The sequence below is a fragment of the Embiotoca jacksoni genome, unplaced genomic scaffold, assembly GCF_022577435.1.
Source record: "Embiotoca jacksoni isolate LCO1_2020_lvr unplaced genomic scaffold, fEmbJac1.0.p SCAF_19, whole genome shotgun sequence".
NCBI classification, from domain to species: Eukaryota; Metazoa; Chordata; class Actinopteri; family Embiotocidae; genus Embiotoca; species Embiotoca jacksoni.
Window position 1 is genome coordinate 7,049,256 of NW_027185329.1, and position 61,786 is coordinate 7,111,041.

Consider the following 61,786-nt stretch of genomic DNA (forward strand, 5'->3'; position numbering starts at 1 on the left):
TTTGGGAAACATTGAAAGGGAAATTTTCCCTTTTTGGGAAACATTGAAAGGTAAATTTTCCCTTTTTGGGAAACTTTGAAAGGGAAATTTTCCCTTTTTGGGAAACTTTGAAAGGGAAATTTTCCCTTTTTTCGGAAACTTTGAAAGGGAAACTTTCCCTTTTTCGGAAACCTTGAAAGGGAAATTTTCCCTTTTTTGGAAACTTTGAAAGGGAAACTTTCCCTTTTTCAGAAAACTTTGAAAGGGAAATTTTCCCTTTTTTGGAAACTGACAGGGAAATTTTCCCTTTTTGGGAAACTTTGAAAGGGAAATTTTCCCTTTTTTTGGAAACTTTGAAAGGGAAATTTTCCCTTTTTTGGAAACTTTGACAGGGAAATTTTCCCTTTTTCAGAAACTTTGAAAGGGAAACTTTCCACTTTTTGGAAACTTTGAAAGGGAAATTTTCCCTTTTTGGGAAACTTTGAAAGGGAAATTTTCCCTTTTTGGGAAACTTTGAAAGGGAAATTTTCCCTTTTTCGGAAACTTTGACGGAAATTTTCCCTTTTTGGGAAACTTTGAAAGGGAAATTTTCCCTTTTTGGGAAACTTTGAAAGGGAAATTTTCCCTTTTTGGGAAACTTTGAAAGGGAAATTTTCCCTTTTTCGGAAACTTTGAAAGGGAAACTTTCCCTTTTTGGGAAACTTTGAAAGGGAAACTTTCCCTTTTTAGGAAACTTTGAAAGGGAAACTTTCCCTTTTTTGGAAACTTTGACAGGGAAACTTTCCCTTTTTCAGAAACTTTGAAAGGGAAACTTTCCACTTTTTGGAAACTTTGAAAGGGAAATTTTCCCTTTTTTGGAAACTTTGAAAGAGAAACTTTCCCTTTTTGGGAAACATTGAAAGGGAAATTTTCCCTTTTTCGGAAACTTTGAAAGGGAAATTTTCCCTTTTTTTGGAAACTTTGAAAGGGAAACTTTCCGTTTTTGGGAAACTTTGAAAGGGAAATTTTCCCTTTTTTGGAAACTGACAGGGAAATTTTCCCTTTTTCGGAAACTTTGAAAGGGAAATTTTCCCTTTTTCGGAAATTTTGAAAGGGAAATTTTCCCTTTTTCGGAAATTTTGAAATGAAATGTGAAGAGTCATACAATAGCATCTCCTCAAAATCACAAAAGAAATTCATAGTATCCCAGGCACAATGGTGTAGTGGTTATTGCTGGTGCCTTTCATTGAGAAGGTCATTATTTCAATTCCCACTGGACACATGCTTGTTAATTCAAAAAAAAGATCATACTATAGGAATTGAACTTCTCCCTAATTTTGAAAGTGAAAATTTCTCTTTTGGAAATTTGGAAAGGGAAACTTTGTCTTTTGAAAACTTTGAAAGGGAAATTTTCCCTTTTTCGGAAACTATGAAGTGGAAATTTTCCCTTTTTTGAAAAATTTGAAAGGGAAAATGTACCTATATAAAAGTCATGCTATAGTATGATGTTTGTTCATATTTTGGACGACATGCTATAGTATGACTTATTTTTAGCATGTGGTTGGAAATATGAAAAAAAAGTCATACTATATTACATGGTCCAAAATATGCAAGGAAAAGTCATACTATAACATGCCATCGGAAATATGAAAAAAAAAAAAATATTCATGTCGTCAGAAACTTGAACAAAAAGTCATACTATAGCGTTTCGGCATGTCGTCCGAAATATGACAAAAAAAGTCATACTACAGCATGTCGTCTAAATTTTTCGCGGGGGTTACGTTCCAAATAGAAACCATGATAGGCGAAATCCGTGAAGTAGTAACCTTTATTTTTTTACAATTATTATACAATGAAATACTCCATAATACATTGAAACTAAAGAACAAAACCTTTTACAGGCCCAAGCATTTGTTTAACAAATAAAAGTACTGTATAAATGTTTTTTTTACAAATAACTACTGTACTGTAAAATAATAATTTTAATCATCAATACGAACTGAAGGCTTCAAATTGCTGAGATCAGCACCGCCCCACTGCGACCCGAGTCATTGAATTAGAACGGGAGAAAATGAAAAATGATTATGAAAAAAAATACAATGTACAGTAGGACAAATAGTGACTCACGTGTATTTCACTGCTCTTCTGACTGAGCCGCTGCATCCTGACTCCGCTCTGTAGCGTTTTTTTTCTTCTAAAGCCCGCGGTTTAGCCAATCAGAATGCAGAACACAATGCACGATGCAAATCCGTGAAGCAGCGAGACCGTGAAAGGTGAACCGCGTACTGTATACCATGTATGGTCCAAAATATGCAAAGAAAGTCATACTTTAGCATGTTGTCGGAAACATGAAAAAATAGTCTTAATATACCATGTTGTCTGAAATATGACGCGGGCGGCAGGGGTGCTGCGGGGAAGCGGCGGGGGGTGCGGCGCGGGTTCATCCAAATTATGACAAAAAAGTCAGTGTCGCAGTTACAATGGTGTGGTGGTTATTGCTCGTGACCCTTTCATTGAGAAGGTTGTTGTTTCAATTCCCACTGGACAAATGCTTGTAAGTTAAAAAAAAAAAAAAAAAAGTCATACTATAGTAATTGAACATTTCTCTTTTGAAAGGGAAATTTTCCCTTTTTTCGGAAACTTTGAAAGGGAAATTTACCTATATAAAAGTCATGCTATAGTATGATGTTTGTTCATATTTTGGACGACATGCTATAGTATGACTTATTTTTAGCATGTGGTCGGAAATATGAAAAAAAAAGTCATACTATATTACATGGTCCAAAATATGCAAAGAAAAGTCATACTATAACATGTCATCGGAAATATGAAAAAAATATTCATAATAAAGCATGTCATCCGAAACTTGAACAAAAAGTCATACTATATTATATGGTCCAAAATATGCAAAGAAAGTCATACTTTAGCATGTCGTCGGAAACATGAAAAAAATAGTCATAATATACCATGTCGTCTGAAATATGATGCGGGCGGCAGGGGTGCTGCGGGAAGCGGCAGAGGTGCGGCGCGGGTTCATCCAAATTATGACAAAAAAGTCAGTGTCGCAGTTACAATGGTGTGGTGGTTATTGCTCGTGCCCTTTCAGGACACATTCTTGTTAGTTAAAAAAAAAAAGTCATACTATAGAAAGTGAAATTTTCCTATTTTGAAAGTGAAAATTTCTCTTGGAAATTTTGAAAGGGAAATTTTCCCTTTTTGGGAAACTTTGAAAGGGAAATTTTCCGTTTTTGGGAAACATTGAAAGGGAAATTTTCCCTTTTTGGGAAACATTGAAAGGGAAATTTTCCCCTTTTTGGGAAACTTTGAAAGGGAAATTTTCCCTTTTTGGGAAACTTTGAAAGGGAAATTTTCCCTTTTTCGGAAACTTTGAAAGGGAAACTTTCCCTTTTTCGGAAACCTTGAAAGGGAAATTTTTCCCTTTTTTGGAAACTTTGAAAGGGAAACTTTCCCTTTTTCAGAAACTTTGAAAGGGAAATTTTCCCTTTTTTGGAAACTGACAGGGAAATTTTCCCTTTTTCGGAAACTTTGAAAGGGAAACTTTCCCTTTTTCGGAAACTTTGAAAGGGAAATTTTCCCTTTTTGGGAAACTTTGAAAAGGGAAATTTTCCCTTTTTTTGGAAACTTTGAAAGGGAAATTTTCCCTTTTTTGGAAACTTTGACAGGGAAATTTTCCCTTTTTCAGAAACTTTGAAAGGGAAACTTTCCACTTTTTGGAAACTTTGAAAGGGAAATTTTCCCCTTTTTGGGAAACTTTGAAAGGGAAATTTTCCCTTTTGGGAAACTTTGAAAGGGAAATTTTCCCTTTTTCGGAAACTTTGACGGAAATTTTCCCTTTTTGGGAAACTTTGACGGAAATTTTCCCCTTTTTCGGAAACTTTGAAAGGGAAACTTTCCCTTTTTCGGAAACCTTGAAAGGGAAACTTTCCCCTTTTTCGGAAACTTTGAAAGGGAAATTTTCCCTTTTTTGGGGAAACTTTGAAAGGGAAATTTTCCCTTTTTTTGGAAACTTTGAAAGGGAAATTTTCCCTTTTTTGGAAACTTTGACAGGGAAATTTTCCCTTTTTCAGAAACTTTGAAAGGGAAACTTTCCACTTTTTGGAAACTTTGAAAGGGAAATTTTCCTTTTTGGGAAACTTTGAAAGGGAAATTTTCCCTTTTTGGGAAACTTTGAAAGGGAAATTTTCCCTTTTTTTCGGAAACTTTGACGGAAATTTTCCCTTTTTGGGAAACTTTGAAAGGGAAATTTTCCCTTTTTGGGAAACTTTGAAAGGGAAATTTTCCCTTTTTCGGAAACTTTTGAAAGGGAATCTTTCCCTTTTTGGGAAACTTTGAAAGGGAAACTTTCCCTTTTTAGGAAACTTTGAAAGGGAAACTTTCCCTTTTTCGGAAACCTTGAAAAGGGAAATTTTCCCTTTTTTGGAAACTTTGAAAGGGAAACTTTCCCTTTTTTCAGAAACTTTGAAAGGGAAATTTTCCCTTTTTTGGAAACTTTGACAGGGAAACTTTCCCCTTTTTCAGAAACTTTGAAAGGGAAACTTTCCACTTTTTGGAAACTTTGAAAGGGAAATTTTCCCTTTTTTTGGAAACTTTGAAAGAGAAACTTTCCCTTTTTGGGAAACATTGAAAGGGAAATTTTCCCTTTTTCGGAAACTTTGAAAGGGAAATTTTCCCTTTTTTTTGGAAACTTTGAAAGGGAAACTTTCCGTTTTTGGGAAACTTTGAAAGGGAAATTTTCCCTTTTTTGGAAACTGACAGGGAAATTTTCCCTTTTTCGGAAACTTTGAAAGGGAAATTTTCCCTTTTTCGGAAATTTTGAAAGGGAAATTTTCCCTTTTTCGGAAATTTTGAAATGAATTGTGAAGAGTCATACAATAGCATCTCCTCAAAATCACAAAAGAAATTCATAGTATCCCAGGCACAATGGTGTAGTGGTTATTGCTGGTGCCTTTCATTGAGAAGGTCATTATTTCAATTCCCACTGGACACATGCTCGTTAATTCAAAAAAAGATCATACTATAGGAATTGAACTTCTCCCTAATTTTGAAAGTGAAAATTTCTCTTTTGGAAATTTGGAAAGGGAAACTTTGTCTTTTGAAAACTTTGAAAGGGAAATTTTCCCTTTTTCGGAAACTATGAAGTGGAAATTTTCCCTTTTTTGAAAAATTTGAAAGGGAAAATGTACCTATATAAAAGTCATGCTATAGTATGATGTTTGTTCATATTTTGGACGACATGCTATAGTATGACTTATTTTTAGCATGTGGTTGGAAATATGAAAAAAAAGTCATACTATATTACATGGTCCAAAATATGCAAGGAAAAGTCATACTATAACATGCCATCGGAAATATGAAAAAAAAAAAATATTCATGTCGTCAGAAACTTGAACAAAAAGTCATACTATAGCGTTTCGGCATGTCGTCCGAAATATGACAAAAAAAGTCATACTACAGCATGTCGTCTAAATTTTTCGCGGGGGTTACGTTCCAAATAGAAACCGTGATAGGCGAAATCCGTGAAGTAGTAACCTTTATTTTTTTACAATTATTATACAATGAAATACTCCATAATACATTGAAACTAAAGAACAAAACCTTTTTACAGGCCCAAGCATTTGTTTAACAAATAAAAGTACTGTATAAATGTTTTTTTTACAAATAACTACTGTACTGTAAAATAATAATTTTAATCATCAATACGAACTGAAGGCTTCAAATTGCTGAGATCAGCACCGCCCCACTGCGACCCGAGTCATTGAATTAGAACGGGAGAAAATGAAAAATGATTATGAAAAAAAATACAATGTACAGTAGGACAAATAGTGACTCACGTGTATTTCACTGCTCTTCTGACTGAGCCGCTGCATCCTGACTCCGCTCTGTAGCGTTTTTTTCTTCTAAAGCCCGCGGTTTAGCCAATCAGAATGCAGAACACAATGCACGATGCAAATCCGTGAAGCAGCGAGACCGTGAAAGGTGAACCCGCGTTATAGCGAGGGTTCACTGTATACCATGTATGGTCCAAAATATGCAAAGAAAGTCATACTTTAGCATGTTGTCGGAAACATGAAAAAAATAGTCTTAATATACCATGTTGTCTGAAATATGACGCGGGCGGCAGGGGTGCTGCGGGGAAGCGGCGGGGGTGCGCGCGCGGGTTCATCCAAATTATGACAAAAAAGTCAGTGTCGCAGTTACAATGGTGTGGTGGTTATTGCTCGTGCCTTTCATTGAGAAGGTTGTTGTTTCAATTCCCACTGGACAAATGCTTGTAAGTTAAAAAAAAAAAAAAAAAGTCATACTATAGTAATTGAACATTTCTCTTTTGAAAGGGAAATTTTCCCTTTTTCGGAAACTTTGAAAGGGAAATTTACCTATATAAAAGTCATGCTATAGTATGATGTTTGTTCATATTTTGGACGACATGCTATAGTATGACTTATTTTTAGCATGTGGTCGGAAATATGAAAAAAAAAGTCGTACTATATTACATGGTCCAAAATATGCAAAGAAAAGTCATACTATAACATGTCATCGGAAATATGAAAAAAATATTCATAATAAAGCATGTCATCCGAAACTTGAACAAAAAGTCATACTATATTATATGGTCCAAAATATGCACAAGAAAGTCATACTTTAGCATGTCGTCGGAAACATGAAAAAAATAGTCATAATATACCATGTCGTCTGAAATATGATGCGGGCGGCAGGGGTGCTGCGGGGAAGCGGCAGAGGTGCGGCGCGGGTTCATCCAAATTATGACAAAAAAGTCAGTGTCGCAGTTACAATGGTGTGGTGGTTATTGCTCGTCGCCCTTTCAGGACACATTCTTGTTAGTTAAAAAAAAAAAGTCATACTATAGAAAGTGAAATTTTCCTATTTTGAAAGTGAAAATTTCTCTTGGAAATTTTGAAAGGGAAATTTTCCCTTTTTGGGAAACTTTGAAAGGGAAATTTTCCGTTTTTGGGAAACATTGAAAGGGAAATTTTCCCTTTTTGGGAAACTTTGAAAGGGAAATTTTCCCTTTTTGGGAAACTTTGAAAGGGAAATTTTCCCTTTTTTGGAAACTTTGAAAGGGAAACTTTCCCTTTTTCAGAAACTTTGAAAGGGAAATTTTCCCTTTTTTGGAAACTGACAGGGAAATTTTTCCCTTTTTCGGAAACTTTGAAAGGGAAATTTCCCCTTTTTGGGAAACATTGAAAGGGAAATTTTCCCTTTTTAGGAAACTTTGAAAGGGAAATTTCCCCTTTTAGGGAAACTTTGAAAGGGAAATTTCCCCTTTTTTTGGAAACATTGAAAGGGAAATTTTCCCTTTTTTGGAAACTTTGACAGGGAAATTTTCCCCTTTTTCGGAAACTTTGAAAGGGAAATTTTCCCTTTTTTGGAAACTTTGAAAGGGAAACTTTCCCTTTTTAGGAAACTTTGAAAGGGAAACTTTCCCTTTTTAGGGAAACTTTGAAAGGGAAACTTTCCCTTTTTTGGAAACTTTGAAAGGGAAACTTTCCCTTTTTAGGAAACTTTGAAAGGGAAACTTTCCCTTTTTCGGAAACTTTGAAAGGGAAATTTTCCCTTTTTGGGAAACTTTGAAAGGGAAATTTTCCCTTTTTTAGGAAACTTTGAAAGGGAAATTTTACCTTTTTTGGAAACTTTGACAGGGAAATTTTCCCTTTTTCAGAAACTTTGAAAGGGGAAAATTTCCACTTTTTTGGAAACTTTGAAAGGGAAAATTTCCCTTTTTGGGAAACTTTGACGGAAATTTTCCCTTTTTGGGAAACTTTGAGAGGGAAATTTTCCGTTTTTCTGAAACTTTGAAAGAGAAACTTTCCCTTTTTGGGAAACTTTGAAAGGGAAACTTTCCCTTTTTTAGGAAACTTTGAAAGGGAAATTTTCCCTTTTTGGGAAACTTTGAAAGGGAAATTTTCCCTTTTTTTGGAAACATTGAAAGGGAAATTTTCCCTTTTTAGGAAACTTTGAAAGGGAAAATTTCCCTTTTCAGAAACTTTGAAAGGGAAATTTTCCGTTTTTCGGAAACTTTGAAAGAGAAACTTTCCCTTTTTGGGAAACTTTGAGAGGGAAAATTTTCCCATTTTGGGAAACTTTGAAAGGGAAATTTTCCGTTTTTTCGGAAACTTTGAAAGAGAAACTTTCCCTTTTTGGGAAACTTTGAAAGGGAAACTTTCCCTTTTTAGGAAACTTTGAAAGGGAAATTTTCCCTTTTTGGGAAACTTTGAAAGGGAAATTTTCCCTTTTTTTGGAAACATTGAAAGGGAAATTTTCCCTTTTTAGGAAACTTTGAAAGGGAAATTTTCCCTTTTTCGGAAACTTTGAAAGAGAAACTTTCCCTTTTTGGGAAACATTGAAAGGGAAATTTTCCCTTTTTCGGAAACTTTGACGGAAATTTTCCCTTTTTGGGAAACTTTGAAAGGGAAATTTTCCCCTTTTTTGGGAAACTTTGAAAGGGAAATTTTCCCTTTTTTTGGAAACTTTGAAAGGGAAACTTTCCGTTTTTGGGAAACTTTGAAAGGGAAATTTTCCCTTTTTTGGAAACTGACAGGGAAATTTTCCCTTTTTCGGAAATTTTGAAAGGGAAATTTTCCCTTTTTCGGAAATTTTGAAATGAATTGTGAAGAGTCATACAATAGCATCTCCTCAAAATCACAAAAGAAATTCATAGTATCCCAGGCACAATGGTGTAGTGGTTATTGCTGGTGCCTTTCATTGAGAAGGTCATTATTTCAATTCCCACTGGACACATGCTCGTTAATTCAAAAAAAGATCATACTATAGGAATTGAACTTCTCCCTAATTTTGAAAGTGAAAATTTCTCTTTTGGAAATTTGGAAAGGGAAACTTTGTCTTTTGAAAACTTTGAAAGGGAAATTTTCCCTTTTTCGGAAACTATGAAGTGGAAATTTTCCCTTTTTTGAAAAATTTGAAGGGAAAATGTACCTATATAAAAGTCATGCTATAGTATGATGTTTGTTCATATTTTGGACGGACATGCTATAGTATGACTTATTTTTAGCATGTGGTTGGAAATATGAAAAAAAAGTCATACTATATTACATGGTCCAAAATATGCAAGGAAAAGTCATACTATAACATGCCATCGGAAATATGAAAAAAAAAAAATATTCATGTCGTCAGAAACTTGAACAAAAAGTCATACTATAGCGTTTCGGCATGTCGTCCGAAATATGACAAAAAAAGTCATACTACAGCATGTCGTCTAAATTTTTCGCGGGGGTTACGTTCCAAATAGAAACCGTGATAGGCGAAATCCGTGAAGTAGTAACCTTTATTTTTTTACAATTATTATACAATGAAATACTCCATAATACATTGAAACTAAAGAACAAAACCTTTTTACAGGCCCAAGCATTTGTTTAACAAATAAAAGTACTGTATAAATGTTTTTTTTTACAAATAACTACTGTACTGTAAAATAATAATTTTAATCATCAATACGAACTGAAGGCTTCAAATTGCTGAGATCAGCACCGCCCCACTGCGACCCGAGTCATTGAATTAGAACGGGAGAAAATGAAAAATGATTATGAAAAAAAATACAATGTACAGTAGGACAAATAGTGACTCACGTGTATTTCACTGCTCTTCTGACTGAGCCGCTGCATCCTGACTCCGCTCTGTAGCGTTTTTTTCTTCTAAAGCCCGCGGTTTAGCCAATCAGAATGCAGAACACAATGCACGATGCAAATCCGTGAAGCAGCGAGACCGTGAAAGGTGAACCGCGTTATAGCGAGGGTTCACTGTATACCATGTATGGTCCAAAATATGCAAAGAAAGTCATACTTTAGCATGTTGTCGGAAACATGAAAAAAATAGTCTTAATATACCATGTTGTCTGAAATATGACGCGGGCGGCAGGGGTGCTGCGGGGAAGCGGCGGGGGTGCGGCGCGGGTTCATCCAAATTATGACAAAAAAGTCAGTGTCGCAGTTACAATGGTGTGGTGGTTATTGCTCGTGCCTTTCATTGAGAAGGTTGTTGTTTCAATTCCCACTGGACAAATGCTTGTAAGTTAAAAAAAAAAAAAAAAAAGTCATACTATAGTAATTGAACATTTCTCTTTTGAAAGGGAAATTTTCCCTTTTTCGGAAACTTTGAAAGGGAAATTTACCTATATAAAAGTCATGCTATAGTATGATGTTTGTTCATATTTTGGACGACATGCTATAGTATGACTTATTTTTAGCATGTGGTCGGAAATATGAAAAAAAAAGTCGTACTATATTACATGGTCCAAAATATGCAAAGAAAAGTCATACTATAACATGTCATCGGAAATATGAAAAAAATATTCATAATAAAGCATGTCATCCGAAACTTGAACAAAAAGTCATACTATATTATATGGTCCAAAATATGCAAAGAAAGTCATACTTTAGCATGTCGTCGGAAACATGAAAAAAATAGTCATAATATACCATGTCGTCTGAAATATGATGCGGGCGGCAGGGGTGCTGCGGGGAAGCGGCAGAGGTGCGGCGCGGGGTTCATCCAAATTATGACAAAAAAGTCAGTGTCGCAGTTACAATGGTGTGGTGGTTATTGCTCGTGCCTTTCAGGACACATTCTTGTTAGTTAAAAAAAAAAAAGTCATACTATAGAAAGTGAAATTTTCCTATTTTGAAAGTGAAAATTTCTCTTGGAAATTTTGAAAGGGAAATTTTCCCTTTTTGGGAAACTTTGAAAGGGGAAATTTTCCGTTTTTGGGAAACATTGAAAGGGAAATTTTCCCTTTTTGGGAAACTTTGAAAGGGAAATTTTCCCTTTTTGGGAAACTTTGAAAGGGAAATTTTCCCTTTTTTGGAAACTTTGAAAGGGAAACTTTCCCTTTTTCAGAAACTTTGAAAGGGAAATTTTCCCTTTTTTGGAAACTGACAGGGAAATTTTCCCTTTTTTCGGAAACTTTGAAAGGGAAATTTCCCCTTTTTGGGAAACATTGAAAGGGAAATTTTCCCTTTTTAGGAAACTTTGAAAGGGAAATTTCCCCTTTTAGGGAAACTTTGAAAGGGAAATTTCCCCTTTTTTTGGAAACATTGAAAGGGAAATTTTCCCTTTTTTGGAAACTTTGACAGGGAAATTTTCCCTTTTTCGGAAACTTTGAAAGGGAAATTTTCCCTTTTTTGGAAACTTTGAAAGGGAAACTTTCCCTTTTTAGGAAACTTTGAAAGGGAAACTTTCCCTTTTTAGGAAACTTTGAAAGGGAAACTTTCCCTTTTTTGGAAACTTTGAAAGGGAAACTTTCCCTTTTTAGGAAACTTTGAAAGGGAAACTTTCCCTTTTTCGGAAACTTTGAAAGGGAAATTTTCCCTTTTTGGGAAACTTTGAAAGGGAAATTTTCCCTTTTTTAGGAAACTTTGAAAGGGAAATTTTACCTTTTTTGGAAACTTTGACAGGGAAATTTTCCCTTTTTCAGAAACTTTGAAAGGGAAAATTTCCACTTTTTGGAAACTTTGAAAGGGAAAATTTCCCTTTTTGGGAAACTTTGACGGAAATTTTCCCTTTTTGGGAAACTTTGAAAGGGAAATTTTCCCTTTTTTTGGAAACATTGAAAGGGAAATTTTCCCTTTTTAGGAAACTTTGAAAGGGAAAATTTCCCTTTTTCAGAAACTTTGAAAGGGAAATTTTCCGTTTTTTCGGAAACTTTGAAAGAGAAACTTTCCCTTTTTGGGAAACTTTGAGAGGGAAATTTTCCCATTTTGGGAAACTTTGAAAGGGAAATTTTCCGTTTTTCGGAAACTTTGAAAGAGAAACTTTCCCTTTTTGGGAAACTTTGAAAGGGAAACTTTCCCTTTTTAGGAAACTTTGAAAGGGAAATTTTCCCTTTTTGGGGAAACTTTGAAAGGGAAATTTTCCCTTTTTTGGAAACATTGAAAGGGAAATTTTCCCTTTTTAGGAAACTTTGAAAGGGAAATTTTCCCTTTTTCGGAAACTTTGAAAGAGAAACTTTCCCCTTTTTGGGAAACATTGAAAGGGAAATTTTCCCTTTTTCGGAAACTTTGACGGAAATTTTCCCTTTTTGGGAAACTTTGAAAGGGAAATTTTCCCTTTTTGGGGAAACTTTGAAAGGGAAACTTTCCCTTTTTAGGAAACTTTGAAAGGGAAACTTTCCCTTTTTTGGAAACTTTGAAAGGGAAACTTTCCCTTTTTAGGAAACTTTGAAAGGGAAACTTTCCCTTTTTCGGAAACTTTGAAAGGGAAATTTTCCCTTTTTGGGAAACTTTGAAAGGGAAATTTTCCCTTTTTTAGGAAACTTTGAAAGGGAAATTTTACCTTTTTTGGAAACTTTGACAGGGAAATTTTCCCTTTTTCAGAAACTTTGAAAGGGAAAATTTCCACTTTTTGGAAACTTTGAAAGGGAAAATTTCCCTTTTTGGGAAACTTTGACGGAAATTTTCCCTTTTTGGGAAACTTTGAAAGGGAAATTTTCCCTTTTTTTGGAAACATTGAAAGGGAAATTTTCCCTTTTTAGGAAACTTTGAAAGGGAAAATTTCCCTTTTTCAGAAACTTTGAAAGGGAAATTTTCCGTTTTTCGGAAACTTTGAAAGAGAAACTTTCCCTTTTTGGGAAACTTTGAGAGGGAAATTTTCCCATTTTGGGAAACTTTGAAAGGGAAATTTTCCGTTTTTCGGAAACTTTGAAAGAGAAACTTTCCCTTTTTGGGAAACTTTGAAAGGGAAACTTTCCCTTTTTAGGAAACTTTGAAAGGGAAATTTTCCCTTTTTGGGAAACTTTGAAAGGGAAATTTTCCCTTTTTTGGAAACATTGAAAGGGAAATTTTCCCTTTTTAGGAAACTTTGAAAGGGAAATTTTCCCTTTTTCGGAAACTTTGAAAGAGAAACTTTCCCTTTTTGGGAAACATTGAAAGGGAAATTTTCCCTTTTTCGGAAACTTTGACGGAAATTTTCCCTTTTTGGGAAACTTTGAAAGGGAAATTTTCCCTTTTTGGGAAACTTTGAAAGGGAAATTTTCCCTTTTTTTGGAAACTTTGAAAGGGAAACTTTCCGTTTTTGGGAAACTTTGAAAGGGAAATTTTCCCTTTTTTGGAAACTGACAGGGAAATTTTCCCTTTTTCGGAAATTTTGAAAGGGAAATTTTCCCTTTTTCGGAAATTTTGAAATGAATTGTGAAGAGTCATACAATAGCATCTCCTCAAAATCACAAAAGAAATTCATAGTATCCCAGGCACAATGGTGTAGTGGTTATTGCTGGTGCCTTTCATTGAGAAGGTCATTATTTCAATTCCCACTGGACACATGCTCGTTAATTCAAAAAAAGATCATACTATAGGAATTGAACTTCTCCCTAATTTTGAAAGTGAAAATTTCTCTTTTGGAAATTTGGAAAGGGAAACTTTGTCTTTTGAAAACTTTGAAAGGGAAATTTTCCCTTTTTCGGAAACTATGAAGTGGAAATTTTCCCTTTTTTGAAAAATTTGAAAGGGAAAATGTACCTATATAAAAGTCATGCTATAGTATGATGTTTGTTCATATTTTGGACGACATGCTATAGTATGACTTATTTTTAGCATGTGGTTGGAAATATGAAAAAAAAGTCATACTATATTACATGGTCCAAAATATGCAAGGAAAAGTCATACTATAACATGCCATCGGAAATATGAAAAAAAAAAAAATATTCATGTCGTCAGAAACTTGAACAAAAAGTCATACTATAGCGTTTCGGCATGTCGTCCGAAATATGACAAAAAAAGTCATACTACAGCATGTCGTCTAAATTTTTCGCGGGGGTTACGTTCCAAATAGAAACCGTGATAGGCGAAATCCGTGAAGTAGTAACCTTTATTTTTTTACAATTATTATACAATGAAATACTCCATAATACATTGAAACTAAAGAACAAAACCTTTTTACAGGCCCAAGCATTTGTTTAACAAATAAAAGTACTGTATAAATGTTTTTTTTACAAATAACTACTGTACTGTAAAATAATAATTTTAATCATCAATACGAACTGAAGGCTTCAAATTGCTGAGATCAGCACCGCCCCACTGCGACCCGAGTCATTGAATTAGAACGGGAGAAAATGAAAAATGATTATGAAAAAAAAATACAATGTACAGTAGGACAAATAGTGACTCACGTGTATTTCACTGCTCTTCTGACTGAGCCGCTGCATCCTGACTCCGCTCTGTAGCGTTTTTTTCTTCTAAAGCCCGCGGTTTAGCCAATCAGAATGCAGAACACAATGCACGATGCAAATCCGTGAAGCAGCGAGACCGTGAAAGGTGAACCGCGTTATAGCGAGGGTTCACTGTATACCATGTATGGTCCAAAATATGCAAAGAAAGTCATACTTTAGCATGTTGTCGGAAACATGAAAAAAATAGTCTTAATATACCATGTTGTCTGAAATATGACGCGGGCGGCAGGGGTGCTGCGGGGAAGCGGCGGGGGTGCGGCGCGGGTTCATCCAAATTATGACAAAAAAGTCAGTGTCGCAGTTACAATGGTGTGGTGGTTATTGCTCGTTGCCTTTCATTGAGAAGGTTGTTGTTTCAATTCCCACTGGACAAATGCTTGTAAGTTAAAAAAAAAAAAAAAAAGTCATACTATAGTAATTGAACATTTCTCTTTTGAAAGGGAAATTTTCCCTTTTTCGGAAACTTTGAAAGGGAAATTTACCTATATAAAAGTCATGCTATAGTATGATGTTTGTTCATATTTTGGACGACATGCTATAGTATGACTTATTTTTAGCATGTGGTCGGAAATATGAAAAAAAAAGTCATACTATATTACATGGTCCAAAATATGCAAAGAAAAGTCATACTATAACATGTCATCGGAAATATGAAAAAAATATTCATAATAAAGCATGTCATCCGAAACTTGAACAAAAAGTCATACTATATTATATGGTCCAAAATATGCAAAGAAAGTCATACTTTAGCATGTCGTCGGAAACATGAAAAAAATAGTCATAATATACCATGTCGTCTGAAATATGATGCGGGCGGCAGGGGTGCTGCGGGGAAGCGGCAGAGGTGCGGCGCGGGTTCATCCAAATTATGACAAAAAAGTCAGTGTCGCAGTTACAATGGTGTGGTGGTTATTGCTCGTGCCTTTCAGGACACATTCTTGTTAGTTAAAAAAAAAAAGTCATACTATAGAAAGTGAAATTTTCCTATTTTGAAAGTGAAAATTTCTCTTGGAAATTTTGAAAGGGAAATTTTCCCTTTTTGGGAAACTTTGAAAGGGAAATTTTCCGTTTTTGGGAAACATTGAAAGGGAAATTTTCCCTTTTTGGGAAACTTTGAAAGGGAAATTTTCCCTTTTTGGGAAACTTTGAAAGGGAAATTTTCCCTTTTTTGGAAACTTTGAAAGGGAAACTTTCCCTTTTTCAGAAACTTTGAAAGGGAAATTTTCCCTTTTTTGGAAACTGACAGGGAAATTTTCCCTTTTTCGGAAACTTTGAAAGGGAAATTTCCCCTTTTTGGGAAACATTGAAAGGGAAATTTTCCCTTTTTAGGAAACTTTGAAAGGGAAATTTCCCCTTTTAGGGAAACTTTGAAAGGGAAATTTCCCCTTTTTTTGGAAACATTGAAAGGGAAATTTTCCCTTTTTTGGAAACTTTGACAGGGAAATTTTCCCTTTTTCGGAAACTTTGAAAGGGAAATTTTCCCTTTTTTGGAAACTTTGAAAGGGAAACTTTCCCTTTTTAGGAAACTTTGAAAGGGAAACTTTCCCTTTTTAGGAAACTTTGAAAGGGAAACTTTCCCTTTTTTGGAAACTTTGAAAGGGAAACTTTCCCTTTTTAGGAAACTTTGAAAGGGAAACTTTCCCTTTTTCGGAAACTTTGAAAGGGAAATTTTCCCTTTTTGGGAAACTTTGAAAGGGAAATTTTCCCTTTTTTAGGAAACTTTGAAAGGGAAATTTTACCTTTTTTGGAAACTTTGACAGGGAAATTTTCCCTTTTTCAGAAACTTTGAAAGGGAAAATTTCCACTTTTTGGAAACTTTGAAAGGGAAAATTTCCCTTTTTGGGAAACTTTGACGGAAATTTTCCCTTTTTGGGAAACTTTGAGAGGGAAATTTTCCGTTTTTCTGAAACTTTGAAAGAGAAACTTTCCCTTTTTGGGAAACTTTGAAAGGGAAACTTTCCCTTTTTAGGAAACTTTGAAAGGGAAATTTTCCCTTTTTGGGAAACTTTGAAAGGGAAATTTTCCCTTTTTTTGGAAACATTGAAAGGGAAATTTTCCCTTTTTAGGAAACTTTGAAAGGGAAAATTTCCCTTTTTCAGAAACTTTGAAAGGGAAATTTTCCGTTTTTCGGAAACTTTGAAAGAGAAACTTTCCCTTTTTGGGAAACTTTGAGAGGGAAATTTTCCCATTTTGGGAAACTTTGAAAGGGAAATTTTCCGTTTTTCGGAAACTTTGAAAGAGAAACTTTCCCTTTTTGGGAAACTTTGAAAGGGAAACTTTCCCTTTTTAGGAAACTTTGAAAGGGAAATTTTCCCTTTTTGGGAAACTTTGAAAGGGAAATTTTCCCTTTTTTGGAAACATTGAAAGGGAAATTTTCCCTTTTTAGGAAACTTTGAAAGGGAAATTTTCCCTTTTTCGGAAACTTTGAAAGAGAAACTTTCCCTTTTTGGGAAACATTGAAAGGGAAATTTTCCCTTTTTCGGAAACTTTGACGGAAATTTTCCCTTTTTGGGAAACTTTGAAAGGGAAATTTTCCCTTTTTGGGAAACTTTGAAAGGGAAATTTTCCCTTTTTTTGGAAACTTTGAAAGGGAAACTTTCCGTTTTTGGGAAACTTTGAAAGGGAAATTTTCCCTTTTTTGGAAACTGACAGGGAAATTTTCCCTTTTTCGGAAATTTTGAAAGGGAAATTTTCCCTTTTTCGGAAATTTTGAAATGAATTGTGAAGAGTCATACAATAGCATCTCCTCAAAATCACAAAAGAAATTCATAGTATCCCAGGCACAATGGTGTAGTGGTTATTGCTGGTGCCTTTCATTGAGAAGGTCATTATTTCAATTCCCACTGGACACATGCTCGTTAATTCAAAAAAAGATCATACTATAGGAATTGAACTTCTCCCTAATTTTGAAAGTGAAAATTTCTCTTTTGGAAATTTGGAAAGGGAAACTTTGTCTTTTGAAAACTTTGAAAGGGAAATTTTCCCTTTTTCGGAAACTATGAAGTGGAAATTTTCCCTTTTTTGAAAAATTTGAAAGGGAAAATGTACCTATATAAAAGTCATGCTATAGTATGATGTTTGTTCATATTTTGGACGACATGCTATAGTATGACTTATTTTTAGCATGTGGTTGGAAATATGAAAAAAAAGTCATACTATATTACATGGTCCAAAATATGCAAGGAAAAGTCATACTATAACATGCCATCGGAAATATGAAAAAAAAAAAATATTCATGTCGTCAGAAACTTGAACAAAAAGTCATACTATAGCGTTTCGGCATGTCGTCCGAAATATGACAAAAAAAGTCATACTACAGCATGTCGTCTAAATTTTTCGCGGGGGTTACGTTCCAAATAGAAACCGTGATAGGCGAAATCCGTGAAGTAGTAACCTTTATTTTTTTACAATTATTATACAATGAAATACTCCATAATACATTGAAACTAAAGAACAAAACCTTTTTACAGGCCCAAGCATTTGTTTAACAAATAAAAGTACTGTATAAATGTTTTTTTTACAAATAACTACTGTACTGTAAAATAATAATTTTAATCATCAATACGAACTGAAGGCTTCAAATTGCTGAGATCAGCACCGCCCCACTGCGACCCGAGTCATTGAATTAGAACGGGAGAAAATGAAAAATGATTATGAAAAAAAATACAATGTACAGTAGGACAAATAGTGACTCACGTGTATTTCACTGCTCTTCTGACTGAGCCGCTGCATCCTGACTCCGCTCTGTAGCGTTTTTTTCTTCTAAAGCCCGCGGTTTAGCCAATCAGAATGCAGAACACAATGCACGATGCAAATCCGTGAAGCAGCGAGACCGTGAAAGGTGAACCGCGTTATAGCGAGGGTTCACTGTATACCATGTATGGTCCAAAATATGCAAAGAAAGTCATACTTTAGCATGTTGTCGGAAACATGAAAAAAATAGTCTTAATATACCATGTTGTCTGAAATATGACGCGGGCGGCAGGGGTGCTGCGGGGAAGCGGCGGGGGTGCGGCGCGGGTTCATCCAAATTATGACAAAAAAGTCAGTGTCGCAGTTACAATGGTGTGGTGGTTATTGCTCGTGCCTTTCATTGAGAAGGTTGTTGTTTCAATTCCCACTGGACAAATGCTTGTAAGTTAAAAAAAAAAAAAAAAAGTCATACTATAGTAATTGAACATTTCTCTTTTGAAAGGGAAATTTTCCCTTTTTCGGAAACTTTGAAAGGGAAATTTACCTATATAAAAGTCATGCTATAGTATGATGTTTGTTCATATTTTGGACGACATGCTATAGTATGACTTATTTTTAGCATGTGGTCGGAAATATGAAAAAAAAAGTCATACTATATTACATGGTCCAAAATATGCAAAGAAAAGTCATACTATAACATGTCATCGGAAATATGAAAAAAATATTCATAATAAAGCATGTCATCCGAAACTTGAACAAAAAGTCATACTATATTATATGGTCCAAAATATGCAAAGAAAGTCATACTTTAGCATGTCGTCGGAAACATGAAAAAAATAGTCATAATATACCATGTCGTCTGAAATATGATGCGGGCGGCAGGGGTGCTGCGGGGAAGCGGCAGAGGTGCGGCGCGGGTTCATCCAAATTATGACAAAAAAGTCAGTGTCGCAGTTACAATGGTGTGGTGGTTATTGCTCGTGCCTTTCAGGACACATTCTTGTTAGTTAAAAAAAAAAAGTCATACTATAGAAAGTGAAATTTTCCTATTTTGAAAGTGAAAATTTCTCTTGGAAATTTTGAAAGGGAAATTTTCCCTTTTTGGGAAACTTTGAAAGGGAAATTTTCCGTTTTTGGGAAACATTGAAAGGGAAATTTTCCCTTTTTCGGAAACTTTGACGGAAATTTTCCCTTTTTGGGAAACTTTGAAAGGGAAATTTTCCCTTTTTGGGAAACTTTGAAAGGGAAATTTTCCCTTTTTTGGAAACTTTGAAAGGGAAACTTTCCCTTTTTCAGAAACTTTGAAAGGGAAATTTTCCCTTTTTTGGAAACTGACAGGGAAATTTTCCCTTTTTCGGAAACTTTGAAAGGGAAATTTTCCCTTTTTCGGAAATTTTGAAAGGGAAATTTTCCCTTTTTCGGAAATTTTGAAATGAAATGTGAAGAGTCATACAATAGCATCTCCTCAAAATCACAAAAAAAATTCATAGTATCCCAGGCACAATGGTGTAGTGGTTATTGCTGGTGCCTTTCATTGAGAAGGTCATTATTTCAATTCCCACTGGACACATGCTTGTTAATTCAAAAAAAGATCATACTATAGGAATTGAACTTCTCCCTAATTTTGAAAGTGAAAATTTCTCTTTTGGAAATTTGGAAAGGGAAACTTTGTCTTTTGAAAACTTTGAAAGGGAAATTTTCCCTTTTTCGGAAACTATGAAGTGGAAATTTTCCCTTTTTTGAAAAATTTGAAAGGGAAAATGTACCTATATAAAAGTCATGCTATAGTATGATGTTTGTTCATATTTTGGACGACATGCTATAGTATGACTTATTTTTAGCATGTGGTTGGAAATATGAAAAAAAAGTCATACTATATTACATGGTCCAAAATATGCAAGGAAAAGTCATACTAAAACATGCCATCGGAAATATGAAAAAAATATTCATAATATAGCATGTCGTCAGAAACTTGAACAAAAAGTCATACTATAGCGTTTCGGCATGTCCTCCAAAATATTAAAAAAAGTCATACTATAGCATGTCCTCCGAAATATGAAAAAAAGTTATACTATATACCATGTCATCCGAAATATGACAAAAAAAAGTCATACTATAACATGTCGTCTAAAATATGAAAATAAAGTCATATATATATATATATATATATATACCATATATGGTCCAAAACATGCAAAGAAAGTCATACTTTAGCATGTCGTCGGAAACATGAAAAAAATAGTCATAATATACCATGTTGTCTGAAATATGACGCGGGCGGCAGGGATGCTGCGGGGAAGCGGCGGGGGTGCGGCGCAGGTTCATCCAAATTATGTCAAAAAAGTCAGTGTCGCAGTTACAATGGTGTGGTGGTTATTGCTCGTGCCTTTCATTGAGAAGGTCGTTGTTTCAATTCCCACTGGACAAATGCTTGTTAGTTTAAAAAAAAAAAAAGTCATACTATAGTAATTGAACATTTCTCTTTTGAAAGGGAAATTTTCCCTTTTTCGGAAACTTTGAAAGGGAAATTTTCCCTTTTTCGGAAACTTTGAAAGGGAAATTTACCTATATAAAAGTCATGCTATAGTATGATGTTTGTTCATATTTTGGACGACATGCTACAGGGGTGGCCAACCAGTCAGAGACTAAGAGCCACATTTTTTACTGTGTTACCGCAAAGAGCCACATCATACACATGGGCACACATGAACATCACCCCATCCCTTCCTCTTACACACACACCTCTGCTCAGCCAAATTTATTGTGTGACATGTCACACACCAACATGATAATGACAGAAATGGACTCCTACAGTACTAAGACCACAGGCCAGTCATTTTCAACAATGAACATTGTGTGCACTGTCTCACACACACAAACTCTCAGTTCAACAAAGTCCACAAACAAAAACATAATAATTTACAATAGCGTTTTTCACTTACTATGCATGTTGCTTAGTGCGACTTCTGGCATCCCTTGCCTTGAACAATCCTCTTCAAATCTGGCTTGTATTCTGTTGTTGCCACTTGACCAATCTTTCACATGGGTGTCAGTCAGAAAGATCGATGCTTTGATTTCACGTGTTTCAGGGTAGAAAACACAGACTCAGACGTATGTTGACCCAAACATTGACAGTATCTTAAGCGCAGCCCGTTTGACATTGGGGTGTTTTTCCTTTGGCACACTTTTCCAGAACTCAATGGTCCCTTCCCTTAAAGCAGGTTTCAGTTGGTCCTCCTCACAAAGATCGATCATCTCCAACTCAGCCGCGGCCTCATCTGTGACTAGCGGGGCTTTCAAACAGTCCGTCTCCGCATTAAATGGGTCGACGAGGAACATCTGTGGCCTTTTCAGTTGTAGATCACGGAACCGGGTCACAAAGCTTCCGTGCAGGTTTTCAACCAGTGTTGCATATCTGGCTCTTTGCTTATTCAGGGCGGCGCTGGTGACTTGCCCGCTGGCTTTTAGCAGAGTGGGAAAATGCGTTAAATCTCCCTTTTGAATATGCGCCTTGAACAGCTTCAGTTTGTTGACAAACGCAAACACACTTTGCACCAGGTCAGGCAGCATTTTTAACTTACCCTGCAGGGTCAGGTTCAGTCTGTCCAAGTGACACAGCATGTCGACCAAAAAGGCCAGATCCATAATCCACTCGAGGTCCGAGAGCTCGGGATAGTCCTTGTCCTTCTCTTCCATGAACAGCTTCACGGCATCCAAAAGCTCAAAGAAGCGAGCGAGCACCTTGCCTTTGGACAGCCACCTCACAGTGCAGCGGCAGGTCACCTGGAAGTCCTTGGTCCAGCTCAGCGATGAGATCCTTGAGTTGCCTGTGGTTCAGCGCATGTGTGCGGATGTAGTTGACGATTTCCATCACAGGCTTCATGACGTTGTCTAAATTCAATGATTTAGACACGAGTTGCTCCCTGTGGATGATGCAGTGGAAATCCCAAAACTGGGGAAATGTTTGGTCAGCTTTGCACAGCCCCACAAGTCCGTCCACAGATCCGATCATGGCCGGCGCTCCGTCCGTGGCTGCTGCAGTTAGCTTCGGTGTGGGCAGATTTGCTTTCGCAAATGCAGCCATCATTGTTTCTTTCACATCTATGCCACAGGTTCTGTCTTTTAATGGCACAACATCAAGGAGTTCTTCTTTGATCACACAATCTTTTGACACAGACCGTGCAAATATTGCCAGCTGAGGCTCGTCTTGTACGTCACAACTCTCATCCAATGCGACACTAAAATACTCACATGCTTGAAGGTCAGAGTGCAGCTGTGATTCAACAGCCGTGTTAATGTCCGATATCCTGTGTTCAACAGTGTGGCGGGACAGTTGGACATCTGATACCATCCGTTTTAGTTTGTCGTTTTCAGGAGACAAGATTTCAACAACGTCACTGAGGCATTTTTTAACGAACTCCCCTTCATTAAATGGCTTTTTAGCCCGTGCAATGTCCAAAGCCAGTTGATACGATGCAAGCGTGACAGTCTCTGAGTGCTTCGTCATTTTTTGGAAAAACTGTACCTGCTTTTCTGCCTGACTTTTCAAAGTGTCCAACTTGTGCTTGTGAAGTTCAGTCCCTTTTGGAAATCCCTGGTCGATGTTAGCAGTGAGCTGAAGTGGCGCTGAAGATTTGAAGCTTTGAAATGCGCTAATGACGTCTGACATATCAGGCAGAATGGCTCGCCATTACGTTCAACAAAAAAATATAAACTTTCCCACTCTGTTAAAAAACGTCCTGTGTTCATCTTCATATTTTCGTTTAGATGTGCATTTTTTTCCTGCCATTTTGAGAGCGAAATTGACACTAATTGTTTACTCCAATGGGTTTGCCCCTCCTGCTTTGCGGAATTTCACCTCATGCGCATGCGCGTTTGACGAAAATACCATATTGAACTCAAGCGAAGCGAACACGCACAAAAAAAAAACACAAACACAAATGTTGATATGAACGTAAAAGAGCCGCATGAAACCAGGCAAAGAGCCGCATGCGGCTCGGGAGCCGCGGGTTGGCCACCCCTGCTATAGCATGTCATCTAAAATATGAAAATAAAGTCATATATATATATATATATATATACCATATATGGTCCAAAATATGCAAAGAAAGTCATACTTTAGCATGTCGTCGGAAACATGAAAAAAATAGTCTTAATATAGCATGTCGTCCGAAATATGACGCGGGCGTCATGTGGGGAAGCGGCGTGGGTGCGGCGCAGGTTCATCCACATGCTTGTTAGTTAAAAAAAAAAAAAAGTCATACTATAGAAATTGAAAATTTCTCTTTTGAAAGGGAAATTGTCCCTTTTTTGGAAACTTTGAAAGGGAAATTTTCCCTTTTTTTTGAAATTTTGAAATGAAATGTGAAGAGTCATACTATAGCATGTCGTTGGAATTATGACAACAAATTCATACTATAGCATTTCGTCCGAAATATTACAAAAAAAGTTTGACATATTTTAATATCATCAAGGGACTTGACGGCAGCCTTTTTTTTTATACTCCTTCCCTACAGCCACCGGCAGCTCTCGCCGACCATCAAGTCAGACGAAGTCAGGCGCAGTTGAAGTCACGTTGACGTTGCGTTGCATTGACAGCAATGGAGAATCGGAGGAAGTTGAGACTTTTCTCCAAACTGCTGCTTTATAGTAACCGGTTTAAATAATAACGCTACGCCAAAGAGTTGCTGTGTAGTTACGTGCACCAATAATGATGTGAAAAACTCTTATCTCCGATTTGTTTCCCTGTTATATCCTAAACAAAATTCTGAAAAAAGGGCTCAGTGGCACCAGCCTATAGGAGGGAAGGAGTGACTTGACTAAGGAGGGATCAAATTCAACTTTTTTTTTTTTTTTTATCCATCCAGCGTGTTTTATGGCAGGCAGAGGCAAATATGACCGCTGGCCATTTTGCCATTTTGGACATGTCTTTTTTTTTTTTTTTTTTTACAGTAATTTGATCCGGTGGTTTACACCGGATTGGTTTTCTAACATACAAGTCTATGGAGAAAGTCGTGTGTTTTCCCCTCAAAGGGGGCGGGAACGTTTCTGGAAGCCCAAATTCCCGGATGTGCCGGTCTGATCTATACTCACCCAAATGATGAGCTGTTTTATGAAAAACAACACAAGCGACTGTTGGTAAAGGATTTTGGTAGGCTACATGTATCTTCTACCCACATGTATCTTTATCTTTATACAATAAATGCCAACGAAAAGTGAAGGATTGTTACATTTTTTCTCAATTCTATTTCCCAAATCCATTCCAACTCTAAAAGATACAGCTGTATAGTGTAGCAGTATAATTTATCTCAAAACGGAGGTAGAAAACTAAGGTGATAAAACCTTAGATAAAACAGTCAAAGTATTGACAGAATTAGTTTAGATTAGTTGCATCTAAATTTATGTTGTACTTATTTTTTAAATCTCACTTCCAAAATATATTCTTTTGAATCCGCTTATTTTACTGACAATTATGGGCGACTTTTTTTTTTTTTTTTTCGCAAAGCACAAAAGTTTCTTTGCATTTATGTATCTAGTCTCAAGTTACATAGCAGCAGGGGGCAGCTCTCACACCCACATACAGAACCGGGAGGCTGCAGTGGTTCAGTCGCACCGACAGTTGATGGATTAATAACACCCTGACAACCGGAGAGCTCCGGAGCGTCTCCGAGCGCCGTCACCGATGTTCCTGCATGGAAGTTGGGAGCTGGAGCATACAGAAATTTGGATCTACTTCTCCACTATAGAAAGATATGCCGTCAGTAGGCCCATACTAGCTTCCATGTGGAGGCCACGTACAGGACAACAAAATCCAGATAAATTAGATTATTGGATTGACTGGAAGAGATTATAGCTCTCCTAGTTCCTCGATGCTTCATAAGAAAACTCCATCAATCTGATCATATACACGGGATTTGAGGAAATACAGGCAAAGGTAAGCATTTAGCTTTACTGTCTTGATTTCTTTTTTTTTCTTTTCTTGGGTTGGATTGTTTGATGGGATTGTTTTGATCATAGTATAGCCTAGTATGACTTTTTTTTGGGGGGGGGCAAGAGACACGAGGAGGAACACATCAAACTGAGCAGCAGCTATTGAAGACAAACGGGTTGTTTAGTGTGTAGTGTAAAAATGTAAAAAGCATTTAAATTCTGTTTGGCTTTAAAGTCTAAACTAAAAGCGCAAAACGTTCTGGCACTTGCCTCACTCGCTGTATCAGATGCCAGTGAGCAGACTATTCAACTCGCTCTTATTGTCAAGAGTGAATAGATGAGGCCAGCAGCAGGTAAAAGACGTTTTATTGTACCAAATTCAGCAACACATCAATTGTCACAAAATGTCACAAATAACGCAAAATGTGTTTATGTTTGAATAAATTGCGTAAAACCTGCTCTAATGTCCCTCAAAACAAAACATACTTTCATCAAACTGTGACTATATTCTAAAAGATTATGGTAGCTCAACTCATTTAATTCAAAGCTGTAATGTTTTTTTCATACATTTTATTCCAATGATAGGCCTGTTTGACTTCAGGTGTGCAATATTCTGTACTCATTGATATAACATGTATTTAAAATGACGCTGGGAGTAAATGTAATATTTAAGGAACTTTAATAGTCACCTAATACACACAAGGCACTTAATTTAGTAAGCCTGGATCTCTAACCAGTGAATTACTATAGCTGTTTTTAATTCTGATTACATGTTCTTTTCTACGTCTACACCTACGTCTACGTCTAAGTTTTTTCTTGGTTCCAGTCAACTGCAACAAGAAACAAACTCACAAAAAGGGCTGACAGCAGTGTTTTATCACATGATGCTAATATGGGAAACATCATGGCGGAGGAGATACACCCCCAACGTTTATGAAACTCATCTCTGGGATATTGTTGGAAGAGGAAAAATATGTTGTTGTTTTTTTATACATTTTATACATTGAAATGTTAGGTTGGGCTTTTGATCAGGAGTTTATTGCTTAATTTCACAGACCAGTCTCTCCCTCTTCACCCTCAAGTGAAGTATGGCCTTAAATAAGGAAGGTAACATTTGCTTCAGAGGCAAACAAGGAAAAACAGTGGTAGCAGAGGGCAGGTATGTGTGTAATATATGTAATTATGTTTAACTTTGCAAAGTGCACAGAGATGGTCTCTTTGTCTGCTTTGTAGCAGTGGGGCCTCATCACTACATCACAAATATCTTTAAAAGCAATGATTGTGCTCACTCCAACTACATTATTTATTGTATGCAATACAACATCAACATGCAATTCATGCTTGAAGCAGCCTGTTATGAGCATTAAAGACGGGCTCGACAGACCATGATTGGCTCAATCCTTTTGTCAGCCATTGATGTTTTCTCTCAAGCACTTGTTACGATAGTGTGTTTTCTTCATTTGAAACTTTGTATTTCACCCCTGTCACATATCAAAGTTATATTTTAAAGTTGATTGTAATATCTGAGGTGGATGAGGGGAACCTGGGTAATTAAAAAAGAGGACATGGTGGATGTATGGGAAGTTTTTATTTTTATCTGTAAGGGTACAGAAGGGTTTTGGATTGGTTTAGTCCATGGTGGTAGGACATACTGTCAACAAAAGAGGTTAAAGAAGAGAAAAAACAGTTCACACCTTGAGTCTTGTTAAAAGGTTGTCTTTTAATATGTGTAATTCTTGTGAGAAATTAACATGTCACCCTCACTGATATCAAAACGGCCTGCACAGCCTCCTCCAGTCCGCATACGATGCACTTCAATGCACTGGCGTTTGGACAGAGGATGTGCGAGTATAAGCAGAAAAGGGCATGAAAATAGCCAGCAAAGCAAGAATGCTGTATTACATTGTGTCTGTAATCCTCATGTGAAAGAAGTGGTGGATGAAAAGCAAGTTTAGAGAAAGATGCAACAAATAACACAGAGGATAAAACTGTTGCTGTTCAGTGTCACTGTTTTCGTCAAGATGGGAGATGGACAGATTGTGTGGTGTGGACTTAGACAGTGAGACAGGGAGTATAATCCCCTCCAGCAGGGAGGGGAGAAACAGGAAGGTAGGATAATGCCACCAGCAGAGAGACTTGCAGACCCTGCTCAACTGCTGTGCTGTTGCCATGGTGGATAATCAAGTGACAACTGATACTGTATAATGTACCTGCATTGTGTATGAGGCATGCATTGTTCAGACTCATCTATCTATCTGACTCCGTGTTGTTAAAGAATTGTCAAAGAAGCAGTTTGGAGTTCATGATGAAGCCAATGTGTTGGTTGAAGACAGATGGTTGTGATAGTATTATTATTAAATCCCCACCTATAAGCACATTTATAATTTCTGCACAATTATAATTTTAATCTGTGTGCAAGTGTGCTCATATGTGTGTTTTCTCCATATGAGTTTAATATATACCTAAGTAATACTCCTTTGACCTTTCAAATCATTCAAGAAGCACATTTGCTGAGACATATTTTTCAAAAGTATCATTAATTACCGGTTGGTCAGCCTATGGTTTTGACGAGCAGCACCGCAGTGTCTGCTGCCACCATAGACTGTATGGAAGACTGCTACAGAGTGATCACATGGTGGACAGCTTTAACTCAGAGAGCTATTACCGTCCATGTCTATTAATACCCCCAAAGGCCACGCTGAGGAAAGATGCTGCTCAGTTACCTCTGACAGAAAGTGTTTAAGGGTTTAAGTTGTAATTGGATGGCTGAATGTGAAGGCACAAGAACCTGTTTAACTCTCTGAATGGTACATTTAAGGTAAACAATATACATTTGGTGCAGAGATTTAAAGTTCTTCTGAAGATCAACATGAATAACCACAGGTTAAATGAAAGTGATAATTGAGGGACTTTGGGGCAGATTATTACACAGAACATGATAATAATAATAAAACGACGATCCTTTTTAGAATAGGTGTCTTTAGTATAAACACTTTTTTTTATATTACGTAGAGATTCACATTAAAAAGCTCACCAATTGTGTTATCAAAAAACTGTCACAAAGACATGTATGATTTTGTCTTAAATTATTCTTGGTGGACTTTATTAATTTTTTTGCACATTAAACAACATATATAACAGTTCAAGCCAATATTTTTTTTAATTAAAAAACATAATTTTCTCTCAATTTGTTGGTGTATTTCTTCAGGTTGTCATCTTGTTCTTAAATCTAAATTTGCTTTAACTCTTGTAAGTTATAGTGTACATATAAATGACTTCAGGGTACATTTTGAGTATTTTAAATATTTGTGATAAACCAAGCCTCGTCCAATAACGCTGATCCTCAGTTATGTCTGTCAGTGACGGTCCAGTAGATGAGAAGTAGTTCACCACTGAAGGATGTTTACATTGATTTATTTAAAACCTGAATGAGAGTTAATCATGAGCATAAAAAATAATGTCATTCAACTGGATTATTTGTTTTTTATTTTCTCTAGGATGTTTTAGTCTATATAGATTTTAAGTTGGAAGCTTGCTTGTACAAAATGCTCTTGAGATTCCTGTTGCTTTGACTTACAGTACTGATTGTGTGTTTGTCTAAATGTGCGATGCATTTCATCGTGTGCTGATATATTATGTGGCTGTATTTCCTCCAGACTGGCAGCCATGCTGACCAGCTTCATGGAAGGTCTGCTCTGCTGCCTCACCTCAAAGTCGGCCAACGTTGTTGTTCCTGTAGAAACCTCAGAACCTGCCGATGGTTACGAGTTTGTGGAGGTGAAGCCAGGCCGCGTCCTGCGGGTTCGACACATCATCTCCGACCGGCCGGTGGTGGAGGAACCTCTTGGGCAGGGTGGGAGCGTGAGCTGCAAACGAAAGATCACGGTTTACCGTAATGGACAGCTGTTCATTGAGAACTTGGGTGACAGGGCGAGTGCAGAGCTGAAAAATGGCCACAATGGCGATACAGAGCCCAACAGCACTGTAGAGGTTGAACTGACAGACTGTGGTAACTCTTCAGCGTCCGTCAGCATTCCTGGTCAGGCCAGGTCGGACTCTCTCACATCTGGAAACATCGGGGTATCTGAAACGAGAGCAGCAGGAGAGGCACCTGCTGCTGGACAGACTGACACGTCCCAGCAGCCCAGGAAGCGCAGGCGGAAGCCAAAGCGCACTGTGGTGATCGACTGTGAGAGGAAGATTTTGGCCTGTAAAGGGACACATTCAGACGTGGCTCTGTTCTTCATCCATGGAGTGGGAGGTTCGCTGGATATCTGGGGAAGCCAACTGGATTTCTTTTCCCGCCTGGGCTACGAAGTGATCGCCCCGGACCTGGCAGGTCACGGAGCCAGCTCAGCACCGCAGATAGCTGCAGCGTACACGTTCTACGCCCTGGCTGAGGACATGAGGCTGATCTTCAAGAGATACGCACGGAAGAGGAATATTCTCATAGGACATTCTTATGGGTAAATTCAACATCACAACATCCACATAAAACACAGTGGAACTAAAAGAGATCACCCGGGAGAAGTCAGGAAATTTAAAATAAAAAAATACAAATCTGTGTCTCTTGTATTTTAAAATCTTAAATTACAGATTTGTCCATCTGATGACATTTTCTATTGTACAAAGTACTTATGGTAGTACTCTACACCCTGCAGTGCAATGTGAGCATGCCAGGTTTTCCTATTTACATATTTTGTAATGACATGAAGTAGGCCCATACATTAACTTAATGTTGATATGATCTGTTAAGGCACTGAAACCATTAAGTGTTTAATCAATTAGTTGACCAACAGAAAAACACTCAACAATTTTAAAGTGCTTCGTGTTTATTTTGGATATTTGTTTGGGCAAACATTCAAACATTTTCTGATTTAAGCTTCTCAACTGTTTGAATTGATTGCTTTTTACCTTTTAAAGGATTCAAAATTCAACATCTTCACATTTTGTTCAGTTGGTCAGATGAAATGAAAAATATGGAGAAGTAATCTTGGGCTCTGCAGACTATGGCTAAAATTTGTCATCATTTTAATTCACATTACATAGAATAATTAATCTCATAATTATTCAAACAGATTAAACAATATTGAAGATAACTCATTGTTTTTACTGCTGCATCTGTTTGCGCTTCTTGCAATGCTGTTTTTAATGTTGCTCTCTTGGCCAGGTCACACTTAAAAAATAGATTTTAATCTCATGGAGAGTTTTACCTGGTTAAACGAAGGATATAATAATGATACAGTGATATTTTTTGAAGAATAGATATGCTCTATAGTATCTTCTACAAATATCATGCTAAAATGCCATAACTTTCAGTCCCACTGAACTTTGTACATCAAAACGTTCTAATTAAATTGTTCTCCCCGCCCAGTGTGTCGTTCTGCACGTTCCTGGCCCACGAGTATCCAGAACAGATTCACAAGATGGTGATGATCAACGGCGGTGGTCCCACTGCTCTGGAGCCCAGCATCTGCTCCATCTTCAACCTGCCCACCTGTGTGCTAAACTGCCTCTCCCCACTGCTCGCCTGGAGTTTTCTGAAGTAAGTGACCGCAAAAGTTTAGGAGGATTGACACAATCGAGGCCTGTGGGAGCTGAGTTCTGTCAAGGTAAAATATCTGGAAGCCCATCCAAAGGGATGTTGAGATTATGATTTGGGCCCCTTGAACTTAAAAGCTTTAATGAAAAGAAAGAAAACTGCTCCAAGTGATGTATTAAAATGTCCAAGCAGCTGGCTAGAATCCAGTGTAAAGAACAGTAAATGCAAATTTATACCTTCACGCGGCATTGCGAGTGCTTAATTTATCTGTTAAAGTAATGTTTAATTTCATCAGAGTGCTGAATTTTTTTTAAAGCCATTTGTAACTCAGATTAATCTCCTCTGCTCGGCCTTCTACAGGGCTGGCTTTGCTCGTCAGGGTGCCAAAGAGAAGCAGTTGCTGAGAGAGAACAATGCCTTCAATGTGTCGTCCTTTGTGTTGCGCGCCATGATGAGCGGGCAGTACTGGCCCGAGGGAGATGAGGTTTACCATGCAGAGCTCACGGTGCCCATCCTGCTGGTTCATGGGATGCACGACAAGTTTGTCCCTGTTGAAGAGGACCAGCGCATGGCGGAGGTGAGAGGAAACTGTCTGTATTAAATATTGTCATAGTGTGAGCCAAATGATTAGTTAGAGTGAAGTGAGAGTACGAGTTCATCGAAGCTCTTGCAGTTCTCATTAGAAGGAACAGACGATGGCCTTAATGAACCATACTTAATCAGCTGTATTTGGAGAAAAAAAAACGTTTTCCTCCAAAACCACTCAATTTCACAGCATAATGAAATGAAAAAAAAAAAGGTTTTTCTGGTAGCAAAAAAACCCATTTAAGAATCGTAAACAAGCCGTAATTTATATTTATATTGTAAAAAATTACACTTCACATAATCACATAAATAGGTGTAATGTGAAACAGGGAATCCATAGTAAAAAATGATTACCTTACTTTACAGCATTTTAGCATGTTTTAGCAAATTTGATTGGTTCTACAGTTTGTTTAGGATCATCTGAAAACAGCAGCAGGAAGCAATTTAGTAACACAATGAAGAAAGTAACAATTTAAGAGCCAGATTATTTCCATAGGAGTTTTTTATATATACCAGAGGTGCCCAGATTCATTCCTATGAAGGGCCAAACATGTATCTGGATGGAGGGCTTTGAGCCAAAAATAAATGTTTATGTCATGTGAATTTACATTTCATTAAAATGTAATATATTTTCAAGAAAATTAACATAAACTTAATAAAACACTACTCTTTAATCAACTTGTAGAAATGGCTTCTGTTCAGGAGAGCACGAGCGTAACAAATTTAAAAGCGGATGTGTTAGAGACCAAAACAGAGCTTGAAGGGGAGTGTTAAGAGCTGCATTAGTTGGGTGTCCAGACACATGACGCCAGATAAATGCTGAATATGAATCAATAAATTGCCATATTTCCTGGATGTGTAAATAAGCAACTGGCTATATCCACTTAAAGACTGTAACTTTGTTAGCATGTCCATGTGATGATCTTTTTTTTATTGTTCATCAAGACACATCATGAGGGAAATGAGCAATCAATGATCAAACTTAGCATTTCTGCTTTTGAACTGCAATGAGGGATTCAGACAGAGTTTTCTGGCCACATATCTTAGGAACCAATCCCCTGAACTCCTAAAACGAAAATAGATAAATGTAGATATGTAATTTTGATGAACAGACATGAGTTTTAGGAGTTTACGAAATGCCACAAGAGGGCATTTTAACACAGAATCAAAAAGGCTCACGAACCACAAACTCCTCTTTCATAGTCTATATTAGTGCCTTGGCATCCGAATAATCAGACCGACTCGCGTTTTGTGTGAATCGTTGAAACATTTGACATTTGGATAGCAATTTGAGGTGTGGAACCGGGCTAGCATCATGGCACATAATATAAAGTACCAATGTTTTGTTGATAACACAAAAAACATGAAACTTTTTTCTTTTCTTTTTTTTCTGTCAGATCCTCCTAATGGCGTTCCTGAAGGTCTTGGAGGACGGCAGTCACATGGTCATGATGGAGTGTCCCGAGCCTGTCAACACACTCCTGTATGAGTTCTTCCTCTGGGAACCAGTCACCCTTCCGCCGTCCAAAGCTCGTCCAGAGACTGCCAAAGCTCTAACTGACAACACCAGGGCTATATGTGAGCCCGCCAAGGTCCGGCCTGTGACTGCTAGGCAGACATCATCAAACGGCGGCGCAGGGATGGAGCCAGACAGCAAGGCCAAAAAATAACTGCAGATTAAAGCTGATTCAGATGAAAGATGAAACCGTGGCTGTTGCAGTAAATCACAGCTGGCTATGGATTCTAGGCACCCTGAGCTGGTTTGGGCTGTTGAACCCGCTGATGAGCCAAAGTAGCCATTTTATCTGAAGTGGTACGGCTGAAGGTTGGACTTGTGCAGGTGGGACACTGCCCGGAGTTTAAGTTTGATTCCAGCTACTGTCAGCTGCAGAGGAAAAGGAAAAATAAACTCCAATAATGTAAGAAGACAAAGATGGTCCACTCTTCAACTCACAGCTCCCAGTCCTCCTCATACAACAGGGAAGACGTGGTTGTGCCTTGAAGTGGTGTGCTTTGATGATGGTAAAGGGGAAAGTGGAGTAAAACATGGAAACAGTAAACCAGCAGCCATCAGGCCACGGTGAAAAGGAACAGGTGCCGAGTGGCAAAAGTGATAAAACTTTGACTTCTGTCGACAAATAGGATTTTAATTTTCCTGGATGGTGGAAAAGCAAAACCAAACAACTGGTTGGTATGAAACATTCTCCTGTTTGACTGCTCTATGTAAACCAACAGTGGAGCCTTATGGAAACTATCAGAACGATAACATAACCTTCTGTATTAGCACTCTTGGGGTTTCATATTAAATTGTGACACACTTGTGTTATAGGTTCTGGGTTACTGTATGTATTTAGGGTGTGTTTTGTCACTGTTCACGGCTATTGCAAATCTCACCTGTTGTAAAGGTGAGAGTTTAATAGAGCAGAAAACACAGACGCCGCAAAATAAAATGTGAAAGGCCCTCCCCAGAGCGTGTTTTTTTTTGTTTTTTTGTTCTTACTGTAGAAACATAGTGGACTCTGGAAGGGGACCCACACCTCTGTATATATAAAGGCCTTTTTATAAGGTAACAAAAACACAAGGATTCTTTGCTTGCGGAATTATAAGTTTTGAATTTTATACTGTCCAAAAGAGCCCTCTTAATCCAACACACCAAACCTTTAAAATTGCACACAATGCCATGCACTACTTGCACTGACGACTAATGGGAAGAAGTTCATTGATTAAAAATGGATATTAGTTCATTGGCCATTTTTTTTTTTTGTTCTTATGGACCTCTGAGAAGTTATTTTTGCACTGTGCATGAGAGATTTAAGGAGAAGCTTTACCTCCATTGTACTTCAGAGGTTCAAGTAGCTGCCTCTGGGATTTAACAGAAATGCATAAAAGGGTGTTAAATGGGTGACTGTGTTGTGACTGGTCAAACTTAAAAATGACAAAGTGCTGATAAGGACAGAAGTGAAAGTAAATTTGCTGCTTCTAAGAATTCAGGGAAATGTTGCTCAGTCGCTAAATTTAGCAATAGTTGAGGCTCAGCAATTAATCATAAACTTATATGAACAGCAAAAAGTCAAATGAAGCAATGAAGAGAAAGCGGGTATCGAGATGCATCACGGAAATACAAACGTGGTGTTGAATGTAATTGCAACCCAAGCTGACACTTCAGTACAAAGCATTTAAAAACATTATTTTTATAATTCAGCCATGCGATGGTACTCTAGCGTTTTCGATAACTAAAATCCTAAAAGTTCCAGTTCCTATTTTCCAAGCTCTTGTTTTAATTGTTTGTATACTTCCTAGCTCTGTTAGTATTACATTAATATGAAAATTGTATTTTGACATATCTGAGTCTGCTGTATGCACACAGGAGGTCGAGTTTAGCTTTGATAAAGTATTCTTGTGCAGTGCAATGAACCATAGCTCTCTGTATCTATTTAACTCCACAGCACAGCCAGCCAGCTCCGTGTCTCCTCTTTAACCACTGAAGTAGTATGTGTACTGTGTCTTTACATTGTTGTTGTTCACGCTGCAGTAGTTCAAGTATGTGTAACGTTCACAAAAACCTTCGCGGAGCCTCTGACACAGAAAACTGATAAGTTCGATTTGAACAGTAGAAGGTGTGGATGAGCAGAGATTTCACTGTTTCCTCTTTGTTTAATGGTATTTAATGTTTTTTATACATAGAATGTACCTTTTATACATTTTATCTTGATTTATGATGAATATTTAGAGACTTAAAAGAAACCGTAGCAGGGACTTTGCTGAATCAATTGAAGATGCAGCTTTGATCAGTGAAATGCAGCTGATACTTTGCTTATGACTGTCCTGAACTGAGGGAAACTGCCCATTTTGTATCTTGTGTGTCTTACATTTTGTAACTGTTTGCCTTTGACAATGAAAACTGCTGATTTAAAAATGTTCAATTTATCAGAGTAAATTATTATATGTTGTGAATTTGCAACACATTGTTTGTCTGTTTTTATTTTTTTTATTTGTGCTTTTAATTTGTATTGAGCCAAGGTTTTGCTGAATGTGAATTTTCTTTTCACAAACAACCTTCTTACCATTTATACAGTTAGACTCATAAACCCGCCTGGGAGCAGCCCAGTTGAACCACAGTATACCGTATTTACAACACATCCTACCAGGTCTTTCCAATTATTTTTAATGAGTACTACTGTCTGATAAGATCTGGCTGATTATTTGGACCTATTCTGCCATAAAAATGATACAAATAACAAATACACACATATATTTAAACATCCTTTTAACTTGACCTTGGTTTCAGCTTTCTTTCTTTTGCAGTAAATATTTATAAATAAAAAGGCATCAGTTAAATGTATCGTTGAGAAAAATACCCTGTCTTCATCTAATCAGCTTCATCAGGATGGTGCAGATGTGGCTTTATGAAATTTGACAAACAATCCAAATCTCACCAGATATTTGATTACCGTCACCAAGTGTTTTCTATGGCTTGATTGTTTGTTTGTCAGCAGGATTATAGTAAAACTACGGATCCAATTTTCATGAAACTTGGGTTAAATTTTGGAGCTGATTCCAACCACGGGGCGGATCCTTGAATTATTTTTTACTTTCATTATTATTGTGAGATTGGGCCTTAGGCATATTAAATGCCACTCATCTTAAGATCCAGTAGATGGCAGTAAAGTTCAATAGTGCCAATACATAGTCACTTCTAGAAATACAAATAACTCCATTATGACAGTCCACATTGATGGGTACCAGTAATCCTCTGGGATACACATGTACTTGTTCAACTTATTACGATGATGAAGGACAGTAGTTTGATCGAGGACAATTGTAAAGTCTCCATAGTTGTAAACATATCCAGACATATATGTCATAGAGTGCCCCTCTACTTCAAATATTGCTTCATTCTCATTGGCGAGGAAATACTATATTTATTATTTGAAGGACTTTATAGATCATACTCTATCGAGGAAACTGATCCTCTGCATTCTGACCGGTCCCATGTACCCCCCACAAAAATCAGTGGGTGGCTCCACATTGCAGCGCCCGGCGACCAACTGCAGTACTTTTGCACAGAAAAACGTACAAACTCCAAGAAAGGACCTGTGATGGCCGGGAGCTGAGCGCACCATGCCGTCCAAAATGAGCACAGAAATCGCTCAAGTGAAATACTCAAAACAAAAAAATGGAAAAAAATAAATGCGTTAACGTGGCAACCCATTTGCTCCTAATAAATAGTAGTTTATTTAGTCCTAATTTATTTAGTCCTCTTTGGTCCTAAAATATGTAATGGATAAATCCAGCCTATTAAAGCTGATGACAATAAGGAAGAACTCTACATAAATTAAAATCCTATAGTAAGTCTCTTTTAATGAAAAGGCACAGTGCCACGTAACAAATTTAGAACTTAACAACTAAATTATTCCGATATATATACCAGATGTATATAAATGTATACCAAAGCATCTGTTTATTTAGCAATGAAACAATACATTAACAAAATTCAACTGAACACAAACATAGAGCAGGCTATAAACCAGCAACTTATCCACTTGTAATTAAAATTGAGTTCTTAGATGTCTCAGTATACAGTAAATCCAAGGCCTCTAGTTTGATGACAGCAAGAAACTTTGCTCAAAGAAATTATTATTAGCATTCTTACATATTTCCTATGAAAATATTTGAACTTAATCATATTTTTGTAACTTTTCACAAAAATATTTGATCAATTTCTTTACAAAAGTTAAAGACAACAACAGCTTTACAATGTTATACATTCATGAAGTAATTTCAAAAAGCATTCAACTGAAGCGTTTATTCCCAGAGATAAAAGGCACAGGCATGAACCTGCTCAAACCTCCACAGTGACAGTGGTGTCCTCCAGTGGCGTTGTCTCTGGGGGGACACCGGGCCCTTTTACAGGCTCCTCTACTTTGTCTTCCTTCCCTCCATCAGCCACCAGAGGAGCGCTATCTGCTGCCCCCTGCTGGTCATTACTGGTAGTGCTGGCTGGCTGCTCAGCCTTCTCTGCTGGCTGCTCTGCTGCTTTGGTTTCATTCACTATCTGGACTGAGTCGGCTGCAGAGGCCTCAACCGGTTTCACTTCCCCGTTCTGCGCGGGAAAAACGCCCTCCAGAGCGTTGTATAAGAACTGGTAGTGCTCCTGTATGAAACAAAGACAGATTCAAGAGGACAGAAAATATGTAGCTATTGCTATACTTGAGGCTCTAAGAGGAAACCTGTGATTGTAGTCACTCTTGCACACTCTCTTAAGTCAACAAAAATGACAGCACAAGCTTTAAACCATGAATCCAGTGACATCTACATTTCTCTTTCTGAACTGAAAACACTGCACATACGCTGAATTGATCCTATATTAATGCATGTGTCGCCAGACGTTGTTATACAAGGTGATTCATGTGCCATAGACCTGGACTGTTGTCCAAAAACTATTTAAACTCTTCCTCATTTTTTTTTTTTTTACATTATTAAGCTGCTTTTGAATCTTCAGTCGGAACTAATGAGCTTTGGTAAGGGAGCAGTAGAAAGGGTAAGAAAGTACTGTGAGAGGACATTTTTTGGAAGGATTTTATGACATTAACAGAAACACAGAGTATAATCTGCCTTTCCTTTTAACTCTTTTAAAAGAGCATTATAAGAAAAAAAATAATTTAATAAATTAAAGTGAGCTAGAGTAAGGTGCTGTTGATGTAAAATCTTAATCTCTTAGTACAAACTACCACAATAAACCTAAATACTAAGGAAATGCTAGAAGCATAATCTCTCTATCGAAATCTTTGCTGAAAATCGCCAGACCAGTCAAGTCCTGTGGTATTTTTCATTCTTTAAACGCTGTTGGAAATGTTGAAGCAGTGAAACTGTAAGTGCTCTCTCACCAGGCTGGAGACCATGCCCTGTCTCTCCTTGCGCAGAGTTTTGACCACCTGGAAAACGTCCAGCAGCTTCTCTGTCTGAGCGCTGTCCAGCAGCTTCCACAGCGCGCAGAAAATCCCTGAACGGGACGAGCCATTGCTGAGGAGGTGGAGCACACACATAAAAAGTTATGATACGGACGTAGTCATTCTCTCCATCCATTCTTGTAGCTGTGTCTTTTCCAGGTCATCGAAGGCTGCAGCATACAAGGTCTGTATAACCTGCTCAGAGAATCATTTTCACTTGACTTTTAACTTGATAAATACAAACGGTAGAATTTCTGTCCTTATCGAATTTCCTTTTGTTTCCATTTCAGCCAGGTTACTTATTTCATACATAATTATATAATGTAAATAAATATTTAACTGCTGTTCTCAAATATCTGAAGAATATATTTAGGGACTTCATAGAAATAAAATGAACAAAAAAAACCCCGGAATTTTAGTCATACTTTCCTCAAAGAATAAACATTGGGGTTAGATCCATCTCATTGATTCGCTGTTCCTATTTGATTAATCATGCGATCAGCTGAGAGCTGCTCTTTAATGTTCCTTTTTCTGTAAGAAGGAAGTAGTAGCTGGAAAGGTGTGTTACCTCATACTTTCAGCAAATACATTTTCAATCCTAAATTGGCTCTTGAGAGCATCCTTAAGTGTAAGTTTGAGAGATATCAGACCAGTTTAATCTGACATCATCATTACTTGAATCTGGCCTGAAACTCAAAGAGGCGTGGAGGTAGTTTGTTTTAAAAGATAATACAAGCTTGGAACTAAGCTGTGAACGCTCTGAGAAAAGAGTCATCCTTATTAAAAAACATTTTTTTGTTGTGTTACACACCGTCTCTCTAAGATCAGGGCGTTTTCTGTGAGGTTGTCTTACTTGCAGTGGACCACAACGGGTATGCCCTTCTGTGATTTGTTGCTGGTACATCTGTGCTTAATGTCCTTGATCGTATCTGTGAGATCTTGAGAATTCTCCGGCAGCTCTCCGCTCTCCCACTTCAGGAACTGGAAGTGTTTCACCGGCCGACTCTCTTTCCTCTGTTGACAGAAGTTGAGATGATTTAAAACAGCTCATGATGTTGAACAGATCATTCACTTCACAGAGTGAATACAGAAATGAAACAGACTTACAGTGTTACAGTGGCTAAATGGGTGTTTTACCTTGACATGACGGATCAGCATGTTGCGGCTAATGGAAGTTGGGGAGGTGTCTGTGCTCGCCACCTCCACCTCAATGTCCCCGAACGTTTTCTTGTCTTTACCCCAGTACACCGAGTCAGGCTCCTGTCAGTCAGAAAAAATCACAAGGAGAAAGTTTACCATACACATACACAGAGTGTGCCACATGTAAGTATATATTATTGTAGTGTAAGTGCATTATGCTTTGTGTACCTTATCTCCCTCACTGCAGTCTGAGAGCATGACGATAGCAGATGCTTTCTTCTGGTAAACCATCAACCAGAAGTCAGCCACTGTGTCTGGCAGAGGAGTTTGTGCTGCGATGAAGGCGCGAGGGCCCCAGTACCCCTGCGTGGGCAAGAAAACACATACATCTATTGTTGTACACAACCCAAACAAATAGGATGAGTTGCATTTAATTCATATTTGTTTTGAAATTCAACTTGCTGCATAATATATGAGAATTAATTTAGAGTTTCTGAATTAACACCTGCTACCATAGCAACGATGGTAACAGGAACACAGTTTGTTGTGAATAAATAAAAAAAAACACTTGTTTTTGTCAGTTTTATCCAGAAACAGGTTTGTAAATGAATAAAAATAAGTGTCAGTAGATAACACACATCAATGTGGGAGGCATTGATGTATTTAGTGGAATCTTCATCCTCTTCATCTGATGACTCCTCCTCATCATCTTCATTGTTGTCGCTGTCTTGACTGCGTCCTTCATCCATCTTCAGCAACACTCGGTTGTAGTCATCTTAGGGTGGCAGGAACACATTTAATCTCATATAAACATGAGTGAAGTGTATAATAGTGAACACACACACACACACACACACACACACACGCACACATGTTGTTGCAGATACTGACATGGGATGACAGATGAAGAACGGTTCTTCTTCTTGTTTTCCTCTGTGATCCCGGTGTTGAACGTCCTCCAGTTTTTAAAGGTGGGCAGTCTCTGAATTGACAATAATTTTTCACGATTAAAAAATTGACCACGATAAATTAAGGTCTGGAATTTCTTCCATATGAAGTAGAGGAAGGAAAAGGGAGGTAGAAAAGCCAATGATAACTTTTTAATGATGGTGATTATTTAGGAGAGATGTTTTTAGGTGATTTACATTACTGTGCCAGAAAATTCCTTCAGCTCCCCACATTGCTTTCTATATGACTAAATATTTAACAAATAATATAATAAATAATACCTCAAACTCATCCTCCATTAAGGTGGGTTCATTGCTTGAGCTTCTCTGTTTGAGCGCGTTCAGTGTGCTGTGGAGCTCCGACAGAGTGGTCTCTGTCTCTCCAAACTGGTTGTGCTCCAGCAGGGCCTGGTGGATCAGGATGTACTGGGCCTAAAGGAGGACACATGACCTTATCTTAATACACAAAGGATAAGCATTAACACAAAAGACAAACTGCACCGTGCACTTCTCAGTTTTCTCCCTTTAACTCATCTAAGTACTTGGCCCTTCCTTCTACTTTGTGATTGCCTCAGTGTAAATGCAGCAACTACTGTCTATGTGTTATATTAACCTCTTTAGACACAAAAAAGTTAGCTTTGTTAATATGTCGTGCAATCAAAATACAAACATCTGAATCAATGAAGATATTAAATAAGCATGAATATAATGCTTTGGGTTCTTCCTTCTGGTAGATGCGAGAGAGCTTAAATATTACAAAGTACATATGATACTATGGTGTAACACAATCTGAATGTTTTGTGTAATAGTTGCACATATTTTAACATATGTATATATACTGCCCAGACATATTCCTCTGCTCTACGTGTACAGTTTAGTTATCAGTCCTGTATTCACCATGTACATGTATACTTGTTTAGGTGTTGTCAATTTAATTTTTTTTTTTCTACCAATTTGCATCACAGAATAGCTGTTTATTCTGTTGGTTAGGTTTATTATTTTTGTTTTGCTGTTTATGTTTATTTGCATCCTGTTTCTTCTTTGCCTTGTGCGTAATCACAATAAAAACAGATGAGAACTGGGGTTAAATTCCTGGTATGGATCATAATATTCAATAAACTCAACTCTGATTCTAATCAGACACCCACACAGGCACGTACATACACGGTATCTGAAACATGATCTCAGTTGATATTTTACCTCCACTTGAACCATGAGACATCTCTGCCTGCGGAGTTTGACTACGTAGCCGTAGATGTCCATTCTGCCCTCTGCCTCCAGACCCTCCATCATGGCATCGATGCCGATGTAGGTGCCCGTCCTGCCGACACCCGCGCTACACATGGGAGAATGATAGATTGTGTTTTTGTATCTTTCTGTCATTTATCTGTCACGTATCCGGTCACATATAAAGTTGCACTGGAGAATTAATACAGAAGCAGACAGAGAAGAGAAGTGGCCTGACGAGTCTCCAACTTCCCCAATGACAGTTTTAAATCTGTTTTTATCACAATAAAGCAACTGTGGAAACCTTAAGGAGCTTGTCAGGGAAAGCAGTTGTGCCTAAAAAAAAAGACATGAAAAGGCCTACTGTGGGCCCGAAATGGTCACAAGATGCTGGTCATTAGCAGAAAAAAAGTTAACTTATCAAATATTTGCCAATTTCTGCTACACAGTATGTATAAGTACAGCATTAACATGAAGTTAAGCAACTAGATTGTAGAAATAGCAGCAAAAATCCATACTGTATAGATAGACATATAAAGATAAACAAATATACAGAATGAACACTCAACCAAAGAGGTTTTGATCATAAGAATGAGATGCCTTGAAGAATGGAAGTGGAGTGGACACAGTGGGAAACTACAAGATATCTTCCAAATTATATTTTGAACTCCCTGAAATGTAGGTTAACTGACCCCGGAGTTTGACCTTTGACATACCTGCAGTGAACAATGATGGGGCCGCTGAATAAATTCTTGAAACTGTTGACACGCTGCCTCAGTTTCAGGAGGAGGTTTGGGTCTCCTGGGACGCCATGGTCTGGCCAACTCATGAACTGGATGTGTGTCACCTCTCTCTCAGAGTTCTTCTCCCTCTTCTGCAGACGGTTATACAAACACAAAGACTGTAAAAACACTATCAATTAAGTCTATTAGTTGAGAGGAAGACTGACAGACATGCTGGCCTCACCTTTTACGCAGACACACATGCATACAGATAGTGAAGTTAAAACCAAAACTGTGAGTGTGGCCTGATGTCAAAATTTACCTTTTCATTATTAAGTTTTAGAAGAGACTCACATTAGTTAGGCTGAGACGGCGGATGGTGTAATCTGGACAGTCTTCCTCTGAGTTCAGCTTCACTATAAATTCCTCAAAGATCTCCGTCTCTCGGTCTAGAGATGGCCAGTACTGTGCACACTTGACCTGCGAAACAACAGGTGAGAGGAGACAGCAGGAGTGACAACCAGGTTTTGCAAATCAGTAACACATTAAAAATTAAGATTGAGCACTTTAACCAAAGGAATCAAATATGCAGCTGATGCAGTTTAACAGAACACAGTGCAGATAAAAAAAAAAAAAAAAAAAAAAAAGGAGATGATATTCTCCAAGAACATTAGATCACAGTGTGCACATGTGTCTGTATTTGCAGGTATGATGTGACTGGCAGTCATTTATGGTAAAAAAAATGTATCTCTCTATGCTGTCACACAGAGAACCATTTTCATTTACTCTGTAACAACGGTGTATCACCACTGACAACAAACGGGGTGTTCTCACCCTGTTTCCCTCTTCACAGCGTGTTACCATGACGATTATGGAGGACTGCTGCTCCCAGACCATCCTCCAGAAATCACTTACAGTTTCATCCTTCGGCCCTACAAAACGCACACGCACACACACACACACACACACACACGCACACGCATGCACACACACACACACACACGCACACACACGCACACGCACACGCACACATCGTAAACAGTCTGTCCTGTAATACAAACGGTGTGTACAGAGTATGAGAGCATGACTTTACCTTGAGCTGCAATGTACTTTTTGGATTCCTTGAACCCCTGCAGGTGGTAAAGAAGTGATGATGAATTGAATGTGTTTTGTCATAGAGAAGTCATGATCATTGTGTCCTTAAAAAGCTTTGACGTTAAATGAGGTCGAAGATATGTCACTAACACGATTGTCCTTGCATTTGTTTTAATATTTGTATGAAGGTTAATAATAATATTCGTATTTGTAAAAACAGCGTAATTTGGGTGTTTTACATACATCAATGAAGCTGGCGTTGATATAGTCACATCCAGCCTCTCCATTTCCTGTGGTCAGCTGGACACGGTTATAATCGTCTAGTTTGAGACAGAGAAAGAAAAATAAATCCCAGAGGACATCTTAAAAACCGTAAACATCCTTAGAAATCAAGTGTGCGTACATTTTCTGGAAACCTAATTAAGAAGCTGTTTAATAACACCTATATTTCAGTTTATACTGTAACTACCTAACCTCATACACAAGGTAAATTGACTTATAATAGGATGTAATGGTTGATTTTAATGATAACACACGTCTGCTCAGTGCTTTTATCTTTTTCATAGTGTGTAAAAGGGTTCACGTGTTGTTGAACAGACGCCTACTCACAGGGCAGGATGTCCACGTAGCGGTTCTTGGGAACATTGCAGGATTTTTTGGCCTCTTTCACAGAGTATCGTGAGAAAATTCTGGGAATGCTCTAGAAGCGAAAACAATCTGTGTCATTTGTGTCAACAAACATTTACACACTTTCTACCGTGTAACTGACCAAGGCCCTTCAACACACATCAAACCTTGCGTGTACAAGTCTAGCCTTTTGTTATATGTCATCTGTCTATTGTGAACATTATAAAACAAATGAATACAAATAATAATAATGATGATAAAAATTAATAATGATTACAATAACAGGAGTGAATTTACCTGAAACTCAGCCAGGAAGAGTCTTGCCTCATCAGCGAGCTTCCTCTTGTAGGATTCCAGCAAGGCATCCGCTGCGATGGGCTCAACAGGCATCAGGTTTTCTTCATCATCTACAACAGTCAGTCAACATATGAGAAACATTTAAAACATAAACAGAAAACTCTGCAACTTACATCTAACAGTATGTTATACCCAGTAAACAATGTAATACTATATAATGGAAATTAATTATAGCCATCAATCCAAATGACAGCATGACACAATCATTTCTATTTAATTAAACTTCAATCATTCAATAATCACAGTGACTTTTGGATACACTCGAGACATACAGCAATACCGAGAAGCTAAAACTGAAGTTTAGAGTGTGAGATTGTGTTAACAGGGTGGGAAAGGATTGGAGAATAGAGGACTCACTCATATGTAAGTAATAATACTGCACTACCTCAAAGCCACAATACACAAAGAATGTAAAGGATGAAGTAAAAGCAATGCAAATATCCATCATAAAAAAAATATAATAACCAAGAAAGGAAGAATCAGTAAAAGGTAAAGTGTACTGTTAACATCTACTCACTTGCATTTGAAATAAGCATTATGTTTTCACTCAGGTCACTGCAAAGAAAAACAAATAATTATTTATGTAACCCACATTAGTTTTACCAGCAACTAAAGGGTTAACTCAAACATGCAATACCGACGTTCACCAGAGGGGCGCTGTGGTGCACGTCGGGAGATCAAAGCCTTCTCCCGGTAGACCACCCTTTATGTCTCCAAGGAAACAGCAGCGTCATGAGCGACACCATGAAGAATCTCATTTGGTTGATTTTTGCTCACTGCTTTTGAGGATCTTTATTTATTTGATCGTTAACCAGACCGACTCCGAAGGAAAAAGTTTCTTTAAGTCTGAGAAGAATCTCCGGTGAGTGACGAATGCGTTGCTAAGAGTTAGCCGTTGCTGTAGAGCTACAAAGGAGGACAGTTGTTTAGTTGGGCTGAAGATACCGATCAGGAGAGAAGAGAAAAAAAAAACCAGTCGGAGATAAATATTAAATTGTTGTTGAATATTATTTTACGTGGTTGATATCTGTGATTGTGGAGCTACATGTGACCGACGGGGCTAGTTAAGTGCTAGCTAAGCGCTGAGGGTTAATGCGTCGGGACCTGTTGAACCGAGCGGGAACGATGACGTCATTTTCTTGTTTTGGCGCCAGAAGTAAACGGTCAGATTGAGAACAGCTGTTGAGTGTGTTGCTTAGTAACGGTGGACGTTTAAATAATGTCTGTTAGGTATAAGTGATAGATGTCACTGAGACATGAGCACATGTGTGTGTGAAATATGTTGGTATGTTAATATTGACCATAGTGAATATTATATATATATATGTGTGTGTAATACTATTTTACTGGTCATTTACTGTTACACCAACAATAGAGTTTAGAAATTATAGTACTGACATCGTATTCAATTCTGCTGCAAGCAGATTGTTTTTTTTTTGTATGGATCTGTGATGGAGACAGCGATCCCCAGAAACCTCCACAGAGCGCTGGAGCTGAGTGACCCTGTGACCCCTGATCATCTTCACCGTGGGTGAAGCTGCATTTGGTCTTCTTGGATTCTCCTGCCGGAGCACCGACGAGCAAAAAGATTCAGGTAAGAGTTAGTCTGAGAGCCTCCAGACATAAACTACCGGGTAGTAGACTGAAAGACAAGAGACTGAAACTGACTGACTGTGAGAGAAATACCAGTATTGGGGTTATTATTTGAATTTGTTATTTTTCTTTTATGTTGTTCCCTTGATTTTCTGTGTGTGTTAATAACTATAATAAATTGCAGTTCAGTTCCTTGTTTTAAACTGCAAACATTTGCCGTGTTTCATTCACTCCCAGAGTGACCTAAAGACAGTCCTGAACTTAACACAGGAAATCTAGTGTGTTACATAGATACTACATTTAGAATACAGGACGGAGTGAGAGGGTCTGCACAAAGAGTTTAATAACAGTAATGATGTTTAAAATGTAATTTACATGCAACAGGAATATCTGCAATGTGATATACAAAATAAAGAAAAAAACAGAAGCAGTATGTCAGTTCAAACTACTGCAGGAGATAACAGGAGGATCCTTACTGGGAATTTCTGCGTTTCAAAATGTAGATCTTGTAGCCGACCCAAAGCAGAGCTACAGAGGTGAGGATGATGAGGAAGACCAGAAATCCAACGACAGCTTTGTCATTGTCTGTAAAATGATGAAAAAGTAGATAAAATATGAAAAGAAATTTGTGTGTAAAGTATTTGTGAAATAAATTTGAGCAATTTGTTTTATCAATAAATCATCAAAGAGGCCTACAGAGAGTGGAAACTTTTTGTGTTGTGGTTTGGCTCAAGAATTTTCCATTGAAAGCAGCCACCTGTAAAGACAAATCAGGAATCAAAGCACTCAGAACACAGAAATTTGAGGAATAAAATAATGATATTCTTGTGAAACTAAAAAGAATGATTATACAAACCTCCACTGTGTAGGTCGTTAAGTAGCTCAGGTCTTTGAATTCAAAATTGCACTTAGCCTTTGTACATTCTTTCTCACTATTAAGACGTGCTGTGTATTGCAGGGTAGGTCCATACAATTCATCAAATGGAGATGTACATTTTACCATAATCACATTATTCTGTGCAACAATCACTGTCACAGCGGGACTTCCGGTTAGAGCTGTAAGAGAATGGAAATTAAAAGATGCCATCATTTTTTAACACATGCAGTTATAGAGGTATTTTAGTTTGATAAAACAGCAGCTTCAATACTTGCTGTATTGGTTGTCATGTGAATCAATATTGATACAAATAAAAAAAGATAATTATATTGGCAATTTGAAAACAATTCAAAATAAGCCTAAAATCGTATTAAAAAGACAAGAAAATGAAATTATTCACGTGTCTATGAGATTACCGATAACGCTTTTAATTGTTAATTTGTCTTTATGGTGCTGCTCTGAAGTTTGGACTTTATTTAAACATATTCATAATAAACAGCCATCACAAAACAGGAAATTGTGAGTTTAAAAGCAAGAAACTTTTGAGGTTCAGTATGATAAGGAGAACCATTTAATTTTCTGATCTATATTTCTTGAATTTATGAATTCCCTCTTTAAACGGTGTCTGAGAAAAGTGCTCATCTAATTAATCAGCTTGTTGCTTTTTATACTGTATACACCAAAAGGTTAATACTGGTGCCTCGGACTAATAATATCAGAGCTGACTGAGGCTGGTAAACTTCTACTCAGTCACACAGAATAACACTGACAATGAGCACCTTGATGTTAGGATATAAAGTTTATGATTACTGTGATTTACTACTGATTAGAGAAATGTTTAAATGTTCCCTGTAATGTATATGTATAGGGGAATTGTGTGCTCTCTGATCATCCGAATTTATATTAGTTTGTTAAAAAAAAAAAAGACAGGATTAAAAAAAGAAAAAAAGTATCAGTTCTCTCCACATATGTTTGGTCTTCAGTGTTTTCTAATAATGTTCACGTTGACGTCGATAAAGTTATTTTAACTAACTGATATTTGTCATTATGAAGATGGGTACTGTAATTTTTCCACAAAAGACATTTGGTTTTGTCACTTACTTCCTACATCGGTTTTCGTTGTTATGTTATTTGTGTATTTAACATTCTCGTTCTTGTAGGTGGGATTGATTTTACATGAGTAGTTAGTGAATGGCTTCAGTCCAGTAATGTCACACTTTCCCCCAGTAGGTTGTGACAGTTTCGTAACAGGTAGGGTCTCTGAAAATTCAAACACCTATGTTATTATCCAAAAAGCCTTACAAATGGCTGTAAAAGGTGCCCACAAGTACAATGAATGTAAAGAACTTTCACCTGGTTTCAGATTGTGTTTGTCATCCGTACAATTGCACTTATAAGAGAGCTCATCAAGCTTGGCCAGGACGTCTCTACATTTCTCACTGATTGTTTCCCATTCAAGAGAAATGGAAGTATTGGTTGCGGTATTCTTTATGTTGGTTATATTAAACTCTGTAGGTACAAAAGAAACATCAGTAACAATGAATCCAGTACCTGTTAATATGTTTCAAGTGATGATAAAAGATTTAATTCTACTGATGTAAATATCAACCTACTACAATCAATCATGACTTGGATGGCTGGAGTCGTCTGATTAGTGGAGACGTTGTTTTCCTTGATCAGACCAGTGCAGCTGTAGTTTGTGAAGGGCTTCAGCTCAAGTATAGACAGTCTGGAGACATTGCCTTTGCCAATTTCTGAGGAGACATAAGGAAATTATAATATCGTCTGTTATTTGTACTTCAGTGCTTATGAACATATATATTTTCGGTTTAGATTCATATTTGGACACATTCAGAGAAAACAAAATATTCAGAGGAGATTCACAGAGAACACAAAGTGATACCTCACTCCTTTTTACCCAAAGACAGTACATGCTTCAGTTTTATGACAAATTGATTTTCATCATTGTTCACTGTTTTACTGCCATGTGAGCATCTGAACTCATTTGCATGTAAACCTTCCTATTAGAGTCAAAGTCAAAGTCTCTCTACTTTTATTCTTTCCACTCACCTGAACAGGTGTAGTTCTCAGCGGTGTGATGTTTACACTTTGGAGGGAACGTTGCGTTGATTTGTGTAGGAAGTCGGTCATAACCCAGTGTCTGGTTGATGTCATGTGAATCTAAGAAATATGTGGAAAACATTAAACCTAGAAATTAAATTATGGCTAAAGCAGATTAATTTCAAAATAAAAGTAGACCCTTCTGTACATACCAAGAGGGATGCTTTTGTTGAGGTGGAAGGAACTGTTCATACATTTTTTTGAACTGAAAAATGTAAAATCAGAGCAAATGTCCTCGGTATCATATTTGACACAGAGTCCTTCACCTTGGTCTTTTGACTTAGCTGTAGCATCATGTAGTAAAGAGTTGGTGGAGTTGGTGTTCCAGTCACTGTGGTAGCAAACATATCCATTGATGTAGCTGACATTTTGAATGTCCCCTTCCTCTGAAATACACAAGTGATGCAGAAATGTCTCTCTGATTTCTTTACAGTGTCATTTCTTAAATTAAAAGACAGTAATATGCAAAACACAACAGCATTAATTAGTTTTACTCACGTATTTGATCTGTGGTAAATGTCGTTCTATTGCCGGTACAGACTATTTCTTGACCAACACTGTTAATAAATGCAAGCTCATAATCAGTGCAGGGCTTCAGATGTTTGATGTCATGTGTTGAGCCATTGGAGAACATTGGAGATGTCTTTCCCGAGTTTGTTTGTTCGCGTTCCTTAACATTTATGGTGTAGTTATCATTGTTGAGGATCGTCATCGTAATCGAGAAGCCAAACTTGATGTTTTTAACATCGTAGGAACCTGCACACAAAATCAACATAATTATTAAATCTTGTAGTTCATGTAAACCACCTGATGACATTTTTTTAATCTCAAACATTTTGTTCATGTTGATGAAGAAACATTTTGTACACTCGTGGTAAAAAGATACGTTCACGCAACAAGTGTTTTCAGCCACAACACGGTTCTTTTAATCTGATACTCACACGGAGGTGCGGAGGTTGGTTGGAGGGCTGGAGGACACATTTAAGAGAGATGAGAAAATAACAAAACATTAATATATGATATGCAACACGAGTCAATATTATTTCAAAGCACCTTAAAGACACAGTACCTGTGATTGTATCTCAGCAGTGCTAGTGTCCATTTTCTATACTCATAAATAACACAATCTTTATCATAATGTCATAAATAAATGAGAGTAATTCCAACCTGTGCTGGCAGATGTCACTGTGGTGTTGGAAGGAATGACTGGAAGTAAGGTCTGGTTGAATGGAGTGGAAGTGGGTGTGGGTGAGGACTCGTATGAGGCTGCAGGTTGGAGAGCATGCTGGACGTCAACAGTCTTACCTGATATGCGTCTTAACTAACATTTCAGGATTTCATCATTGTGCTAAATGTTCCACTAATGCCGATCATAACACTGTAAACTGAGGCTGAATACGTTACCAGAGCTGTTGGTTTGTATGGTTGTCTGAGAGTTTGAGGTTGTAGATTGCGAGGTGAGTGGAGGAGAGGAGGCGGTTGTGTTGGTTAAGGTGCGTGGAGGAGAGGAGGTGGCTGTGTTGGTTAAGGTGCGTGGAGGAGAGGGGGTGGTTGTGTTGGTTAAGGTGCGTGGAGGTAAGGTGGCAGACTGGCTGGTTACTGGAGATAAAGTGAAATTTGAGTTGATGTGTGGATGTAAGGAGACTGAAACATCAGTATAGCCAAGAAAAATAAAAACACAACAACAACAACACAACATCACAATGCTCCAACAACATGAAAAGGTGCCACGTGTAGCATTTTTCCTCGAGGATGACTGCATAAATCCTGTTCCCTCTTATTTCAAAGATGAGATGATGCTGCTACTTATCTGTTATTCCCCTCTTTAAAAAAAAAAAAAACTAGTGCAACCTGCGAAGAGCACACTTTTAATTCGGAGGAGCTAAAACAGTCTTCAGCTGGATGTGTTCAGTACTGGAGAAAGAATCAGGTTAAGTTGATAATCAAAATACTTCCTGTTCTTTGTACATCGCCTGAGGGTTGCCTTAATATTGTTAGCATAATGTTGAGGCAATACGTATCCTGGCATAGTTTTGCTTAGTTAAAAACGTTGTATAGTCAAACAATTAATATCAAATCAGAGCTGAGGAAATGGAAGCTTGAACACTGAAAAGCACGTTTGACTTAAACTGTGATGACAATCTTAAACTAGTCTCTAAAACCTCCTCAAATTAAACATGAGAAAAAAAATTAACAGTTCATTCAGTCAGTGGATAAAATGGCAATAAATTTACCGAGACATGTTTCCCAGAAAATACCACGTTCAAACGGATTCTTTTTGAATCACTGATGACTGCAGTGCACGACAAGGAGATATGACAGTGGGATTTATGTTTCACTGGCTGGATAACCAATGACTTACTTGAATCTTATTAAAAATTTGAATGACAGTCCGCAGAGCGGCTACCGTAATACTCATGGCCTGCTCAGGTCGTTGGACCAGCAGCTTTCAGTGGCTCCAATTTAAAACATATTTATTTACTTTGGCTTTTCCAGATTAAGTCTATTTTTATTTTGAACTAATTTATCACTATTGTTATTGTTCTTGATTATTTACTCTTCTTACATCTTTCTATGTCTGTTTTTGCTTCATCCCCCCCCCCCCAATTTCCTTCATTTAGTTTTAAATGCTTATTTTGTCTCTTGTGCCTTAAAAGGATTCAAGTCTATTTGATTGTTTTAATGCCGTTTGATTTTGTGCAGAACTTTGTTCAACTTTTGCTATACAAATAAATGTGTACTGGACTTTACTGTTATGCTATAACTTCTCCGGACTACCTGTGTCTGAGGTGGAGGTTTCCCTACATGTGATCAAATACATCTAAATAGCATTACAACAGAAGACATGTGGCTTTGTCCTTAACTCAGACTTACTTTACCCGCACTTAAGACAAATTAGACAGGAAGAAAAAAACATGAATACATTCTTGAACCCTGAAATCATGTAGCTGGAGTTGTGCAGAAAGTTATTGCTAGTTTGCGTAGCTCAGCTTAAAAGCAAGTCAGTGAAGAGATGAATGGAAAAAGAGGCTTTTCCTCCTCGTGCAGTCTGTGACTTTGAGACAACTTCCTGCACTGGACTTGAACGCGAGTGAAAATCGGCAATAAAAATTAATTGCACACTATATGAGCACAAGTATTTCATACTGCTTTGGCACAGAAACCTTTTATGAAATGAAAACAAACTGCAATGAAATTGATAATTGTACATAAATGTGTGCGGACAGGGACAACTGTGTAGCCATGTGTTAGGGAACGTTGCAATATGTGAACGTCATTCTCCTGTTTATCATGTAGATACGTGTTAGACTTCCACAGGCAGTTTACTTTGTACTTTCTTACTTTGTTTTTGTTGTTTACAATTAAAACCTTGGTTGAGACAGATTACTAAAATGGAAGCCGCTGTCAATCAAACTGTTTAATAAGAGTGAGAAATTACATTTCTGTGTCTCTTCGTGCATTGAACCAGTTTCCATTTGACAACTGTTCTCATTTCATTAAAGTTTGGAGAAGGTGCTGCTTTGTTGCTGCTGTGGTCATGAGGAGATGAGACAGTATAAAGAGTGTGAGGCTGAAGCTATGAAGTTATGGCACAATATAAGCAGAGCTGGAAGCATAATTAATACAATTTATATTACTATACAATAGGAATTAAACATTATATATTGAGTTACATAAAGATTGTCACTGACCTGTTGTGCCACTCTGACCTGAAATTACAAATGGGGGGAAAAAAAGCGTAAATCATTTCAGCTCTTTTTTTTTTTTTTTTTTTTTTATGAAAGTGAATAAAGCATATAATCTGAAAAAAAGAAACAAAACATTAATAACATGTGATTTTATTTAAAGTGTTCTTAATATTATTTTCTTTAACCATTGACATCTGTTTAATCAATACAACATCGTCAAAGGATAATTTGGTTAAAGGAGGAAAGTGACGGTTTTCATATGACGGTGTCTGGATGAGGCAGTGCTGCACAACCTGGTTACCATGACAACGGGGCAAAGAGCCCCACTTGTTATTTCAGAGAGTAAACCGCTATTTCCTGCCTCGCACTCAAACCTAGAACCAGCCCTAACGTACAAGTTTGGACATAAATAGACAAACATACTCTGAACAAAACAAAACACAAAGCGACAGCAAATATTGTTTAAAATAATGTTTTATGTTGTATGAAGTTTTTCAGTAATATAAAAAATTTTGGGGGGCTTTTCAAAGTCTGTATTTGACATTGTATTAATTTACAAAGTAAGTAAAACAGAATTAAAGACTGAAATTAAACTTTTGACTTTGTCATTACATCCAAACACATAATGGCATTATCCCTTATAATCACAGCTCTGAGCGATGAATGATGAGGTGAACATTCAGTCTCAGGATGTGGTTTGGTGCGTTCTAGTTTCACTGTATTGAGCAGACATGCTTGCTCTTTGCAGTGACATTTTACTGCAATATACAAACTCATCGTGTCAGTTGCTAGTTTTGTAGTGACTGATTTGAATTAGTGCATTTGCACACCGTGAATATTTCAGATATGACAACTATTTATTTGAAGGTTGTCATATCATAATGACACTTATATATACTAATACATAGATCATAGCTTTTGCTCTCTATCACTTTTTTTTTTTTATCTGTCTTATTCTTTCCTTTCATGTTTTGCATTCACCACAGTGAGCAGCGTTCACTGCTTTGTGACAAGATCACCCCCTCCTCCCTGAAACTACTTTAATCATGCAGCGTGCTTAACATTTCTGACCTCACTTCTTCATTTTACACATTGAGCTTCCTCTTTTTTTTTTTTTTCACAAATTCTCAAGTCATTTACTTGTGCTCTGTCTCAGCCTTCTCAACCATCACCGCTCTGCTCTGCCAGGAAATGAAGGCAACTCAGAATGGAACACGGAAGTGGTCAAACTTTTTTGATCACACAGCTACTGCAGTCCTGCTGCAGCCAGAGCAAGCAGCATGTTAAACAGGGCACCGCTGCTCTCTTCCTGTCTAAGTAAATGAATCAAGAGCTTACAGTATGCAATCTTTGGCCTTTACATCTGAAATGGCCTTCGGTTTGTTCTAAGTCTTTTGCAAAAATTAGGAAAAAAAGCAAAGAAGAACATGCAGAGTTTTGAACTTGGACTTAACACTGACTTGACTCATTTGTGTGTTGGGAGAAAGTTTTTTTTTGACATATTTTAATATCAATTTCAAACTATCTAATATGTCTATCCACAGATACAGAAACATAAAACATTTGACAAAAATGGGTCTGATATCTATTTTAATAGTGTCCTTTATTTTTGTCTTTAAAAAGAGGTTTTAAACTCAAAGAGATGTTTACCTGGTTAAATTATAAAAGAAAATCAAATGAAACTGAATTGGTATTCATATATACACTTGATTTATATTTACAGATTCAATAAACATGAATTATAACTATAGCTGCCCTTTATTATATGTTAATATGGCAGATATTCGGATCCTTCCACTGGGAGTAGCAATAACCCTATGTAAAAATACTCAAAAAGTGTATCTAAGTTAAAGTACACTAGTATTTAAGTATTCAAAATAATTTGTTGGGTAGATTTAATTCATAACATCATGTTTGTATGTGTGTGTGTTTGTTTGTAGGCTCATTGTAGTTTTAACTGCGTCTCATAAAATGTAAAAGAGTAAAAAGAACAGTATTTCAACCCATAATATAATGAATGGCAAGTATATAGTACAATAAAAAATTAAGTACAGCACTTTGGTAAATTAACTTCTGAAATGTATTAGATTATTGTGTAACTAGTCAATCTTTTAATATGTAAAATAATGGTTGATCAATGGAAAAGTCAAGATGTATATAAATAATAAACTGTTAATGCAGTGAACCATGATGAGTCACCTCACACACTATCTGAGAAATACTGTATGTTAGAATCAAATGTCAAATGCTGACCCTGACTGAGGATAAAGATGACAGTGAAATAAATAGAGTGATGGATTTATTTCTGCTCGTGTGTGCAGACGTCTGGCTGAAAATAGAGAGAAACATAAAAAATATGTTTGATATGTTGAGCAGTAGCAGAACTCTGAGTGATGCTAGAGGCAGTAAGGTGAGCCTGACTTAGCAGGCACACCCGCGCACACGCACACGCACACGCACACACACAGATGTTTACCATACGACACCCACAGCCACTAGGGTTGAGTGTAGGGCTTGCAGGGACACACCCGAAATATTCTCTCATCTCTGACAGACATAACTCCCCCCTCCCACACGCACACACTCACACTTACACATGTACAGCACTCACACACACACACACGCACACACGCACACACTCACACTTACACATGTACAGCACTCACACACGCACAATGTCAAAGCAGAACAGAAACATGATTGCAAAAATTCCCACAGCTTTGTACCAAATGAAAGAACATGTTTTAAAGAGCGTCTTCTTATTAACAGCCGTCTTTGATTGAACATAAGTGTTTATTCTTTTGCCAAAGGGGCTCACAAACCTGTCACTTTTCTGCTTCACACATCACACATCACAGTACATCACTGTACTGTTTGCCGCTCTTGGTTTTTGGAAAGTTTAAGAAACGTGAAGTAGCACAAATGCAGATGCAACTCAAAGGCATGGCATACTGTAGCTTGTCACTTCTGCCCTCACTTTTTACTTTAAATGATTACATTTTGTGCAGCGATGTTTTCCAGTTTTCATAGAAAAAGAAAATTGTCAAGCTTTTCCGCTGACAGACATACGTCTCTATCTCACGTATGAAAAATAATTCACCATCTCCAATAAACACGGTCAACAACCAACTGCTACAACTTCAAAACCAGTCGAGTTAGGGCGTTAGACCTCATCGTCTACACGTTTTGCAGCATTTACAAACTTTTTTGGACTTCTTTTCAGATGTCGGGGAACAACTCCATAAAACACGACTTTCTCTCCACAATCTCTTCAAAACGAAACCAGTAACATCGCAGACGGTTACTTACAGATGGCCAGATCGATGATCCCAGCCCAGAGCAGCAGGATCTTAAGACCACAGAGACCCGCCATATCCAGGAGTGAGGGTGTGTACGGCTACACACCGTCCAGCACAGTTCTAGAGAGGACCAACAGGAAGATATTCACACGGCAAATTGAAGCTGTATTTCCAATTTTTCCGTAAATTCTTAAGAGCGAAGTAAGTCAAAATGTTGCCTTATTTTGAGCTACATACGTGTTATCGGTTGACACAGCTTCCTGGACTTGTTCCCCAAACCCTAAACCTTGCCTCCGGTTTCAAGTCAAGCAAGTTGGAGTGATGTCACACCCAGAGAGCCTGCCTGCACCTTAATGTTGGCTGACAGGAAGCTTCATTTCAGCTACGCAACCAAGAACAGGAAGCCCTCTCTCGCTAAATGTTCACTTGGTTTTGCCCAAGTGTGAAAACCTTCTGACTTATGAAGAAAAGAGTTTGAAGTTTTTCAAATTAATTGTTGTATTTGACATATTAGGCTTTTGAAAATACTCAATACATGACTACTCTTAAATTCACTGTAACTCTGTAACATTAGGCAGAGAAATGGAAGAAAATAGTGCCGTTAACAAACACTGAGGCCTCCAAGTTAAAGCCTTGTGCCTAATTTCTGTTAGATTTTTTTTTTATTAAAATCAGACTCCTCGTGAGAAATTTTAGATCATACAGCAGTGAAGCTTCGTAGAGCGCCTCTTCTTCCTCGCTGACTCCTCCCTGTAAAAAGCTTGTAGGCCTACGACAGGAAGCAAACACTGCAATGTGCAAGAAAAGAGATGATCTTTCTTTCTAAAACTTTCTTCTCTGCATTTGTTTTATTTTCTATTTCCGCTTTCATTCTAAAGAGAGAACATGTGGCTATTGGCTCCAGAAGGGAATTTCTTCATTTCTGCTGCTCATTCTGAGTGAAATACATTTATAAGCGATGTTAGATCTCCTCAAAGTCATTGATCGTGCACGGTGTTTGATCATCATGCTTTGCCTCGGAGCCCAAAAAGCTTTACTTCTGTTTACATACACAAGAAAATAGGGGATAAAAGAGTAAGAAGAGGAGTAAAAAAAAAAAAAAAACCTCTTCGAGGAGTGAGGCTCACACACCGGGTGGTGTAAGCTGATGTGAATCTGGATACAACATAGCCAGCTATTTCATGTGATTTACATGGAACTAAGTGGACCCATTTTTCAGACAGCTGGTACTAAGCTCAGAGGCTTTTACTTATTCCTACAGTGTTATACAGAAGACTCTGCAGTGTGTGGTAGAATGATGTGAATCACTGTTACATATGTGGTCTAGACAACAAAGCCCAGAACGCACAGATTATGTTACACCTTTAAAAATGTTTTGATTCATTTTGAAGAAGAGAAAATTGCTTCTATGTATTCTGAAACTTTTTTTTTTTTTTTTTTTTTTTTTTTTTTTTTTTAAACTTAAACCCAACAGGAACAGTGCATGTTTCCGACAAAGACATCACATTTTTAGTTTGAAAATCTAAATATGGATTTTCTCCTCGACCAATGAAACACATGGGTGTTTGGCTATTTCCACTTGTAACAGTATAGGTTCTTGTAATCAGGAAGTGGCTCTTAAGCAAACATGCACATGCAACCAAAATGAAGCTGGAGTCACATTTTGTTATTTGTTTCATGTGTTAACGTGAGTCACACGACAGGCTTTGTCTTTAAATGCTACAAACATATCAGTTTTACAGTCTTACTCTCCTTAGCTGCTCAGACACTCAACCAACAGTGGAGCACCAAGTGTTCTCCTTAATGCAGGTGAACCCACCGAGCCGACCTGCTTGCTGCTTATTGTAAAGACGGACAGTATATATTTAGAAGCGGGACACATATTGCAGCATGATTGCACCTTTGGCTATTGCCTTTGTTTGACTCTCCAAATAAAGAACACAAACATGAAAGTGTTTCATTGTGGCATGATGCAAATCAAAAGATTATTCAAAAGGCAGTCAGCCCAGTTTTACATGTATTTTGAGGCTGTAAAATGCTATTGGCACAACCGCCTTAAGACCCATGTCATTTTCTGTCAAAGCAAGTTGGAATTATAATACATATGTAGTCAAAACAAAATGAAGTTTGCAAAGGATCTTATATAATTTGTGTATTTTAACGTTTTTTTAAATCTTAATAGGAGGCTGAAAACATTTGTAGTTCCTTTTATGTTTACAGAACCTGTGCTCAAACAATGGGGTTGGCATGTTTTGCCAAAAGAAAGTTGTTCACTCAAAGCGAAAGAAGAAGTCAGTGACCATCTGTACACCGGGTTAACCATGCCAACATGGAAACAGGGTTTTCTAGCCACATTACCAATGAATTTAGGACAGCTCTACGACCTTTTGTGAGGATTTTGATGAAATTCAAAATTCACTTCTTAACCACAAAAAGAGCAAAAGTACCATTTGCATGAAACAAACATAAAAAAATCTGAAGATTATTGGAAAATTTGAAAAACCAATTCGTGCAGCCTCGAGGATGAACCCCTCTCCATTTCCGTGACAGCCGCCGAGCCATGAGATAGGATTCATAATTGTAGTCTTTAAAGAAATGTGGAAAGGTTAGTGCTTTTTGTGAAAGAGTGACTTCTGGGTCCACAGGATGCCTTAAGCCAGCGGCGTGGTGCTAGAGATGGCAGTGTTGGTCTGTCATTTTGGTCCATCACTGCCTAGCTGTCGGATGAATTGCTATGAAAGTTTGTACAGAAAAAAGAAAAGCATCCCGATTAGGTCCAACGACATATTAAACATCTGTGAAACTAAAGAGATTCCCATCAGCTTCGGCTGTGCTTTTTGTTTTGTGCCAATAAATGTTAGCAGCATGCCAAACCAGCTAAACTGAGATAGTGAACATCTGCTTACAGTATTTGTTAATATTCTCTTGCAGTGTTCTCGATTACTTCAGTTTTTTTAAGGGAACAACATTAAAAAAAATAGAGTCAAACTACAGCCACCTACTAGTACATTTAGTGTTATCTAAACTACGAGTGCCCGTCCTCCACTGATAGGTGCCACTGTACTAAACATGGTTTCCCCCAAAGTAATTGTTTACCAGTCACACATTTTCTTACGTCATCACAACTGTCGAGAAACTGCAGTCGCAAGACCACCACCAAAAAAACACCATTAATTCTCAACAGTTTGTTCCTATTACGAAGTCACGGGACAATACGATGTCTGATAATGTGTGCCGGTGAGTGTGTGAGTGAGAGGAGTGTAGGTGTAGTTAATTTAAGGTCAAGGTCATATGGTCTGTATCAGCATTATAAATAAAGGGGCAAAATACAGCTACCCTTTTATTTAGTGGAACAGGTTATTCCATAACAAATAAGCATTCAACCTAAAAGACTTTTAACTGCCCAGGTTTCATCGGAATTTTTTTTTTTTTTTGCAAAGTAATAAAACGTGCCGTGATTCTGTGTCAGCTGGACAAAATTGTGTCACTGACAAACAGAAAGTGGTCATGACCCTTTGACACACTCACTGAATACTGAATGTTTTTGTTGGCTGTTAGATTAATTCCCTGAAGTAGGCTTTATAAGCTTTATTAAGGCCAAAAAAAAATAAAAAAATTAATGAAATGTTGTGAAAACAAGACTTTAAAGCATATTAGTCCTTATTATCTCAAACACACATTGTCATACTGAATGAAACATTTTCTTTGGTCTGAATCACACCATGAAATGACACACTGTTTTGCTGTCCATTGGGGTTTCTCACTGCAGTTTTACAAACCAACCACAAATTGAAAACAGAAGTCACATGGCCTGACAAATGACTCAGTCCCTGGACGGAGGCAGAAAACCATTTCCCTCTGTGGGTCTGTCAGACTGTTTGGTTTGACCTTAAAGGAAAACTGGGATTATTTTTCTTGAGAACTAGTTGGAACTGTGGCTGAACTGGATGAAGCTGGACAAAATTACAAAAGAAGATCAACACACCCACACACAAAAAAGTGACGCAACCTATTACGTGCCTCAATTAGCTCGTTGTTCAGGACTCAGGTTTACTTTTGAAAAGCCTGAACCTCAACACGACACCAGTAATCAAGAACTCTGTGGTCTCTTAGCATCACGTAAACACATTTTTATCAGTACCATCATTTTTTAAACATTTCCTTCCACCGTTTACTAGTTGTTCATATGTATGCAGATATCATGTATGAGCGATTTACCCTAAAAAAAACAACAACCTGCAGTGCCAATGCTATTTAATGTTTATATAAGGATGTTGAGTTTGGTGTTGTGCATTGAAGTCTAAGCATTTGACTTGTGGCCTTCGCTTTGCATTCTGTTTCATACTATTAGTCACATTTGACGTTTTTATTATTCAACGCTGACCACAGTCTTCTGTGATCACGGAGGCTGTTGAGGTTTAACAGTGAACTTTTCTTAACTTTAAGTGGTTGCCTTTTTTTTAGTTGCTGACTCTCACACAGCCCAGCTGTAGTGACAAGTTGAGTCTGTTACAACTAATTTACCTCAAAGTTCATGACATCTTTTAAGACATATGAAATGTTCTTTTGTGAATAACAGCCACTCCTTCCCCATTATAGATTTCAAACAAAATGTGTTTGATATATATATATATATATACATATATATATGTATATATATATATACGACTTCACTGTTTGTGTGATAGATATTGATGGATATGAATGCATCCCTACTGACGAGGGAGTCCACATTCTGTCTTGCAGTCAACATAAATCTTTTGCCTGAGACGAGGCGTCTGAATGTTAGAAATGAAGTTGCAGGTAAGAGCTCTCTGGCGTAAAGACTGGAAACTCGGCTCCTCACAGGTGAAACATTTGCCTCCTAGCACCTTTAAAACTCAGTGACGAACATGTTTTATCTGTTTTTTTAATTTTTTTTTTTTTTTTTTTATCTCAAATCATAAAAAAGTGTTTAAAAATACCGTCAAACAATTTAACAATTACTTTTGTCAAAATGTTAAAAATGCTTATGTCACATGGGATGTATAGGAAGGTGTGTGTAATGTGTTTATGTGTATCGTTTGTACATGCATAAGAATGTTTGTGAGAATGTAAAACCTAGTTAGGACCTTCAAAAACTGTTCATTAAATCCCACGTAGTTATGGTAATTCAGTATGTTCAAAAGCTCAAACCATGGCACACCGAGAATGTTGCTTTTAAATTAAACCATGTCACTCTATTATTGTATTCAAATTAAAATTTTTCTTTAACCCCAACTAACTCCTGTTCACTCAGTAAAACCCCTTTTAGTTGCTCCCTGTCTCACATCCATCATACAGAAACCTGCGAGGTAGCAAGGTGAAGGGAAACTAGACAATGTTTTTCCTCCCACAGAACTTCCTTTGTTTGGTAAAATGTCAGAGGGAAACACTGATCAGACTTTAGATTAGGGATAACCCTCAAGCTATTACAAGCATGTAAAATATAAGTATCAGTCTGACAGTGTAACAGACATTTTTCTGTCGTCAGGTAACTAATGTAAATGTCACAAAATACTGAGTGAGGGTAGAGATGCTTTACTGATTTCCAACTACAGTGAAATAAGCATGAACATAATTGATGATGTTAACAGTAAAAGTGTCTCTGGCCTCTATTTTAAGTCCTGCATATATATGTAGTGTTTGAGGAAGGGGGTGTGGTTTGAATGAGAAACTCTGTCACAGCTTCCCCAATTTCTTTTTTTTCTTCAATTTCTTCAATCTTTGGTTGTTGCTCAATTTTGTTTTATCCAGCTTACTCTCCTGTCTTCTCCTCTGTCCTGTCCTGTCCTGTCCTGTCCTGTCCTGTCCTGTCCTGTCCTGTCCGGTCCTCTCCTTTCCTCAGAAGGGAGGCCGCAGACTATCTTTTGAAACGTGCACTCTAACTTCCTCTGTGCAGTCACAGCTGCGACCACACGGAGGTGAGATAAAAAGGGATTTTAAGCGACGCATGCTTTTGCCTGTGCGTGCACTACATCCGCATGCATGCCACTTTTCTTCCACTCTTTGCAAGCTGCACCTACACTTTGTGTGGGCTAAAAGTTTCAGACATTGTCATTCTACAATTCACACTTTCCAACACCTGCACGTTGTTTTTACCATGTGATTTAAAGATGATTTCACAGTCGTTATAAAGATGGCAGCCACAATGCAAAATAATTTATTAACAAAAATATTTCATGGCAATCTACCCGTTTC

General features: G+C 37.4%; 2 protein-coding genes across 4 annotated transcripts; one reads left to right on the forward strand and one right to left on the reverse strand.

Annotated features, from left to right (window-relative positions):
* Nucleotides 1-28,462: 28,462 nt before the first annotated feature.
* On the forward strand, nt 28,463-32,593 carry abhd8b (abhydrolase domain containing 8b). The gene is made up of 4 exons (XM_069153538.1): nt 28,463-29,262; nt 30,171-30,341; nt 30,699-30,915; nt 32,321-32,593. The coding sequence occupies exons 1-4, from the start codon at nt 28,463-28,465 to the stop codon at nt 32,591-32,593; spliced, it is 1,461 nt and encodes a 486-aa protein (XP_069009639.1).
* Nucleotides 32,594-36,365: 3,772 nt separating this feature from the next.
* Nucleotides 36,366-55,921, reverse strand: ptprc (protein tyrosine phosphatase receptor type C). 3 transcript variants are annotated; one of them, XM_069153267.1, is made up of 32 exons: nt 55,805-55,921; nt 55,578-55,687; nt 52,272-52,289; nt 49,984-50,178; nt 49,747-49,845; nt 49,521-49,547; nt 49,078-49,335; nt 48,732-48,965; nt 48,529-48,639; nt 48,072-48,212; nt 47,812-47,967; nt 47,560-47,718; nt 46,438-46,637; nt 46,278-46,338; nt 46,058-46,166; nt 44,506-44,543; nt 43,929-44,038; nt 43,614-43,704; nt 43,248-43,324; nt 43,003-43,039; nt 42,744-42,841; nt 42,264-42,389; nt 41,904-42,061; nt 41,161-41,296; nt 40,243-40,392; nt 39,905-39,995; nt 39,652-39,788; nt 39,242-39,376; nt 39,011-39,133; nt 38,727-38,887; nt 37,811-37,946; nt 36,366-37,077 (listed from the first exon to the last, which is right to left on the reverse strand). In XM_069153267.1, exons 2-32 carry the CDS (start codon nt 55,639-55,641, stop codon nt 36,766-36,768), a joined length of 3,948 nt encoding a protein of 1,315 aa, XP_069009368.1. In that variant the 5' UTR covers nt 55,642-55,687; nt 55,805-55,921; the 3' UTR covers nt 36,366-36,765. The 3 variants fall into 3 exon arrangements, with proteins under 3 accessions (XP_069009368.1, XP_069009369.1, XP_069009367.1); XM_069153268.1 differs by lacking the exons at nt 49,747-49,845; nt 49,984-50,178 and having other exon boundaries at nt 55,805-55,920; XM_069153266.1 differs by lacking the exons at nt 55,578-55,687; nt 55,805-55,921 and having other exon boundaries at nt 49,984-53,803.
* Nucleotides 55,922-61,786: the final 5,865 nt, after the last annotated feature.

What these genes read in the sequence shown, in the direction of transcription:
- abhd8b (XM_069153538.1), top strand. Translation starts at nt 28,463, where the DNA reads ATGCTGACCAGCTTCATGGAAGGTCTGCTCTGCTGCCTCACCTCAAAG. An exon ending in CTCGCCTGGAGTTTTCTGAA is followed by an intron (nt 30,342 to 30,698) that starts GTAAGTGACCGC and finishes GGCCTTCTACAG; the next exon opens with GGCTGGCTTTGCTCGTCAGG. An exon ending in AGGACCAGCGCATGGCGGAG is followed by an intron (nt 30,916 to 32,320) that starts GTGAGAGGAAAC and finishes TTTTTCTGTCAG; the next exon opens with ATCCTCCTAATGGCGTTCCT.
- ptprc (XM_069153266.1), bottom strand. Translation starts at nt 50,341, where the DNA reads ATGCAGTCATCCTCGAGGAAAAATGCTACACGTGGCACCTTTTCATGT. An exon ending in TGAGAACTACACCTGTTCAG is followed by an intron (nt 48,213 to 48,528) that starts GTGAGTGGAAAG and finishes ATGTCTCCTCAG; the next exon opens with AAATTGGCAAAGGCAATGTC. An exon ending in AAAGTACATTGCAGCTCAAG is followed by an intron (nt 42,842 to 43,002) that starts GTAAAGTCATGC and finishes TGCGTTTTGTAG; the next exon opens with GGCCGAAGGATGAAACTGTA.